We start from the raw sequence: 72089 nt of genomic DNA on the forward strand, positions 1-72089 counted from the left end.
CAGGATTTTTAAGGAAGAAGGAGTCACTGGATTCTATGTGTGAGTCATAATTTCACTGCTCATTAGAGTAAAATTCTTACAACATATTTATCATTAACCACCACATGTCTGAGCAGTGGTTTTTGTGGCTTGCTGTGTTGCAGTGGTCTCATACCTCATGTGCTGGGAGAAGTCCTCTTCCTGTGGTGTTGCAACCTCCTGGCTCACTTTATTAACACCTATTCTGTAGACGAAAGCGTAAGTCTGTCTCCATCACGGAACAGTTTAAATATAATTTTGTAGAAATAAATAAAATGCATTTCTTACGTGTGTTTTGAAGGTCTGACAACATTGAGTTGAGTTAGAGAAGTACAGAATTCACTGAAAAAATGCAGCGTTCCAGTTCATTTGAATGGAGCCAGTTGAGCAACACAGCCGTTGTACCAACACAGAGGGCTTTGGAAAAATAAAAGCAGGGTCTTCCAACAAAATAGTTTAACTTTTGCCACCTCAATCCATCCACGTCAAAACTGGACATTATCTGGCAAGGCGCCGTATTTGCTAATTGCAAACATGAAAGCAGGAATTCCTGGTGGATTACTTTGCAGTGTGAATGCTGTACTTGACCTTGTGATTGATGTGATGAAAGACTCAGAGTATTGTAAACCTCTGTGCAGCACTTGTTCATCAAGAAATAGTTTCATCACATAACTAAAAAATTGTCATCTATACATTATTTTTTCTTGGTGTGTAGATTAAACAAACAGCATGTCGATCGGTGAGCTTTAGGGGTGTTAGTAAGCATGCTTTGGCTTCCAGGTTTTATGCTAAGCTAGGCTGACCACATCCTGACTCTAGCTCTGTACTTAACACAGACATGAGATTGATACCCATCTTCTCATCTCAAAAAAGAATAAAGGTATCTCCCATTAAGTTTCTTTCATCAGAAATAATGGAACCTAATTTAAACTTTCACATTATTAAGTAGTCTGTTGTGGTTGTCCACCTTCTGCTCCCCAAAAGTCTCTGATCATCTCTTCAGTTTTACCAATGTGAAGCTGAGGGATCAATGACAGTTCATCTTTTCTAGAGCCAACATTTAAATGGTTTACAACTGGTTGAGAAAATATAATAAATATGTGGTAAAAGTGGTAAATAAATGCCACTTTTGTCTCATTTATTCATTCTGTCTGTTTGATTTCATGTTGACTTGGCATTTACAACAAAAACCAGTAGTTTTTAATTTGTCTCCGTCCAGTGTAAATGAAACTGCTTGCACTGCCATTCATCTTTAGCTTTGCATAATACATGGAATACTGGAACCCCTCAAAGTACCAGTCATACCAGTAACAGTTGTGTGTGTCAGAAGTTTCTGCATTAATCATGCTGATGACTTTCCAAAAATTAGTAAAAATGCTACTTAAACCTTCCCCTGTTTTAAGTTGGTATTTTCAGTGTAATATGACATAATGCTGTACTGGATAGTGAGGCGATGTCAGTCTAATCAAGTATTACAACTGCTATCAGAGTACTTAAGTAAATGCATTTCAGGTTATGTAGAAAGGGATTGAAGAATATTTGACTGTTGACACTTGTCTGTATTTCCTCTGCAGTTCAGCCAAGCCTCAGCTGTGAGAGGCTACACTAAGTTTGTCATGGGGGTAAGTTCAGCATTTAAAGGACCAGTGTATAAAATTTAGTAAGGTTGCAGATAGCAACCAAATGGACACCCCTCTCCTCCCCTCCCCCTCCCCTTCCAAGCGTGTAGGAGAACCTACAGTGGCCACGAAACTCGTATAAAAAGCAAAGGCCCCCTCTAGAGCCAGTGTTTGGTTTGTCTGTTCTAGGCTATTATAGAAACATGGCGGTGCAACATGGAGGCCTTTAGACAGGAACAACAGGAAGTCAGCCATTTTGAATTAACTTTGTAATTTTTGCTCCGTTTTTGCCATTTGCAGACGTTGTATTTTAACGAACTCCTCCTAGAGATTTGAACTGACCTACGGGTTGGCTTCATCTGAAGACCTTTACGATGAAAAGTTATCAAAATCATTAGTTTTCATGGAACGTCCCTGCTGGGCATGCCTGTCAATTTGCATGTCTTGCCATGAAACAGGAAATTGTTGTAACTCCACTTGACTTGTTCATTCTGCCCCAAATTTCACATGCTTGATTGGAAGTCAAATACTGAACACAGGAAACACTGTTTTACCGATTCACACAGTGTCTGATAATCCTGACAATTCAGAGCCGTGCCAACAGACCTAGGATAGCGATACCACGGTTGCTGCTCTGCGTGACACACGTGAGATACAAGGCCCCGTTCACTGCTGCTTACAGCTTAAATGAATATTATATTCCATTTCTGCGTAGTCCGTTCCGCTAGACGCCACTAAATCTTACACACTGGTCCTTTAACATAATGTTATATATGAAATGTTTCTCATGTGCAGCAGCGTTCAAGGTTAATGCAATATTTGTTTGTCTCTAGATTGCAGTGAGTGTTCTGACATATCCATTCATGCTGGTGGCTGATCTAATGGCAGTCAACAACTGTGGGTGAGTCATTCATCCAAACATTATTGGATGTCAGCTGTTTTACTGTTGCTGTTTTCTGTGAAACCACATTAATGATTTAACATACAGTCAGTTCATTCAGCTCATACTAATCTGATCCACATGAAGTGATAGTGATGCTCTGCAGGACTGATATTTATCATTGATCAAGAATCTGTTCATTTACTGATTCCTCATTGGTCCCATCACTCTTTGTTTTATAGAAATAAAACGCATCAGATCTAAATATGAGCTATGTTAATCGTTGAGAGTATTATGTCTATACATCTTGTCTCCAAAATCACCAAGCACACATTGTCCTCTACTTCCCGTCTGACTGCATCCAATTCCACTATGTGGCGCTATAGAACACCCAGTAACTATACTCCATTTTGCTGTATATCATGTGTAGACCACACCATGTAATTTTCATGTAAATCAGATGATGTTTGTCATGTAAGGCCGACTTCCTGTTGTCAGTAGGTGATGCTATGTGACCTTGACTCAATATTGACATGTAGAAGTGTTCAGTCCTGGACTCAATCAAGCATGAAAAATTTGGGGCAGATTGGACAATGTAAAGCCAAATTACAACTTCCTGTTTAATGCCCCAAACATGTTGTGGGCAAAATTCACCGGTACACCTTCCATGAAATATAAAAAGCTTTGTAATTTATGATCACAAAGGTGTTTAGATGTAACCTACCAAACTTGAAGTCACTCGGGTGAAATCTCTAGGAGGAGTTTGTTAAAATACAACGCCTGTCAATGGCCTCACTTTGCGAAAAAATTTATTTAAAATGGCTGACTTCCTGTTGGACTTAGGGTATGACTCCAAGAGGCTTTTTTTTAAAGTCTGGAGATGTTACATCTGCCTACCAAATTTTGTACATATATGTCAAATTTAAAGGTGGGGGCTTTGACTTTGAAATTTTCTAGGGGGCACACTTGAGCCATTTTTCTATGCCCAATCCAAGACCCACATCAGATATCAAGTTACGCCACTTTTGACGCATGTGCAAAGTTTTGTGAGTTTTCGAGCATTCCTAGCACCTCAAATACTAATGAAAATACTCACTACCTCAAACAAAGGTGCAAAGTTTCATGAGTTTTAATGCATCCTAAACGCCTCAAACGTGTGTTCATTAAATGAAAATTGACGCATGAAATTCAAAATGGCTGACTTCCTGTCTAGCAAAAAATTTTAAAAAATATGTTTTATGACCAGAATGATGAGAGCAACGAATGCTCAGAATTTCATGAACATTCGAGCAACTTTATCCCAACCTGGCCCTGCGTTTGGGGGCACTATGCAGCCTGCTGGCCACGCCTGAGCCCAATCACTGCAGAACATTGTAATTTTCACCAGTTCTGACGTGTGTGCCAATATTCATGAGTTTTCAAGCATCTCAAGCCCCTCAAAAATGCAACGGCGTAGGGCAATAATAACAGTTATAATCTTTACAAAAACACTTTACAAAAATCTTATTACTAGTTATTATTATTATTAGTGAGTTGTAATGAATATCATCAATCAGAGCATCCCTAAACCGATCAGCTATTGGATAGATTGCCATGAAATTTTGTGGTCATGCATGTTACCCAGTAGATGAATCCCGCTTACTTTGGTGATCCCTTAACTTTTCATCTAGTTCCACCACCAGGTTGACGTTTTTCAGACAGAAATATCTTGGCAACTTTTGGATCAATTAACATGAATTTTGGAAACAAGCATTCATGCCTGACTCAGGATCAATGATGAGAACCATGAAGTTTTGACCTGATGATGGTGCTAGATGAAAAGGTTTTTTTCCAGTACTTTGGTTTATGACTAAATACTTGCAAAACTAATTCATTCAAATTCCCATCAGCCTCAGCTGTACTTTGGGTTTAATGTTAGCATACTAACATTCAAAGCTAAGATGTTGAACATGATAAAACATCATACATGCTTAAAGGAAACAACAGTCAGGAGCTTAAATGAACACTGAAACATGTTTTTCTTGCTGTAATCATTCCTCCCTGTTCATACTGGCTACTACTGTAGAAGATCCCTTCAGAGTGCACTGACAAAATAACTGATGGGAGCCAAAATCCACAGTCCTCCTCCTGTGCAAAAATGCATTTAAAAATTTATCTGAAGCTAATATGAAGCTTCAGCGTCCAAATAAGTCAAATCAAGTATAATTCAATGTTATATACTATACTATACTATACTTCCACCTGCAGCTCAACAGGGAAACACTGTCTGAAGAAACACAAAGAGGGAATTTGATGCTAAAAAGACTGTAAATGTGACAGATATCCACTTGATATGACTAACTCAGACTGTCTCATATAAGCTTCACATTAACTTTTAAATGACTGTGTGGACAAACTGTGGATTTTGGCTCCATCACTTACATTGAAAGCACCTTTTGAAGGGGATCTTTTAATAGCCAGTATGACCAGTAAAACCAGGTCTTATTCACAATGAAGAGCAGCCGTCTCTGTCCCAGCTTTTGAGTCTTGTTGTCTGGGAATTTGTGGAACTCTGTATTTCTTAAATCTTGGCTACAGTCCTGATGTTTGAGTCTGATTGGTTGATCTTCTCAGTTTGACTGCAGGTCTTCCTCCTCACTCACCCATCTTTAAGTCCTGGATGCACTGTTGGAATCACCTGAGCCAGAAGGTACAGTCACTCTGCTCATCTGCTGAAATAGACATCTGTCAGTATGTGTCAGCATCACCACGTGTTCGGACTGAATTGATTTAAGTGCTCTATAAATAAAAGCTTACTTACTTAGTGGTTTTCAAAAACACACACAAGCCCAGTTGGTGTTAGAAAACTTCTTTGCTTTAACAAATAAAATTATCATTTAAAAACTGTATTTTCTGTTTACTCAGGTTGCCTTTGGTCTATGTTACATTTAGTTTGAAGATCTGAAACAATTTAGTATGGGATATACACAAAAACAGAATAAATCAGGAGGTTTTTCACAGCACTGTAAGTACAGCCACATAGAATCACCGGCGTAGCTGTAGACTCTTCAGGCTTGTCTACACTTCGTCTTGAAGTGTATTTGTACACTTCAGGTCTATTTTCCTCTGTTTTACATACATCACTGCAAGGACTGTGTGTGGGATGGAGGCCTGAAGCTGCTGCAGATATGCAGTCCATGTAAACATTGTGTAATGTTATATGCATTATGGCCCAGTGAAATATTACGGTGAATGTTTTGTCAAGAGCTGTTTAGTTTTTGTGTTGAGGAGATTTACTGACAGGGTCGACACACACACTGGCATTCACACTCACATTCACACCTATCAACCTAACCTGCATGTCTATGGTTGTGTGAGAGACAGCCTTTACTGTCTGCGAGGACAGACTCTTTGTTGTTATTCTGCCCCCCTCCCTCCCCCCTCTTTCTTTCTCTCTCTCAACCCAACCGGTCAAGGCAGATGTCCGCCCACCAAGAGTCCGGTTCTGCTTGAGGTTTCTACCCGTTAAAGGGGAGTTTTTCCTTCCCGCTGTCACCAAGTGCTGCTCATGGGAGAGTTCGGTCTAGACCTGCTCTATGTGAAAAGTGCCCTGAGATGAGTTTTGTTGTGCTTTGGCGCTATATGAATAAAAATTGATTGATTGATTGATTGATTGACTGTCAATTCTCATATAAAAACTGGTATTCAATGATGACATTCCTGATATTTGTTAAGCTGCTGTCAGTGAATTCATATTCTTCCTGTAGATTTTTCACATTAAAAGCCTACCATTAAGGCTGAAATACTTTCAATGTAAAAAATCAGCTGTTTGTGTTGAGTTGCAACCACGGTGGCATAACAGTGGTCCAGAAAAAACGGAAAAGTGAGCAGAATTAATACCGTGGTAATGCAATGGTTAATGAAAACAGTATTTCTGTTCAAGTTGCAGCAGCAAAGCGCCGAGTATGACATGACTCTTACTGTACTGATGGAATTAGTGCTTTGGAATTGGACATTGTATTGAATATATCAAGACAACAGGTCAACATGGTTTTCATTAACTAGGGAACAGGGGATATTAGAAATAAAGGCCTGGTTCTCTCCATCACTGAGGTCAATCCAGGCCACTGTTTGAGAATTTACAGTATTTAGAGCAGTTAGGGTTAGCGTTAGGGTTAGGGTTAGGGTCAGTGTTTGGGTTAGCGTTAGGGTTAGGGTTAGGGTCAGTGTTAGGGTCAGGGTTAGGGTTAGGGTTAGGGTTAGCGTTAGGGTTAGGGTTAGCGTTAGGGTTAGGGTTAGCATTAGGGTTAGGGTCAGTGTTAGGGTCAGGGTTAGGGTTAGGGTTAGGGTTAGGCAGCTAAACTCAAACGTATACGAGGAGCATTGTTGGAAATTGTCTGTACTGCTATGTTTTTGTGTTAAATTGTTATCTTCTGTCATTAACATACATACAGGTAGCAGCTTATTACTGCATGTATACAAACTTGTACGTTTTTTTAAGGCTGTACAGTACATTTGGATAATGTTATGATTCCATGGAATTTAAGGGTGGTGTTTGTTCCCTCTTGTCAGGGCCACCTCTTCAGAGGATCCAGCTTCTTTTCCCGCCGGGTGCCAGTGACCTCCCTGCCGTCCATTGAGAACTGACATCATCATCACCGGCTGGACTCTTCCTCTTCTTCCTATTCACAAATATTTTCCAAAGACACTTCCAACGGCCATAACACATATTCCTATGATGTCATAATTGTTTTTTGTTCAGACAGCCATTGTGTTGCATTCATTTCTGTACACTATAAAAAGTGTATCAGTGGACTTTTTAAACTAGTCTGAATTCATTTTTGTCAGTTACATCATCCTCAAGACAGTGCAACAAAGAGTTTTTAACTCAATCTGCAATTTAACTGCATTACCATGCACAAATTAGGTAACTGATAAAAAATTGCATGGCATGCATTTCAAAATGGTTTGCAAAAGTGTAAAGTACTCATGATTGGCAATAAAGACGCTAAAATTTGCGAAAACACTGTTATTGTCCTTTAACACTAGATTATGTAACTTATGCTGACCAACAGCATAATGGCCCATGAATCTTAGGTCATTTTCCCAAATTCTCCTGAGTCAGTTGTTTTTATCAGGCGTCCACACAGAAAACATCCCTGCTGGTGGGGGCGTGTTGTTTCAGGTATTGCCGAGACAATGAAACAGGCTCCAGGACGGCGGGTTTGAGTAACAAATCCATGAATTTCAAAGTTTATTAGACACCAAAACACATCAAAGCAATTTCTGATAATATGAGACAGGATTTTACAGTTACCATGGCAACAATAATTTTATCTTTCATCATGATGATCATCAGGTAAACTGTGCAAATACAGCATTCATGTTACAAAGTTGCCTTGTGCATTGTGTCGTGGCAAAAGTTGAGTCAGGTGTTTTGCTTTTAATTGTAGTTTTATGTTGCATGCTCATAGTGAACCAGTAGCACAGTGAGAGAAGATTTATCAAGTGAGTTGGCTCAGTACACAGTGGTATCGCTCTAAATTTTGCTAACATGGTCATACCAGACTGTAGCAGCAAAACCTCTGAGTGTGTAGAACTGAGCGAGGGTGTTTTGTTGCTTATGAATTCCACTAATATATTTTGTCTTCCAAAAGATACATAGTCTCACTTAAAAGTATCTTTGTCATTGACCTTTTGTGCTTTTCCTTATATTCAGTCATATATATAATGTTATAATGTCAGATATTCATATTAAAGGTGGCCAAAGTGTCAAATAATAAGGTAAACGTATGTAGAAGTCATCCCTGTGAGCTAAATGCACTGACCTCAGACTGCTCTGAACACTTAGTTTCCAACCGTTATGTCTATTTTCAGCCCGAGCTGACATCGGGTCATGTCAGATTTCTTTACATGGTCATCTGCTCCACGCACAGTGTGCGAGTTCACTTCTCTGCTCTGCAAACATTATGGTGTTTTTCCATTTTTTGGAGAATAGTCACGCCGAGCCATGACTCGAGTCGAGCTGGCTGGCACTGAGTGTTTTTCCATTGCGCAGCATGGCAAAGTAAAATAAGCTGTTTACCTGTTGTAGTCGTGCCGGTGTGAACTGAGAGGCTGCATAAAGGTCTCGTATAAGATAAATAAGGAGTTTTTTGAATTGTGAATCATACAAAGCTACTCTAGCAGAGTCCCAGAATAAAAATATAGAGCTGGAAATGAGCATAATAGGTCACTTTTTGTATAAATTTACAGGGGGGGAAATAATGTCTTGAACTAGCAGCTTTGCTCTCATAATTAAAACAAACATTTTCAAAAACAAAATAAACCCTCTCACATGTATTTGCATTGTGCAACTCCAGTTGTTCAGACAGACTTCTCAGATACAGCCAACCCTGTCATCTCATTCAAATGAAATATTTTCTACTCAACAGTGTTCAGTTTATGTTGTAAATCAGGGCACAACTTTCTTATGAGACACCCTTTATAAAGGGTTCATTCATGAGGCAGGATGATGAAAAAAAAAGGCAATATCACTGCATTTGCATTAGTAAACCAGTATACATATACTTGTCAAATTAACAGCGAGACTGTAATGACTGTTTAAAACAGTTTCAGATATGTGAAAAAAACAAAAAAGGGTTAATTTCTGCAGGTAATACTAGGGCATGTTAAATCTAGGCCAGGAGTTATCAGACTTCTAAGAATCACACTTAGAAAGCTGAAAAGACAGGAGTAAAAAAGTTCTTGGTTGAGTTTAAGCAATGAGACACATTTATCATGTGATTTACTGCTACTTACTTACTGTGAGGTGTAAACTGAACTTTCAAGGGAAGCTCTCAGGTGGGTTTATTCAGTAGTATCAACAACATGCAGTACTGTGCAAATGCAATTTTTTAGGCACTAAAAGTAAAATGAGAATCAGTGAACTTCATACAAAGTTGAGTAAACAGAAACCTAAATTAAATCAACACCGGTTCTCCTTGGTTCACCTTCACAGAGCTTTTCAAGGTATTTGGCATCTCAGTTGCTTCTGTCTCTTCATGTTAATCCCAGACTGACTCCATGATGTTGAGACCAGGGCTCTGTGGGGGACATACCATCTGTTTCTTACAACAGCACCATATACTCCACATCCAAAATCTGGAACACTTTACCAGCAGAAATGAGGCAACCTCAGTGAAAAGTAAAAGCCAAGTAAAAACTTACCTCTACAGACTGGCCTTCAATCAACTTCACCCCCAACATCCACCTATGTATGTTTATTGCACTTTTATTATTATTATTTATTGTTTTATTCTCTTATGTTTAATGTATGTTTTATTTTTTCATGTATTTTTATGTTTTTCTTATGTGTACAGAACCTTGAGTTACAACTACTGTATGAAAAGTGCTATAGAAATAAATAAACTTTAAGTTTAAAAAATAAACATCTTAAAAATGCTGGTGATGTCTATGTCTGATGGTAACCAGTGTTACGGAGACGACGTGTGTATCACATGGTTTTAAACTGAAGTTCCAAGTTCAAACATGCTTAGTATGTGTATTTTATACAGCAAATTATGATATACACCGCCGTCATGCGGCCACTGGTACATGTTCCCTCCATACACTCACTTTAACGTCGCCGCCGGTCTCTCGTCTGCAGTCCCAATCAATCTCATTCAAAACTTCACATGGTCTGGTGGTGACAGAAGGGTAGACTCCTCCTTCTCCTTCTCCTGGTATCCACCTGCCATACTCCTGAGATGAATGGTCCGTCAGCATCCCGGAGAGAACATGATCCGATGAACTGATTTGTGCAGCTCTTTGGTTATTTACCACTGGCTCTAATGTCTCAATAGCATTTTGATATATGATGTTATTCCTTTTGGAAGATAAATGTTGGTCTCACAGATGAAATCTAACAGTTGTAGCTGCCACATAGTTTGCCTGAATGTAAAGTTAAGCTTCATGTTTTTACTGGACAGAACAACATATGCTATCTCTGGGGCACTATATGTGCAGATTTCACCACATTTCAATAAATTTAAACATATTAAAAGTGAACAGATCAGTTCATATTAAATTTCATTTTGTTTTATTAACAGTTTTTTTTTTATTATAGCTACATTACTGACTGAAAAACATGATTTACTGCATCTCTGCTTGTTTTTTTTGTGAAAAAAAGGATTGGTGGAGCTTTGAGTTGAGATTATTTTGTCACAGTACAGTCTGGTAATTACCTGACAGTCTATGGTTTTGAAGCTGAGCTGGTGCTGTCAGCAAGTATGTTGCTGTTCCAATTTCAGAGTGTTTGTACTGCATCTTCCCATCCTCGGAAGTTTGCACTCCCGAGTTGAACTTGCCAAGTATGAACTAGTAAGTATGCAAGTCCAAACTTGGTAGTGAGAAAGGCCCTGTGTCAAATTGGCTTCAGTCAAAGCCCAGCGAACCTCCTGGGAGCTTCGTTGCCACATGTCACCACTTCCAGTATCCATCATTTCACATTTAATACCTTTGGCATTTCATACACGATACAGCCAAGTACTAGGTTTTGACCAAGCTGCAAGCTCTGGGTCTGAAAAGTGAAGCCAATGCTTTAAACCTGCATTCTTTCTAATGGCCAGCAGAAGTCCCATTGTACAGAAGTCTATGAAAAAATGACCCTACTTCTCACTTAACTTACTACCTCAGTAAACATTTTCCCAATGAGTTTATGGTCTCAATCGCTAGTTTCAAGTCTTGTTCAAGACAGCATGATGTCTAGTTATGGTCCCATTTAAAGTAAAATAGACAATAAAGCAGGGTATGCTTTAGGGCATGGCTACCTTGTGATTGGCAAGTCGCTACCAACGTTGTTTACATACGTTACTTTGTGTTTTCAGTTCATGAAAGTCAATTGTAACATTTTGGTTGCCTAAAAAAGTCTTGTTTGTTCAGAGTTTGGTGGTATTATAATACCCTCTTCGGAGTCAGCTGTTCAGTTTTTCTGGTAGGTACATTTTGTTTTAGGCCTGTTTTTCGCTAGCCAAAATTAGCATTAGCATGATCACAGTTAACCATAGACTGCAAATGTCCAACCCAGCTAGCAGCCAGCAACTAGTTAGGGTCAGGTCCGCCCTCTCGTCCAAATATGGTCACTTCTGGCTCCAAAAATCCAAGATGGCGATGGTGAAAATGCTGAACTCCAGGCTTCAAAACAGGACTCCACAAACCAATGGGTGATGTCACGGTGGCTACAACCATTATTTTTTTACAGTCTATGGTTTTGACATAGTCTTGTTTTATTATGTCACATGCGGCGCTCACACTCCTTACACACAACAAACAGTGCCGTCCATAGTTCTGAAACAACAGCTAAGTGATAATCACATGTATCTTGGCCAATAATTCTGTTGTTTTGCAATTTTTTCTATAGATACATAAAGCTTACACATAGGCTTACACAAAAAATACAACTGAGGGGACTAAGCCCCCTTAAGCTCCCTTGTTCGGCCCGAGCCTTGGCAAATAGAACCTTATAATTCCAGGCAGTGTGAAAAATATCCTGTGATAATCGGATGTCTTTGTGCCGAGGGTGGTACCTCCAAAACAGAACTCAGGATCAAATTGTCAGTCTGTCTGTCTATCTGTTGTACAAGAACAAGCGCAACTGCATTTTTTATGAGTCTATTTCAGAAGATGCTCGTCTATAGAGGCAGAGAAGGTTGCCCCTTCTCTATTTTTGAGAGGCAAGAGGGAGATCAAAATATTAAAAAATAGTAATTGGTTGAAATAAACCATTACTAAATCTCAGTTCATCATCATATACAAAATATTTTTTCTCTCTTTCCATTATTGAAATTTGGATTAAAATGCTTCAATAACAATACCAGCAGGGCAGGCGGGCTCCTGCTGTCCTCCTTAGGGTGGGATCCCTTCAATTCATTTAATGTACTTCTTTTTTTTTCATTCTAATCTGTCTTGGCCAAAACACATAAAATGACACTCCAACGGAGGATGTCCTTTTTAACCAATCAACAACCAGAATACAATATCGACATCAGGTTGGTCCAATGATAATTTCCTCTTCCACTGTATTGTATGCGAGTGTGATGAACTGGCAGTAAAGCGATAGATAGATTCATATTAAAGGGTCTAGACCTGCTCTATGTGAAAAGTGCCCTGAGATGACTTTTGTTGTGATTAGGTGCTATATAAATAAAACTGAATTGAATTGAATATTTCATTACAGTAGTGTATTAGAAAAGAAATTATAACGTGCAAATTGTGAACTAGCTAGCTACTTGCGGCTGTCAAGAGTTCATAAAACATTGAGAGACGAGCAACAATTTCGATGTCAACGTAAGCATCAGTAATTACAGTGTACATACACAATATTTGGCGGTATATTGGTGCCAGTAGCTGCTCTCTCTATTGTAGTTCACTGTGTCTTTATAGCACTTATTATCTTTTACTTGTTGTCAGAAAGTGATTCATTTCAAAACAGGAAAATAACTGTGTAGCACCTATTTCCACATTGTGGTAACGCAAAACATAGTAAACAAAGACATGCACCCCAGCACATTCAGCATCTCCCTGCACCCGAGCACATTCGGCATCTCCCTGCACCCCAGCACATTCGGCATCTCCCTGCACCCCAGCACATTTGGCATCTCCCAGCACCCCAGCCCAAAAGAAGAGGCACACAACAGACAATTTTCTTCTAGAAAAAAGAGTAATAACATACAAGGACCATGGACATGCCCTTTTTTAATATAGTTTTGATTTCAGTTTTGATTTAAATGTGTGTAAACAACACAGAATGTGTGTGTTTTTAAATAAAAGTTGTTGTATTTCCAGTGTTTGTGTGTATGGCTTATTTCACACAAAAAGCTCTTTTCAAGTATTTTCAAGCTAATCAGGCACCTGACAACTGTGGTAAATTATATACTATATATGATTATTTAACTTCATAATATTAAATCAAGTCTTATTGTGCCATAAACAACCAAAGTTATGTTTAGTGAGCACATTCTACAGAAAATGTTTGAAAAGTGCTTGGATTTGATTTAAGAAAAGGTAACTAAGTTTTTTTTTTCTTGTCAGTATCGAGTTCTCTAAATATTCATGACCATTTCTCAGTGGAATTATGCTAGCATCGATATGTTTGTGTTTCAAATGTTTTTACTGTGAATCACCATGTTCAGAGATAACAAGACATGGTGTTGCCAAGCTTCTTTCCCATATAAACAATCATAATGTCAAAAGGACACAAGAAAAAACATGAGTTGACAGACTGACAAAGCAAAATATTTGTATATCAAAGTTACAAGTCACATTTTGAAGCTCATAATCTATGAATTGTACTCAGATGGGACCTTGAAGATCCTGAGTCTTCTGATTATGTACAAAATGATCTCAAACACAAACAAACAAAAAACAAAACACATCACTAGCTCAAACAGCCTCTCCTAATGACTGTGTCCTGCCAGGGCACAAGACCTTGTGGTGTCTTGAAGTACAAATTCAGGTCATTTCGGACAGCAATTGCAGCCCACGATGCCCTTGTAGTTGACAGTCGTCAAACAAGCGAAGCAGAAGCTCCCCTGATGCTGCTGTCCCATCAACAAATTTAGGTAGGATGTATCTGGCTGTAGGAGAGGCAGCAGCATCAGTGTAGGTGAGCATGTTATGCAGGGCAACACAGGCTTTAACCACATCCACAGCTTTGTCAGGGAGGAAATCTATGGGTCTTCCCAAAATCCTCCAGCAGGCATCCAGGATACCAAAGTTATTTTCAATCACCCTTCTGGCCTGTATGTGGTGGTAATTGTAGATCTTCTGTCCATCATCAAGGTTGACACCTACAAGCAAAAAGACAAAAGTGGACACATTAGACCACAATGCAGTTAACTAAAAACAGAGATCAAAAGAGCATTTTTAGATGAGTTTAAATGCCTCTATAAGTTTTTTTGTGATACTGTACAAACAAAGTGTAGATTACCTGGATAGGGCCACATCAAATGTACGTTCAGTGGGAATGCTGCATCTGCCAGGAACACATGTGGTGTTGTGTTGTTGGTGCCAGACAGGATAGCAGCTGATGGAAGATCTAGGGCCCTCTGCAGGAGTCATGATCCAAATTCATTCTCCTGGAAAAACCTGACCATACGTACACCATGTCCACCATGGTGAAGCGATACTTTGCATTGCAGACAGCCAAAAGCACAATGGAGTGATTTCCTTTGTAATTAAAATAGTCACTCCCTGTGTTTGGAGGTGCTTTGATCTGCAAGTGTTTGGCAAGTTCCACATTCTCCAGAAATCACGGGCAATGTCGTCCACTCTCTGGCTGTTGGTTGATGGCTTGGCACACCTCAGACACAATCAAGGACACTGTTGCTTATCCTCAAGGATCCTCAAAGTTACAACCAGTGTCCTGTAAACTGACTGGGTTGCTGTGGGTCTTACCATGTTGTATGTATGGCTCAAGCCATGCAGCAGCTCATCAAAACAGGGAGCAGACATGCGGAAGTAGCGAAAGTGCATTTCTTCATCTATAGCACGCATCTGTCTCACAATATGGCTATATTCCCCATCGAGACGTCACTCTGCATTTAAGGGACGGACAGACCATCTCCTCTTGTGTCGCCTTTTTTGTTTTAATAGCCATAAGCATAGAAATTCTTCCTCAGCAACAACAACCTCCATGGCAATATTACTGATGTTTACAGTATTTTGAACAGGCATCGACACAGTCACCTACCACAGCCTAATGCAGGCCAATGTCACCTGTTAATTCAACCACCAGTTAAACTGACACACCGGTAACATGCTCAGTTGAAAAATCTCTACACATCCAGCAAGGTGGAGACTGTGTGGCCTAGTTACAGTTACATACGTACAGGAGTTACTTCCTTGCATTAGCTGTGCAAACAGCTAGAGTTTAGGACTGTCTCAGGTGTTCATACTCTCAGTGACATCACAGCCAGGGAGGGGGAATCCCCCTAGTTTCCACCTGGTCTCATCCAAAAGGAGCCAAAAGTTTGACTCTGCTGGATTTTACACCTGGGTGTGAGTTTAGCAAAGCATGATGGGAGCTGAAGTCCTTTTGTTTGACTTGGCTCCTTTCTTTGTCATCACTCTTTATGACTGCATGCCTGTGTTTGTCTCATGTATGAGGCCCAACATTTGGATATGTCTGTAATCTCCATCAAGTGAAGGTTTTGTCAGTGTCAAATGAAATGGGATAGGATATTTTTGGAATAACATTGTGTCAGAACGATGACACTTTTTGGCCACATTTAACATTAGGTAGCAGGTAGGTAAAATTGAGTCAACTTTTGGCAAATAAAATATGTGCTTGTAAAAATACAAAACATTTTCTTTCAACAACTGTATCAGTATATAACATGATTCCAAAAAACCCCTATTTTTAGCATAAAATATAGGATATGCCATTTATAGTCTTTTCCCCCTCATCATTATGTTAATCCCTCACCCACTTATAACCGTCTCTCTCCTCATGTCCAGACCAGCCACGTTCAAGATGAGTCTATGACCACACCATCACCAGTGGAAGAGAGAGAGAGAGAGAGAGAGAGAGGGAGAACCAGAAAGATTTTAACACGAGAGTAAATTGCTTTGCCCGTTCTGAGTCAGCTGACTTCTAGGCTGTACACTCATGTTGTCTTACTTATGACACAGCTCAGTGTTGGTATTAGGGTCTGGTAGGTACATTTATTGAGGGGGAATAGGTCTTTTCTCCTTGCTCTGACCAATCCAGCTGTATATTTTACCATCTCCACACATGGGTGTTGCAAGACATACAACCTACATCCTTACAGGGACTTTCGGACTGTCAGCTACCAGTCTTTTGTTATAAATAAGGACACAACACATTAAGTGCAGAGTAATTCATTGTCAATAGGAAGGAAAACAATATAACAGCCACACGCTACAAAGACAACAGTGGTTTAAATAATGTACATCCACCTTCCCAAATCCCCTCACTTCTGACTCCCAGATCATATGTGGTACATGATGACAGAAGCAGAATATACATACATGTCTGAGCATCACTTGTTAGAAAACAAGATACAGATCATCAAGCAGGCCATCAAACAATCCAGCATTGCATCGTTTTAACTGAGCATGATCACATCCTCACCCACATACACACACCAAGTAGCATCATCAATAAAACAAGTCATTCCATGTGCTCTATTGCTTTAAGTTGACTAATCTGCTGTTTGGTAAAAGCATGCAGAGCAGGATCATTCCATTAAAACAGTTTATTTAAAAAATGGACTTCTGCTATAGAAAACGAAGCTCCACTGCATGCTTTTCTAAATTGTGTTAAAATGTGCTAAGCTTCGTCTACACACTACCTGAATACAAATGTTTTATAGTACTGATGAGAGAAAAAAGCTTCAGACACAACTTGTCTATGGAAGTCCATTTGTGCCAGGAAAAAAAATAGATGAAATGTTGGGAATTACAAAAATAAAAATACTCATGGTGAAATAAATATTGAGATCATTAAAAATAAAAAATGGCAAAATAATAATAATTTGACTTAAGACGACATTTTAACTACCTCAAAATTAAATGTTTTACTTGATGGTCAAACATTTTAAGCTGAAATTGTGGCTTTTTTCATCATAATTATGAGTGTCATAATTTGATTTGACAAAATTTTCTCACAGTTTTGACTGATAATTTTGACCTTCTAAGGCAAAATTAGGACAATAACACAATTTAGGACACAACCATTTAACTTGATTTGTGACAGTAGAATTTTTAACTTTTTAAGTAAAAGTTACTAAAAAAAAAAAAAAAAACCCAAAACATTTTAACCTAATAAATCAAAATTATGATGCAAATGAAAATTATGAGATTTATTAAACAATAACTATGATACAATTTGACAATTTAAGTCCAAACTCATGAGACAAGTCAACATTTTGAGATAGTAAGTGAAAATTGTAACTTCTGTCATAACTTAAAGGTGCAGTGTGCAAGATTTAGTGGCATCTAGCCGAACGGACTTGGCAGAATTGGAATATAATTTTCATAAGTATGGTTTAATTAGTATATAATCACCTGAGAATAAGAAGCGTTGTGTTTTCATTACCTTAGAATGAGCCCTTTATATCTACATGTGGAGCGGATCATGTTGCACCGCCATGTTTCTAGAGTAGCCCAGAACAGCCGAACCAAACACTGGCTCTAGAGGGGGCCTTTCGTGGTTTTTGCAGCCACCATAGGTTCTTCTACATGCTTGGAAGGGGGAGGGGAAGGGGATGGGGGTTTTCAGTTGGTTGCAATCTGCAACCTCACTCCTGGATGCCACCAAATCTTACACACTGGTCCTTTAAGAACATATACGTTTTTATTGTTCATTCCTAAATTTTCATCAATTTCTTTCTTTTTTTCTGTTTGAAAGGGGCTTCCATAGTTATGACTCATGTGTAAGAATAAAAAACAAAAAAACATGTATGTCCAGGCTACATTCAAACAAACAGCATTTGGAATTATTGTGGCAAAAAGTTTTTCTCGGTTACTCCATACAAATTAATTTACATTCATTTTAAATGACAGCATTTTGGATATTGTGTTCACTGGAAAAGTTTAGCCCTGTGCTTCTAGATTTGAAGAGTAACTCCAAATTGGATCTTGTTCGGAGGACAAGCATTGCTGCATGGTGAGTTACTCTTTAAGGTGTTGAGTGTCTCTTTAAAAAATAAGCACATTCAGACTGACAAATGTGACATTAAAAGATTCCCTCCAGTTGATATCAACTTTAAACATCCTCAGACCTCAGGAATCAACTACCAACTATTACACGTTAAAATATATTACAACACAAAAGATTACTTCTCGCAAGTTCATCAACCAAACCAAATGTCTACTGAAGGCAGTACTCAAATCAGAAGTGATGATTTAAACAAGAAACTGCAACAAAAAAAGTATCTCTGTGACTCACACAGGGACTGTTTCAGGTTCCTTTGTCTCTGCTGCATTACAATACAAGCTAATCGCAGCATAAATTCAAATCAGTGTGACACTGTAAGCCAATATGTTGAATGTTTTGACCTGCATTTGAAGGGCGTTTCAACTGTAAATGTCTGTACTACAATAACGTAGCCATTCCATATACTATTAATAGGTGGAGTGGGTCACCCTGCCTTTAACAAATGGCATTATAGGAAATGCTTCAGAGTCTTCTCTCACCCTGACAAGACTGAAAGTCTGAATCTGCGACATGTCCATTAAAAAGGTTAAATGTAGACATCTCTAAGAAAACGGTGACTTCAGTTGTGAGATACCACCTTCAATCCCCAGTCAAGCCCATGTGTGGACACACAGGTGTACATTTCCAGTCCAATAAATAAAACCAATCTAAACACACAAACAAATGAGCTGTAGGCCTGACTATACTGGTGTTGGATCAAACATCATATAAGGTGCTAAAGGAAGCCGAACACAAGTGGGTTATTAAGAAAATGTAACAAGAATCTCATGTTTGTTCCACAAAATGCATCATTTTTATGTACTCACTCTTTTCAAAAAGCACATCTTGCAAATATATCTATAAAACTACAATTCTAAGTTACAAGTGACATGTCAGAGAGATCAAGCAGAAACACGACTTGATTCTTTAAGCTCACAGTCTTTGGTTAGGTGCCATCTTAAGAAGTCAGCGACACTTTAGAGAAGCCTCACATGTGAGTTCTTGCAAGAAACAAGGAAAGAACATTTGGACAGAATCCCTGAAGAGCACCCGATTCACTTCAAGTGACAGGTAAATGCAATGTTTGAGCTAAAAACTCGACATAGAAAGCGTAAATCGAGTGGATGTCCTGGTTTGGAAGGAGAGGAGCCCTTGGTAGGTCCAACAGACTGGTGCTGGTGCAGAGAGGGAATGTAAGTGATGCTGGTGTCTGGAGTGAAGGAGTCCCACTGCATCCACTGGTGTAAAAGGCAAGTGGAAAGAATTTGAATCACTTTAATCCCAGTTCAGACGTGTGTGTGAGCAGAAGAAGTAGAAAGGGACCCTCGGAAGCAACAGAAATGAAGGCAGCAGTTCCTGTGGAGGACAGCAATGAAATGGAGCCTTTGTGACGAGAATCCTCATCACTCAGGCGTGAGAGAACAGGAGCAGTCCTCAGACGACAGGGTTTGGACAAGGACTCATTCAGGTTTTCATGGTGGAGTTGGTTAAAAGCCCATCTGAAGGTGTTCATCTCTTTCCTGACTTCATGTAGGACGGTATGGCTCCTCGAGCAGTGAGGCCTTCAAAGCGTTTATAGGTATAGTTGATGAAGACCCAGTCCTTGTTCTTCAGGTCGGCCTCTGTGTGGTTGGACACTGGGGCGGCTGGAGGAGAAGAGGATAGGGTTTTAATAATTTCACATATCACAACAGAGGGCGCAAAATATGAAATGTGCTGGACGGGAACAGGCAGCATACTTGTTGGTGTGAGGATATCTGAATCAGGGAATTCATCGAAGTTTGAGGTGTCGTCGATGCTTTTGATCTCTATAGGAATGGCAGCAGGTCTCTCTCTGGAGAACAGATCGGAGAAGAAAAGTTCCAGACAAGTCACACATGTTGCATTTGAGGAATTGAGGACGAGAATAATAATAATCATCTGACTTGGCTAACATTTCAGAGTGGGTCCCTGGGTGAACTAGTACTTGGGTGGAGAGTCAAAAATGTCTACGGTCCAGTTTGATGGTCCTGTTCTTCATACATGGATAAATAAGATTGCTGATGAGCTGAACTTTTCAGTTCTTTAAGGATGTTTTAAAATGTGTCTAAATCTGCAGTGAGAACAACATGAGGCTTGTTCACAGTTAACTGGGTTATGATCTTTATGATTTTCAGGTATAAATGCCTACTTTCCATACAGACACCAACATAATAACTATGTGAGAAACCATCTGAAGAAAACTTGATTGGGACATTCCAAGTAAAATAGGAGCCAATCGAATAATAAACCCGCCTTCACCTCACCAAGTTTCTGTTATGAGACTTACAGAACTAATTGTGATGTATACATTTACACTGAAAGAACTGTCTGTCTGTAACAACAACAATCCACCAACAGTGCAGTCATCAATCTACACTCAGCCAATCATCATGGCGTCAATTCTCTACATGTTGCTTTTATTTCAAAATATGTGCACACTCGTGATAACTTTCACTTCAGATGAACAAATCAAACCTCTAACTGTGGTTAAAGAGCCCATTCAGTTGGAGAATCAACAGGATCATATTATCTAGTGTCTTGTGAAGTGGCTATAATTGATATTTTTCATAATAACACTGTGAGATGACTCATACTGATGAACCTACAGAGAATTACCAGCGACTCTGGAGCTCCCTTCGGCTATAATAATCTGAGACAAGATCTCGATGTACTAACAGTCTTTTAAAATGAACCCACCTGATATGGTCGTAGTCCACCCCCTCAAAGAAAGGATTGGACTTGATCACCTCCACACCTGCAGCACCAATCCTGTGATCCTCCTCACAGCAGAACCTGCACACAAGTGTTCACTTACTACCGTATGTAATAGTTCATACGACAACTCAATACAGAGGGTGTTAGATGCTATTATGTGTTTGACATGTTCAAAACAAAACAATGCATTCATCATCAATATAAAAAACAAATACAGTCACTGCAATCAGCTGCGTTAATGTCTAATCAGTGATGTGTTGGTACCGGAGGATGAGGTCTTTGGCCTTCTCTGATATAGGCACTTCCGGAGGAAAGGTGAGCGTCTCCCGCCAGTTCATCACTTTCCTGTATGTCTCCTGAGGCGTCTCTGAGCAGAACGGGGGATAACCTGGAAACAGCAAGGACAACATTTGGTATCGGTCTGGTTTCAAACCCGTTAATGTAAATCAAGTGATTATGTTTTTATAGTGTCTCTTACCGATCAGCATTTCATACATAATGACTCCCAGGCTCCACCAATCACAAAGCTTGTTGTATCCATTTTGCATGAAGACTTCTGGAGCGATGTAGTCTGGGGTTCCCACTGTGGAGAAGGCCTGGAGAGGATTGGGAACGCCAGGGAGAGAGTTAGTTCGCTCATACCCAACAACAAGTCCCCAGGTTGAGATGGATGCCCAGCAAAATTTTATAAGCATCTCTGGAACCTTCTTTCACCTTTATTTTTCAAAAATGATTTCCAAAATCCTGCATAATTTTAAAATTCCCCACCATATGAATACTGCCCTGATTACATTTATCCTTAAACCAGACAGACCCTACGCATTGCTCCAACTACCGCCCTATACAATAAACACTGATGTTAAAATCATAAAGAACAAGATGACACCATCTTTAGAACAAGATGGTGCCACGGATGACTGCCTCGTTGTTGCGCTCTCTAGTATTTTTTTTACGTTTTTGTTTATTTGTGTGGTCTTCAGTACTCCCTTTCATATCACATTCACAAATGAAGAACTGTTGAATATTTGACCAGTCTTTACACACCCAGTAACTTTTTCAGACATTCTAAAATATCAGGGCTTGGAGGAGATGCAGGCGAGGGAAGCATGCTGGAGCGGGGTTCTAAACACCACCCACGTCATTACATCGAGTGGATGTCCACTCTCTGTCAAACAAAACGGATCAACTCCTGCTGCTCATAAACATAACAAACAGGGAGTTTTCAGGATCTGCTGCTCTGTGTTTGAAGCCTGGCTTGTTGAGTCCATCCTTGACAGCATTCTACATCTGCTGGGCTTCCAACTCCACTGAATGGTCGCATAACGGGATAAAAACACACCGGACCACTGCTACACAATATTAAAGGACGCATATCACTCTGTTCCCTGTGCAGCTTTGGGAGTATTTTTTTGCGGCTGCAACTACAGACCTGGACGAACTTACTAACACTGTGACATCTTACATCAGGTTTTGTGAGGACATGTGTGTGCCGACCGAAACTTTCTGCACCTGCAATAACAATAAGCCCTGGTTCACAGAAAAACTCAGGCAGCTTTGTCACATCGAGGAGGAGGTCTACAGGACTGGGGACAGGATCCTGTACAGCTAGACTGTGTAGTTATATTAAGTATAACTTTTGTCTGACCTTGCTCTTTTTCATTGGAAATGTGTAAAACACTGAAGAAGCAGCTTGTTGAGATTAAACCAGCACTGACTGACATTCACCTGTTTAAATTAACCACACCTGCCATCATAGAGCCTGCAAGCCTGTTTGTGTCAGTGTGCAGTGCTTTTCCTTTGATGCTGCCTTTTGAAAAACCTTGCATGTACATAATGTGTGTGTAATTATACCTCATCAATACATAGCAAAAGTATCAACTGTACATAATCAATCTGAGTTGGTTTTTTCTGGACAAAGCTTTTAGGCCTCAGGGTTTGGGTTAAAATGTCTTTAAAATTGTTTTGTTTGCATTAATTTATTCCATACATTATCTACATAAAAACAAATGGATAGTAGCGCAGCTATTATGCCACATGTCCAAAGTAGTGTCAAAGTGTTTGTGCATGCAGATCTCTGTTCACACCCACCAGCTGCCTCCTGTTTCTCTTCCAGGTCTCAGCTTTCCTCTTGGAGTTCATGTTCTGAAAGGCTGTGAAGAGAGGACATCTCAGTATTACAAAGCCATTCCCTTACTAATGCACTACATTAAATACTGCATCTCCTACAGGCTAACATGTCATGCATCTTAACCAGCATGGAAGCATTGCTTGTCTTTGTTCAGCTTGATGTCTATATGTGTCTTCCTAAACATTGCTCTTGGAACTGTTTTTAAGTACACAGACCCACTCGAAATATAAATATGAAGCAACATAAAGCTGAATTCTGAATATAAAAATTAGATGCGAGTGGCTGAAGTTGCATGCAAGCTACAGTTGAAAAAAATGGAAAGGGTTGCCTGACTTTGCTTACTGAGGTCACTGGGCAGGCTGTGGTTCAAGTTCTTGTAGAACTCGGTACGGTGAGCTCTCTTCAGCCCGGTGCAAAGACCAAAGTCAGACAGCTTCACATGGCCCTGGAAACAAAACACACACTATTAGAACTACTGAAGCATACAGTGATGTTTAAACAATATGAGCCAAAGTTTGGAATTCAAATTTGGGGGTCACATCAACCAAGGTTGAGAAACTGCTCTACAATAAATCTACAGTAAATTCTCAAATAAAAGCCAGTATTCAAATAAGGGGCACCCCCTAAATGATGTTGATATGAGTCATCAGCCGAGGAGTCCATTCACATTTTGTCAGTTGAATCCCTGCCTCTTTTTTTAGCTGCATCATTGTATACAGAGTAACGCAAGGTGACAGCATGTCATTATTATAAGTGAATTACTTGTACCCTACAACAACACGGTTAACATGGTAAGTTTAGTATAACGTCCATCTCTAAAGCACTAATTCCACCAGTACAATAGGGTAATGTTATATCTATATGTTGTTGTTTCAACAGTTTTTAGCTCCACTATTGAAGCTCATCTAAGTCAGTGAGGACCATATTTCACTTCCTGTACCTTCTTCACAATAAAAGCCTCCCATTAGTTAGTCATTGAAAAGCTTTTAATTTGAAGCAGTAAAGCAGGAAATGTTAGGTTTGCATCAGCGGTAACTTTACACAACGCTGATCCGTAAAGCTGGCCAATCAGAACAGAATGGGCACATCAGGAGGAGGGGCTTAAAGAGACAGGAGCTCAAATGGACTGTAAAGAGACACAATGTATACTGAGGGGCTGCATTAAAGGCTAGTATAAGATTAATAAAGAGTTTTTTGAACAGTGAATTATGCAAAGCTACTCTGATGTTTTTTCACATTAAAAGAATAATGATGGTGCCACACAAAACTGTAGTGTTTCTACCTTCTCAATCAACGAAAAGTACACATATCTTTTTTTTAAACCTTTATTTATTCAAGGACGTTTCACTGACAGCCAGGCTCTCTTTTGCAGGAATGACCTGACCATAGGGCTGTACGATTAATTGAATTTTATTTTCGATTATGATTTTGGCTTCGAACAATTATGAAAACAAAACAATCACGATAAAACAGTTATTGTTTATTATTGTCATTGCGTAATGATGCTCTCGTTTTATCATGTTGCAAATCTAGCACACCCCTTTCCTTTACACCGGGGCGCTTTCACTCCTCCCTAAACGCCTCCAACAGGCGTTGAGCGTCTCTGTCCACAGAACCGGCCGTCTGTCAGCAGCAGCTGCTGACCAGCAGCCGGCTAACCTGCCTTCACCAGGCTAACTGACAGCTGAAATTTACTGAACCAAAATAGTTTGCATGTCGGCTCCACAGGAAGAAATCAACAGTGTTTACTTAGTGTTTGTACTTATTGATTCATTGGTTTTATTTCCTTGTTAGTCTGCCTGTAGTGAAACCAGAGCTAACAGGTGCTTCCTCCGCAGGCTCCACTTCACTCAGCTGCCCGACAGACCAGCTGCTTCTTCCCACTTTAACCTGAATAACAAACTGGGGCATGGTGCTCTGGTTGGATCCAAACAGAGAGCCGGGGCTAGCTGGGAGGCTAGCGGAGCGTTAGCTGCAGCATGACCGGAGGGAAGCACAGCCAATTAGCCTCTGCTAGCCTCCCAGCTAGTACAATCATTAGTGCAATCTATGATTGCATGTGTAATATGCATATATCGACACTGGCAATCGGAAAAAATGAGAGTCAAAAAGTAATCTGGTTAAATAATCATGATCTCAAAATTGACTAAAATAATTGTGGTTATGATTTTTGCCATATTGATTATTGCAAAAATCATAATCATGATTATTTTGGTCAATATTAAGAGCAGCTCTATCTGACCACACTCTCACAATAAAATCTATGAATCATTGAGATATTTTTAACTTTTGTAACAAATTTTAAAAGTGAAAGACAAATGGATTTAATAAAAGATTCAAAACTAGATTCAGATTTTGTAAACACAGAGGAAGTTTTTGTTGGCATTAACTGGGGGGTCAACCCAGAGGCTGCCCTGCCTGGATTTGATGACCTGGTGTTGCTACCAGGAATGAAAATAAATTCAATGATACTGACATGTAGAAAGAGGAGAGAGAGAGAGAAAAATAAGTGTGTGCATGGGTGACCGAGAGAGACGGAGTGTGCAGGTGGAAAAACAAGGAAGTGAAACTGAAATTAAACTTTTATCTGCTAATTATTCAATGTAATTCAGTGTAATTCTCAGGTTTATATACAGTAGGCTTGTGCCGATTGGCAATCAGACTGTATATCGACAATTGAAGGGATGATCAACAATTAGTTTTTCCTACACTGATATTAAGACGATTATTACTAACTTGCTATCAGAACTAAAATGCTATAAAAATAATCCCAAGAATCTTTGCCCAATTGTGCATTTAGAGATGTTTGTGGTGGAGTGGCATGTCTGCCTGCTGAGCCCTGTTAATCAGCACCAACACAAGTCTGCTGTCTCTTTCCCATAGATCTGACACCCTGCATCGCTGTTCTCCATGTGCCTGCTCGCCAAAACCTTGCACTGCGCTCCATAAAGGTAGTTAACGCTATGGATATGATTTGGATTGTGATATTAAAGATACGATAATAATGTTAACTGGAACATAATGCTGTGATATTGTCGCACCGAGCACAGACACATGGACGTGTGCTGTGACATAGCTCCCCCCCACCCCCTCCTACTCCTGCCACCCCTGGCGTGATCTTGAATAACCACAACTGGATGATATGAAAATAGAAACGATCGCCAAACCCTACTACACAGAGGACTGCAGTTTCTGCCAACAGTGAGAAGCAGGGTGACTGAAGTCTCATGAATAGGTCCAACACAGGTCTAACACACATCGAGTTGCATGTCTATCTGGTGAACAATGACGGTTTCTCCTTACCCTGGAGTCCAACAGCAGGTTGTCTGGCTTGATGTCTCTGTGAATGAAGCCCAGCTGGTGGATGGAGTCGATGGCCAGCACCGTCTCTGCTATGTAGAACTGAGTGGCCTCTTCTGTCAGAGTGTCTTTCTTCATCAGGAGGGTCATCATGTCTCCTGAACGGACAACAGCAACAGAGACCACACTCAGTTCTGTCTATACTGATGTAAACCTACTCATATTAAAGTTCAGATTTAGCACTTTAATGTAGTAACCATTATTTTATTTCAAATTGAACAGAGCCTGTCTACATACTTACTGTCTGGGCTCTAGGTTGTAATAGTGACAGTCTGAATCACTAACTAAACTAGTTTCGATTATATCCGGTCTAAATCTGTTCCTGAGGAGGTAAACTGTACAGCACGAGCTACCATGGTGATCTATCCTACTTAGGAGTAAGGCAACTTTGTGGAGCCAGAAAGTGTAAAGGTTAGTAGCTGGTGCGTGATACAGGTCACAGGTTCTGATCTCCCAACAGCATTATGTTGTGAGGTCACATAGGTATGCAGGTATGTCAGTCTCAATATCAATACCTGGGGCTTTGGGTATGGGCCGATACAGAGTACCGATCCGATACCAGTGTTTAATTAATAATCTGCAGGTCTCACTGTGTGGAAGAGACCTTGAATCTCTAGATGATGCGAGGCTGCTGCTGCTGCTGTTTGGCTGCTCTAACCTGTTAACATCGGCGCCGAAATGAAAAGCAAGAGGTTCCGCAATGCAGACGCGCTGCTCACACATCCAGTGTGTCCCAGGCGTAAGGCAACATCAGACTTGACTTTGCTTTCCTAACTTTGTAAAACAAAATGTAACCAAAAAAAAAAAAGTATTTTTGTGTAAAATTATATAATAAAATAATGAATTCATGAAGAGTGATTCAAGTCATTCATTCACAGGGATACACTCACTTGCAGGAGGACTGGGGTGTGTTAAAGACAGCACATATACAGCTGATTTGGGTTGCTAACTAATTTAGTTCTAATTCTTGGGGCCATCTCCCTGACCTTGGTTACCGTGACAACGCTGGTTCAGACAGCTGCCGTGCATCCAAGGAGAGGAGCCGGTGTCTCTCTCTGTAAGATTTACTGTTGCTCACTCTGTGACCTCAACGTCCATGCTTGACCCAGTGTAACCCAATCTGTAACCCCTAAAGTTAAGTAATAGTAGTAAATAGTAGTAAATTTTCCATAACACTATGTTATATTGGATTTAATTAGTGGAGGTGTTTCGCCGTTATATTTTAGGCCACACACGACTGGTTTTCTCTTAGCAAGATTAGCTACCATAGATGGTCTTATTGAGGTAACACGGGCACCACGGAACAACTGCTATTTACTAAAAACAGCATCCAAAACAACTTCACGTTATAAGTTAGCATACACGTTGCACTGTCCGTTAAGCCTTGTGCTTCACAATGCTGAAACAACAGCAGCAACCCAGCTCCGGTGGGAGGAAAGCACCTAACGGCAACCGCACGTGCGTCTTCCTTTCTAGACAATAGATCAACTGAGATTGGCCCCATTGTCATCGATATCCAATCCAGCTGTCTGAGTAAGTATCGGACCAGACGTGGACACAATGAATTGGTCTTTAGTGGTGAGACTCGTACCTCCTGGCAGGAATTCCATGATGAGGTAGAGGTTCATCTTATCCTGGAAGCTGTAGAACATCTTGACCACCCACAGGCTGTCTGCCTCCACCAGGATGTCCCGCTCAGCACGGATGTGACCGACCTAACAAAAGGTCAGAGCGCACATACACACAGGGGGGTTAAAAATGCCCAATAGCTGCAAGAACAGCAGTGTATGTATTTTGCTGCTTTTCATCTCCTCCTCACCTGTTCTTTCTCCAGCATGTCAGCCTTGCGAAGAATCTTCATGGCGTAGACATGACCAGTGTCCTTCTTCTGCACCAGACGCACCTAGAAGAAGACACAGCTTGAAAAATATTGCTTTCTTGGTCTATTCTGTGCACAACACATCGATTACATGTCTGTCCATCCTGGAACAAGGATCTCCCTTCTCAGATTTTTTCCCCAGTTTTTCTTTATCCAAATCAAGGGCGCAAGGACAGAAGATGTCATACACTGTACAGATTGTAAAGCCCCTTGAGGCAAATTTGTAATATGTGATATTGGGCTATATAAATAATATTAGATGAGTTTAAACAGTCACCTTACTCCTGAATTACACTGCCTTTATTGTGTGAATCAGTACCTCGGAATTTTTTTCCTTAAAGGAGACGTATTATGCTTTTCCTTATTTTCAGACATATATATATATATTATGTCACAATGTCTGATGTTCATGTTAAAAGTGGTCGACGTGCCAAATAACTACGTAAACATATGTAGCAATAATCCCTGTGAGCAAAAGCAACTTCAGACTGCTCTGAACGCTACGTTTCCAGCAGTTTTTTGTACTTTGAGCCCGAGCTGATGTCAGCTTGTGATTGAATTCTTTATATGGACATCAGCTACAACTTTGCTGCTCCGCTGTGGGAGTAGTTACACTAAGCCATGACTCCATTACACAGCACAGCAAAGTAAAATAAGTAGTTTATCTGTGGGAGGTGTGCTGGTTCTCACTGTGGCTGTTTCTACTTGTACTCTTCCTCCCTGCGTTATTTCTAACTGATCTGCTTAAGAAATAGCTTCATATGTTGTTTTTTGACTGGTTTTTAGCACCGCTAACAAAGCTCCGCTAATTCAGTGAGGAACACATTTCACTTCCTGTAATTTCTTCACAATAGTTAGTCATTTAAAAGCTTTTAATTTGAAACAGTAAAGCAGGAAATGTTTGGTTTGCTTTGACGATAAAGTTACACAACTCTGATACATAAAGGTCTGATACTCTGATACCTAAAATGCCCCCTGGAGCATAACAGAGCCACCAGATCCCCTAACTGTAGGGGTCAAGCATCCGGTCCTGTACCAGTTTGTCCTTTAATTTGTCACCTGTCTGTATATGTCAGATGGAATTCATGATCCAGGTATTCGTGTATTATTTTATGTGTTTTTACCTCTCCAAAAGCTCCTCGGCCAATCACCTTCAGAGACTCAAAGTCCTCCAGACCCAGGCGGGTGCGTTTCAGGCGAAGAAACTCTGTCTCTTTCCTTGCGTGCTGAGAGCGTCGCACACGTTTCTGCGGAGCAGAGACATGTCTGTTACCATTAAATACAACATTCTGTGTGATGCACACTTTCACTCACCACTGGCTCCGGTCAGTTGCTTGAAGCGAATAAAGTGCACGTGGTTTGCATCTGTCATGATCTCAAAGCCACTATAACACAGTTCCACTTAATTAATTAACATGTTGTGAATGCAGTCTGTAAGCTTGTGTGGGAAGTTATTTCCCCTCAGACTACTTCCACGCCGTGTATCATCCTCAATAAGCTTCAAAAAGTTGTACATCATTATTTGCTCTAACCATAAGGAAAAGATGAATGAGACGGAGAGATGGATATATGATGGGAATTCAGGTCTACCAAGCTCCTACTTGATTGGAGAACATAAAATAGAGAAAGTTCAGAAATTTCAAAATATTTCTTAACCCTTACGCCTCACTAGGGACCTAAAAGGGCCTTTAACGTTTTATTTTTTGGATAATTTTGGCTGTCATTATGCTGTAGCCATGATTTTTGGCAAAGGTGTGTATTTTTTAATCTAATTTTAAGTCTATAATACACTGTGTAGAAACAATACTAATTTTCAGCATGTTAAGGCCCTTTCAGGTCCCATTAAAACCTATTAAAACCACATTTTTGATCTCATGGTTGCTACAGCATAAATTCATGCATTCTGTTTTATAAGACTGTCAAACTGAGGCTCCGGCTTCAAAATGTTAGTTTCTGCTATTTTCTAGCTGATTGAGCTTTCTTTTGTGCGAAATACATGTTATTCTCCTTGTTCCACTAGAGGCATTAATCCTCTATTACAAATACTGCAGCCAAGTATATTATAGCTTGAGTGATATGTGTAGGTAGGGATGTCTAAATGTGGTGTGTGTGTGTGTGTGTGTGTGTGTGTGAGAGAGAAGCTAAAGAGACATCATTTATATAGGCTGCAGGTTACTCCTTTCTCCCTCTCTCTCTCGCAGACACACACATACACCCACCTTCACCTCCCCGATACACACATGCACTTACAAACACAGGCCTTCTGACTCAATAAAATATAAGATATTATACTGGATACAGATGCCTACATGAGTTACAGTACAGTATGTGCTATTGAGCTTTGAAGCTGTGTGTGTGTGTGTGTGTGTGTGTGTGTGTGTTTGCGCGCACGCTTGGAGTGACAGAACAAGTGTTTATCTGTCTCTCTGTCTATGTGTGTGTGTGTGTGAAACAAGAGGGCAAATGATTCCGATGGCATTTTTTTCCATTTGCTCGGATTTATGTGTCTTTTAAGTACGGATTCATATGTCTTTGAAACACAGAGATGAAAGTAAGTTCAAACCCCCCGTTTACATAGATGCCTATTCATACCCATACATGGTAAATGGACTGTACTTGTGTAGCACCTTTCTAGTCTTCCGACCACTCAAAGCACTTTTACACTATGAATCACATTCACACACATTCATATGCTGAACAGGTACGGGGGCGACCATGCAAGGTCCCAACCTGCCCATCAAAGGAAACTAACCATTCACACACTGATGACACAGCCATCAGGAGCAGGGGAGGGAGGTTTTTAAATCTGACACTGCACAAAAAACAATGATGCATAAATATCAATGTTGTTGGTAAACATTAACATATCCCAGACTGTGATAAACAAAAAAAAAAAAAAAAAAATCACATAGCCTTTAGTATATTGAAAAGATTTCAATTTTTGTGTTTTTTCTTTTATAAAAATTAGTGGTATCATCTCAAAAACTGGCATTTAAAGGGTTAAAATTCTGAAAAGTAATGAATATTTAGTAGTTTTGATCAGGACTGAAGTTGGTTAAAAAATTAACTCAGTGAAAGTGGAAAAGAAATATGAAAACATCATATTTTTATGGCAATTTTTTGACCTTTTAAGTCCCTAATATGCTAAGGGACTTTTTTTGACATTGCACAAAAAATAATAATGTATAAATATCAATGTTGTTGCAAATCACTGACATATCCCAGACTGTGATAATCAAAAAACAAACATTTTCCCACTTGCCTTTAGTATATTGAATTTTTGTGTTTCTTCTTTTATAAAAAATAGTGGTATCATTACAAAACTGGCATTTAAAGGGTTAAAATTCTGAAAATGAATGAATATTTGGTAGTTATACTACTACTTATAGGTCCCTAATACTATATATTATACTATATACTCTATTGATTGTATTTTAAGCAAGGCACAACGGTTAAAACTACATTTCCCAATTGTGTAAAGCTGGTGTAGGGCAGCCTGGGGTTCAGACCATGGAACCTTTGTTCCATGTCATCCCAGTCTCTTAAACGCCCCATGTTTCCCTCTACTGTCACAATCTAGTAAAGCTAGAGAATGTCCCCATCCAACAAAAGACAAAGCTTTCTGTTCAAGGAAAAAAGTATTAAGCAATTACAGCACTGTTGGCGGAGGATGTAAAACATCCAACCGACTTTGTAACAGGGACTTGGAAAGACCACAGTTCCTTCAAGTGAATTCTCACAGAGCATGCTGAGGAAAACACCGCAGGCACTCACCTCTTCATCAGCCAAGCCCTCCTGATCCATCACTTTCTCCAGTTTCTGCTGCCTGAAAAGAACATTTTACCATTACCAATACTTTACAGCCACCAAGTACTGTGTACACATCCTGTTTTACTGGTTCTGTTGGAAAGATGGCAAAAACAATATCAAGAAAAAGGCACCTGCACACTTAACCGATGCTTCCCAAAATTTTTTTTTAGTATAGCATCATCAGGTGAATACTCAGCATGTGCTAAGAAATAAAAGAAATAGAGACTTCACCTGAAGTCAGCCCTACCATCAATTACACAAACATGTATCCATCAAATCATTTACAATGGTTACAACAGCTAGGGCACGCAGTCGTTGCATTAGTCGAGAATCCAGTAGAATTGCTGCCTTTTCTTTAGCCACATCATTATACACAGGATAATGTAGGATGACAGTATAACAGGCTGTAAACTTTTACAGATTCTTATTTCTAAATGACCTTGTAGGAGGACAATCGCTTGTTTTTTTAATTCTGTTAACTAATCTTTGATTCTTAAGGAAAATAAGAGACAGACTCTCTGGATTCCTAAGTTGGTAAGAGCAGACCCTCGGCCTGCAGAACTCACCTTTGTAACCTTAAATGGGGGTTACCAGTGATGCTCAACAGACTCAGAAAGACCTCCTAAGAAACCATTTTGATAAGTTGAATTATGACATGAACTAAAAGCACGAAATGACCCTAAAGGCCACTTGGACCAGAGAAAAAAAACTTCCACCTTAGAGGGAAGACAGACTCTTATCACCAAAGCCATAAACTAACCCACATTCCTGAGGACTTTGTGAAGCCTCCTTGCAAACCTGAAATTCATAAATGTCTAATCATTATGCAACTTATATCATGTTATTTGTCATGTAAATACAAGAAGAATGGTATAACTTTCATAGGTGTTTGACTATCTACTAAAGAGATATAAGACTTTGATTTTATTACCCTTTTCTACTACAGGTAACAATACTGCCCTCTAGTGACAAGAGTTAAATTCCCTTATGAGAAGAGTTCATGAATGTTTGATAATCATGTATTTGTATTTTAAAACCACCCAAGTGTTTAACTTCTGACCTCATAGACAATCATATTTTAATAGTTAAATTAGACAAGTAGTTGTGTTGAAATAATGAAGTTTCTGAAGTAATAGGAATGTAAAGATATAATGTTTGAAAGATTTCAGTTTGAAGTTTTCTTTTATTGTTAAACAATAGTCACGTTGAATGCTTTTATATTATGAAGTAAGAGTTATGTTCAACTTATATTTAAATATGTTTCTGAAAGTGATCTTATCACATAAGTGTTGCCTAACTTTATTTCCTTTCACTACAGTATTAAACTTTATTTCAGTAGATGGTTTAAGATGTGTAGATCTGAGAAAGTTGAATCAATGATGGTTTTATGATTACACATCATGAAGTGTTAATATGAAGCTAAATGTTTGTTATTAGAAGAACTGACTTATCATGAATCATGTAAACTGCTCAACTGTTTCTTGAATGGTTTTACAAATATGATACAAGCTGACAGGAACGTTATTAATCAGAAATATCATGAAATGCTTGGACATTATGAAAATGTGTTTACAGCTTTAATGTGAAATAATAATAGGCAACAGTGACTTGAAGTGTGAGTTTTTGCATGTAAAAACTTCCCTAAATTCCTTTACTTCAGGAGACGCAGGCTGCAAAGCACCAGCCACACCTAAAGCCCGTAGAACAAAGAAATAAATAAAATACCAAATCTATCAAATGGACCCTACTTGGTTAGAAAGCTTGACTAATCAACTAACTACCAAAACAGGTTAGATCACCCAAATCTGTGGTTTTATTTAACTATACCACCCGGAGTATGATGCTAATCGTTTTAGCATTCTACATTCACATACATGAAACGGTTAGCATTAGCTTAAATGTTTTGCTATTAACTACCAAATCTATCAAATGGACCCTATTAGGTTGAAAGCTTGAATAATCCATTAACTAACAAAATAGGTTAGACCACCTGAAACTGTGTTTTTATTGAACTATACCTTCCAGACTACGAAGCTAAGTGTTTAGCATCTTTCATTCGCTTACATGAAACGGTTAGCATTAGCTTTTCTATTTAAAACTTTTGAGCTTATTATCAATTACCCCGGTGGTCTATTAGTTATCTTGACTAATCAGCTAACTAGCAGACTAGAGTAGACCACACATATCTGTTTTTATTGAACTATACCTTCCAGACTACGAAGCTAAGTGTTTTAGCATCTTTCGTTCACTTACATGAAATGATTAGCATTAGCATTGCTATGCTACACTTATGAGCTACTTATCCACTCCGTGATTAATACGGACTTGGATACCCAAGTCTGCTAGTTAGCTTAACACAGTAACTTTCAAACCATATCAGGCTAATTTGAATTCTCATTCTAGCTAAAAGCAAAGAAAAGTGCAGAGCATTGTTTTCTGTGATCTGTGATCTCTTACTCTCATCTCCTTCATAGAAGGAGATGAGAGTAAGTGTTGTAAAGTCAGCTTGACCAGATAGCCACATCAATCATCTTTCTCTTAAATATGATTGGGCAGGTATTTATTACATAATAAATTCCCTAGTTTAGCCCCGCCTAACTGCAACCCAGTAACAAGGGAAGGGAGAGAAACTTTCTAAAGAATTACATAGGCTATGTCAAAGGCTATGTTCTCATACTTTGTAGGTGTTTACTATATGCACATTAGATCCCAAATGACATGATTAATAGCCAATCATGGATTTGCCTTTCCAGGGGCTTTAAATGCAGTGACGTCAGCTAAGCTACTGCTGACACAGACGCGTACCAGTGTCTCCTCCTCTACTGTCAAGTGTGATCAACTCTTTGGCTGACAGTGCTGTCAACAGCTGCAGGAGAGACACTCTGTGCTGCACTTGCATTTTATAACTGAAGTAATACCAGGACGCACACTTTTTATTTCTCTAACTGTGCAGAAATCTGATGTTACACATCACAGATGATGAAAAACAACATTAAAACACCAGTCTTACCAGTAAAATATAAGACTCATGTAGGCTATTATATCAGGTTAGTGTGGGGCGGCTGCTCTGCAGGTGTGCTTGACTGTACTGTAACTGCGGTAACTGGGCTCAGACATGAATAATATTTCCCGATTTATATATATCGTGTGATGATAGAAAAACATCTATCGTTTATTTCATTGTGTTGCAAATCACACTCTCTACGGCAATATTTTTCATCATTTGGAGTCTGTCCATCTTTTGCACGGATTACAGTGATAAATGACTCTTCTTGGCTTTTTACTCGCCAAGGTTCCTTTGCACTTACAGTAACGTAACAAGTGTAGCTGTCGTCAACTCTCCACCGCTGTCTGTCTCTCCTTGACTACGCTACACACACACAGAGGGCTCAGCCCCACCCACAGTGAGAAAGAGCAGAGAAGAGGAGAGAAGCAGCGAGGAGGCAACTATAAATGACAGCAAAAGAGGCAGTAGAGACTGTCATTATTTATGTTCAGTGTTTCCCCTATAATTGTACTGGCCTGCCAGGCCACCAGGCCAACAAGAACCCCCCCACCAGGCCAAAAAATATTTTTTACATGCTAAAAATAACACCAAACACCCATTTATTCAGAAAGCAGTGTTTGAGAGCCTCTCAGCAGCGCTGTTTCAAAACATGAGTCAACGTCTGTGTCATTGCCAGATATACTCCTGGTAGGGTATTTCCTTTTAAATAACAGGGCAGTACGTAAGTGAGTGAGTCGTTGAGTGAGAGAGCAAGCTGTAGAAAAGTGACAGTGAATGCAAGTGGAGCAGAGAAAAAGGTTAGCAGTAAATTGTCAACCTGGCAGTAAATGTACAGTACAGGCTGCAGTTTGTTAATAAATGCTGCAGCTTCTCAAGGCCAAGAAAACTCTCGCCTGTTCTTTCACCGACTGCTGGAAAAGTGAGGAGGGTTAGTCCCGGAGTTAGACTAACCTGACGATGCTAAACCATTGACTGTATGGTGCTAAACAGAGAAATATGGTTCACCACGGGCAGGGCTGAGCCCTCTGTGTGTCTGCTGCACACAGAGGAGACAGTGAACCAGCTGAAGTACTTGACTTGACAACAACATCATTCATTACGTTATTGTAAGAGCAGTAAAAGCTTCATGAGTGAAAAGCCAAGATTAATTTAATTTAATCCATACGAAGAATGGACAGACAAGTATTAAAATGTGCTATATCAGGATAGGTATTGCTATTAGGATATAAAATGACCTATATGGGGATATGAGATTTTGGTCATGTTGCCCAGCCCTACTTAGATGCATAGTGCACAGTGGATGTGAAACTTGTGGGTGTTACCTCATCTCTCTCTCCTCGTGCTGGGCGATGAGGTTACTGTAGAAGTTCTCCAGGGTCACTTTGGCCATAGTGACCCGCTCCTTGGTGTGGTTGCTCATGGAGGAGCATGAGCTGTGGCCGGTCATCGCCATGCTTTACCTGCAAGGACAAGACAGACTGACTGAGTGAGCTGTCCCACAGTAGAACATCCACTTAGTCCACACTACTGGAAACACACGAGAAGACACTGTACCAGACAGGGCAGATTGAAAGATGGGATGGGATACAGGAGGGCTGAGGGAAGCAGCAGAGAAGACTATTAAAATATACCTTGCTGTTATTCAGAGGTCAGAGTAATTCAGTTGTTGCAGCATCGAGCTGAGCTCAAAAAAGCTGGAACTATGACATGAAATGACGGTTGGCTCATAAAAAGAGGAAGGAAAGCTGCTAGCTCTGCCGCCTTAGCAGAGAAACAGTGATAACATTGTGACAGTGCAGTTATGAAGAAACAATGAGGAAATCTGATTTGTGCAAGCACTGATGGTGGAGTCATGTTGTGAGTTAGATGGGAAGTTTTAGGGCATGCCAACTCCAACATGTTTCTAGACTGTCAAAATTCATATTCATTCATTCATAATCACGCCACAAAATCCTTCAGACAAATATATTATCTCTTTCATCACTATAATTTTTTCCCTATTGATTTTGCAATGGTGGACTGTTTATAAATTTGTATGACATTAAGTGTTAAAAAGCCTCCCAAAAATTGAAAAGTTACATAGTAGGAGCATCCATGAATGCAGTGTTTGCACAAATTAGCTCCCTACGATCGGCCGTTGCCATAGACGCTGATAATAACTATAGGTTATATCAAAGTAAGATACTGGAAAGGGTTGTTTTTAACCAAATTACCAATATCCTGAACAAAAATAATATTTTAGAAAAATTTCAGTCAGGGTTCAAATCACAGCACTCAGACAGCTCTCACCAAAGTTGTCAGTGATATCAGGATTAGCGTCGATGCCAACAAGATCTCCGTTCTAGTTCTGTTAGATATAAGTGCTGCCTTTGATACAATTGATAACAATATTCTTATTGAGTGACATGAGAACTGGGTTGGCCTCTCTGGGAGTGTTTTAAATGGGTTCCACTCTTATACATCGGGGAGAAAGTTTTTTTTGTCACTATGGGAGATCATTTATCAAAGAAATATGAGAAACCTTTTGGTGTTGCTCAGGGAAGCTGTCTTGGTCCTCTGCTTTTTTTTGCTGTACATGCTTCCTTTAGGTGATATTATCAGAGAACATAAACTTAATTTCCACACAGCTGTATATTTTGATGGACCCAAGTGATGACCAAAACCATTGCCATTTAACAACTGGTTTGGCTGCAGTAAATAAGTGGATGCAGACCAACTTTCTTACATTAAATGGTGAGAGAACAGAAATTTTATTAGTTGGTCCACAAACAACTTGGCAGTTTGGCCCCACAGGTTAATCAGAAGTCACGAGCCTGGGTGTTATCCTAGCCTCAGACTTAAATTTTAAATCCCATATAAAGACAGTGACCAAAGCAGCTTTCTTTCCTTTAAGAAACATTGCTGAGGTACGGCTGTTCCTATCCCAACAGGATGCCAAAAAGCTTGTCCATGTGTTTTCAAGTAGATTAGACTACTGTAATACTCTTTTTCACTGCTCTTCCAAAACAATCCATTGATAAACTACAACTAATTCAGAACTGTGCTGCCAGGTTTTTAACTAGAACAAGACAGACAAGCATATCAGCCCAGTTTTAGCTAACATGCACTGGCTCCCAGTGTCTTTAGGGATTGATTTTAAAGTTCTTTTACTTGTTTAAAAGGCTCTTAATGGTTTGGGACCAGTCTACATTACTATTTCTTTGTTGTTTTATAATCCTTCACAGCTGCTTAGATCCTCTGCTGCTGTTTTTTAAAATACAAACTATAACACATATAAGACAATGTACCAAAATGATGGAATTCCCTACCTGAGGATATAAAAGATGCAAGCTCTGTGTACATTTTTAAAACAATTTATTCAACCTTTTTTTAACTAACTGTCACTCTTCCTTTGTTCTATTCTTATCTTTTACATATTTTACTGGTTTTATGCCTTCCTTTGTTTTATTTCTATCTTTCACATATTGTATTGTCATGTTTGTTATTCATTTAATTGCTCGGCTTTAACACGCAGTATTTGCACTTCTTTTAATTTGCCTGTTTTTATTTATTCTCTTCACTTTATTGTAAAGCACTTTGAGTTACAGCCCCTGTATGAAAGGTGCTATATAGTCTAAATGTTATCAGGGCTCAACATTAACTTCTTGAGGCACTTGTCCTTCAGACAAGTAAATTTACGATAATTTACTTTTTCATTTTGTTTGCAAATGCAGAATTCAGATGAACAAACTGCTGAAAGCATCCAAACAATGTCAACATATAAATGATTCAATTTATGAATTTTATGAAAGCCGTCACTTCCCTGTTAATGATCTTTTCATTTGATCCTGATCTGTGAAGCACTTTGTAAAGTCTGTTTCAATATGAGCTCTATAGATTAATGATTGAAACTGAAACTAGTAGTTTTATCACAGGGTGGGCATGTCATGGATACGTGGTGTCGACAGTGTCCTCAAAGACACGAACAGTAAGGCGGTTGTATGAGTGCCTTTATCTACACTGAGCTGAAATGAAACAAGTGCACAACAATTAGGTAAATATATATTAAATAAATATGAACAATATTTATTTACAACACATAAATAAATGTAGGCCTTATGGATGGATAGATGAACCGATTAGTCTCTATCTTAAAAACAAATCTCGATTCTCACTCCATCTTAATGGTCCTTCATATAGATCTATGTTTGTAATATGACAAAATAACAAAACTGACTTATGAGGAATGACTTTGCTCAAACTTAAAGCCAAATCAAGACAACAGTTTGACTTATAGATGACTCAGTCAGATGAATGATGAATTAGCATTTTGTGTTTCCTAATACCTGAAAGTAGCTGTCAGTTTTAGTGCAGTGTTTACAACAGTTACTGAGGTCAACAACCTTTTATTGCTTAAGAAAACATCATGATAACAGAGTTGTTGTGTCGTGTTAGTGCCTGTATTCAAAGATCTGTAAGCCCTTTTATAGCAGGTTTTGATCTTGTGCTTTGACTTTTGTTTGTTTACATTTGGGTAATAGATTATGCTTTTAAAAATATTTACATATCAATAATTCATCTAGATACAGGTGTAAGTCAGACCTTACCAGGTTTTTCTGCCTGCTCTGAATGTGTTCATGTCTTGGGCTGCCTATGTGTTTCTCTCATCTTTCTTTAAATCTTGAATCAGTTGCACGTTCTTCCTTTCAAATCAGTGCTTTACTTTCTCCTTGTTTTTCTTTTAACACCATTAACGTTACATGCTGCGATTCTTCCTCACTTCTGTCTCCTCTCTCCCTTTCTTTCACTCACTCTGAAAATGTTTAAGCCGTCCTTTTAAAAAAATCTTACAGAGCCTGAAGCAGAACTTTAACTTGTGTGGTGTTAATTACAGTAATTGTGGACAAACGGCACACAGTGGGAATGCGTCAGTAGTCAGGCCAGTGCTAGCACAAGCGCAGAGGGTGAGCAGCAGAAACATGACGTGAACGCGAGCGGAGCAGAGGAAACGTTTAGCAGTACAATGTCAATGTGGCAGTTAATGTACAGTACAGGCTGTGTGTCAGTTACTAAATGCTGCAGCTTCTTAAGACAAAGAAAATACTCATCTATCGAAGGGGATTAGCCCTGAAGTTAGCAACAACGCGTTAACTTGACCAGGTTCACTTAAGGTGGACTGACTTTTAAGGTGGACCAGCAATTCTCATTTTAGTGTCAATCTCAGGCGTTCTTTAACAGAGAACGGAGAAATGTCTGATGAGTCTCTGTCTTGAGTTTTTCTGAGTTCATTAAAACTGTACACTGAATGTTTGACTTTTCAACAAAATGCTGCCTGATTTTTTTAAATGTGAACGATTCATTATTTTATTAGTTATATTTTAATGATTAATCACAGTCTATAAATGGGCTAAGAGTGATCAAAATTAATCTGAACAAGTTTCAATACCCATGAAACTATTAGAATTTGAGTCTGAGATCATAGGAACAGTCACAAAAATGACATAAAACACTTCTTACATGTTAAATATTAAACACACTGATGAGAAACTTCTCAGGGTAACAGCCGACAGACTGATTCATATTAACTGAGAAGTGGCTGTCAGCTTACAGAGTGTGTGTGTGTGTGTGTGTGTGTGTGTGTGTGTGTGTGTGTGTGTGTGTGTGTGTGTGTGTTAACATCACATTGCGCTGAAAAAGTAGCAACCCATCAGATCTCACAGTTAACTAACACTATGCAACACCAGCCTGGTTGAGGACGTCAACAGTTAACCACAGAGAATATTTCTGACCGGTCTCACATGTCGGTTTATAGGTTCATTAGCACTCCGCTAACAGCTAGACAATTACATGTTCACAACATCAGATGTGTAAACCCGACTCCTACACAGAGAGTTGCATTGTCATGGGTTGTTTGTAGCCTTCATGTTGCTAGGCTAGTGAGTGTCTTAAAGTCTGTTTATAATGAGTGTGTTAGAGTCAGTCAGCCCTAAAAGTGTTTGGTTAGTCCAGTTTAACCTGCTGGATTTTCAGAAGGCTTGTGTAACATGTTTTTCTGCAACGGAGGAAATGAATTCATGACAAGTGAAAACAAGTCCAAAGCATCTTCTGATGTCTCCACTGCAGAAACGGAATATGTCGAGCTGCCAAATATCACGGTGACAGATGATGAGGAACTCAACAAGACAAACAGGCTAACAGCTGGACTGTTAGCCTAGAAGGAGTGTGTGACTGGTAAACTTGAAACCACAAGATGTTTTAATACTGACACTGAACAGTGTTTAGCTGCGTACACCATCACATAACATTATTGTTAGCTAATGTTAGCTAGCTGGTTAGCTGGTAATGTTTACGTTAATGTTACACGTATATTTGCAGGAGTGGGAGAAATCTTACTGTTGATGCGCAGCGTGATGAGGAAGACACTTGGAAACATGAGTTTGTTTATTTGCTGTGTCACATGTAGTTTGAAAAGAGGAAATCCACAACTTTAGGGGCACAACGGCCAGTTCAAAACAGGGCATTTCAAACTGGCCATGTGGATAGTTAATTTTAGAAGGGGCATTACGGTTTGGCCGTGGTATAATTCCTGCCCTGTGAAATAACAATTATAACAACTGAAACAAATTTCTGAAGACCTCTCGCCATTTTTCTCTCGCCTCGCCAAAGACTGGTTTTGCTTCCGGTTTGCAACCTGAACTTATCCTCTGTTTATTACAGCCATGCATCATGTAGCCTACACCGCCAAGTTCTGACCAAACTACACTTTGTGTCGCCTTCTTTACTTGCTCCAAACCAGTTGACAGAAACGTGCCTAATTCATATTTTCCTTTTCTGCTTAAAATTCGCTTGCCATTATTTTAACTAGGGGTGCAATGGATCACAAAACTCACAGTAAGGATCGTATCACAGATTTAAGTCACGGATCAGATCATTTTTTGGATCAGCAAAAACCCAGGACTTTTAACTAACTTTCTTCAATATCCTCCCAGAACTGTCCCAAAATACAATCTAAGCTGTCCCGAAATGAATGTGGAACATCCTGAATTTAAAATCTTTGTTTTTCTACATCATCACTTATTAAAATCATTCCAAGTGACCTTTAACATAAAAAGGCCAAATGATTAGATGATCAATCATCAAGCTTTTTTATTTAAATTCTTCTGAAAAGATTAGACACTAGAGGTAAATCAGTCACATGACAAACAAAGGACTCTCGCAAAGTGAGAAAAACGCATGAAATAAAAACTGCTTTCAACGAGCAGAAAACTTAACGATGGTAAGTATACGACATCAAATAGATCCTGATAAAACATTTCAATAATTCTCTCTGTCGAAAGAGTACAAACGTCCCTCTTCTTAGTCACTTTAATAAACCCAAATCTGATGGACTGTTTCAACATACTGATGAAGCTTTAACTTTCTTAGCTGACTTAACAATACTACCACACATTAATATGCAGTTTACAAGGCATTTTTCTCACTGAGTGATGAGTTGAAGACGCTACCTCAACCTCTAAAGGCTGGAGGAACTGCTAGGAGGGTACGGCTGTGCCATATGACCAAACAGTCTCATATCCCATACAGGTCATTTCATATCCCGATGATGATTCCTATCCTGATATAGCATATTTTAAAACCTTTGCATGGATTAAATTACTATTCTTGGCTTTTATTTGCAGAGCTTTTATTGCAGTAACATAACGAGTGTAGCTGTCGTCACCTGGTTCACTGTCTCTCCTGTGTGTGCAGCAGACACACGGAGGGCTCAGCCCCGCCTGCAGTGAACCATAGAGAGCAGAGGAGAGTAGCGCCACCGTAAATGACAGCAAAATGCAGCGGAGACTCTCACACTGGGCTGAAATTAAACAAGTGCACACAAAATTTGGTAAATATCATGAATAAAGACAGTCTCTACCGCGTTTTGCTGTCATTTATGGTTGCCGTCTCACTGCTTCTCTGCTCTTTCTCAGTGTGGGCGGGGCAGCAGAGGAGGGACAGACAGTGGTGGAGAGTTGGAGAGTTAACATCTACACTCGTTACATTACTGTAAGTGCAATAAAAGCTTCACAAGTAAAAAGCCAAGAAGAGTAATTCATCAATGTAATCAGTGCAAAAGATGGACAGACTCCAAATGATGAAAAATATTGCCGTAAAGAGGGTGATTTGTGTCACAATGAAATAAACAATAGAGCATATTATGAAACAACTAGGGCTGTAGTCTCCTGGTCGACTGGTTGATTAGTTGGTCGATATGCTCTTATCTGACCAAATTCTCATTGGTCGAATAATCTCCCTGTTACTTTCATCAGGAGAAAAGTGCTACATCAACAGCCTTCCAGGATTAATCCATTATTTCCTGCGGCGGGAGAGACAGACTAACAAACTACCTGTGAAAAAAACGGGGGTGTATTCAAAACACCCCTGTTGTTTTCACAACTTTAAACTCTCCCAACCTAATGGAGACTGCTGGGTCTAACTGTACTCAACGTTTACTGAACGTTCACTGAACGTTTACTGAATCAGTGTTTCTCCTATGATTATAACAACGTGAACCCCCGCCAGGCCAAAAAAATATTTTAATGCCAAAAATAACATCAAATATTCATTCATTCGAAAATCAATGGCATTTGGGAGCCTCTGTGCAGCACTGTTCCAACACGTGAGTCAACCCCTGTGTTGTAGCCTGAGAGACTCCTGGTAGCATAGCTCAGTTAAGGAATAGGGCAGTGCGTAATATGTTAGTGTAGCGGGTGGGAAAGAGCGAGCGGCAGAAAGGTGACATGAATGCGAGCGGAGCAGAGGAAAAGGTTAGCAGTCAGTCTTGCAGTAAATGTACAGTACAGACTACTGTGTGTCAGTTAACAAACGCTGCAGCTTGTCAAGACCTCCAAGTGCTGGAAAAGTGAAGGGGGTTAGCACTAAAGTTAGCAGCAATGGGTTAGCCTAACCTGAAGATGTTAAACAGAGAAATAGAGCAGAGAAATGTGTGGCTGCCGAGTTCACTCTGTCTTGTAACATCCAACAATACATCTCAACTCACTCACTCAGATCAACTAACTCTTAGGTAACAAAAGTAGTTATAGTCACTACTTTTGCTTGACAATATATTTCATTTTAAGACCATTTTATGCCACTGAATAAAATAATAATGCAAGTACACCCTTTCAAAGAGGCTCCCACCTCTAACATCACATGTAAACATGAGAGTGGCCAGGCAGTAATGGCAGCAGTGGGTAAGGGAGGGGGTAGCGGCTCAATATTGAGCAACAATTTAAGGATGAATGCTACATTTATTAAAAACGCCGACTCGCCATTGGGACGCTTGGGACATGTGCAGTGAGGAATGGCAGTGACTACTTACTTTGACTATGTGACATGGATATCCTGTTAGCCGCTAATGTGCAGTGTGGGATATCTGCCCATGATATGGAGGCTGAGGAAGACGCACCGCTTTCCACTTTTTTAAAATTTTAACAGCAGGAGAGAAAACTAGATTTATCAAAATGTTGAAACCTTCTGGAAACAACCTGGTGACACAGGTGGACCAATCATTTGCCTCAAATAGATAGACCACACACAATAAGTCATGCGATTTATTCTGGCGTCATGTTGGCTAAAATGTCGGTGACTAAACACGATTAGCATCACAACTTTTACAAACTGCATAGAATTGGTACAGTGTTAATAATGCAAACACATGCGCATTTACTTTCTGCAGGCTGTGGGAAGATTTCAAGCTGGACACTACAGCAAACCAAAACAGTGCTCTGGCTGTTGACATGTAGCTCCATCTCAGGCCTAGCTAAAGTTACTTGGTCATGTGTGTGTGTGTGTGTGTGTTGTCAAGGAGGTTTAATTAGCTCTGTGTGTGCTACACAAATCATGCCATCAGCTTTTTTTTTGTTCATTTCTATGCTATATCTATATATAAATATTTCAACACGGATTTGCCAACTGCATGAATGAAAACGCAGTGAAAGAGGCAGCTGATCTGATTTTTTTTTACTTCTTTGGCTTCGAACCACAAGGGAACAACCAATGTTTTATACAGGCTGATCTGACATGAGAAGAACCTCCTCAACAACTTAAAATTGGCTAATTCACAGTGTTCTCTGGTCTACTGAGGGGGTTTTATCTTCTTTGTGTACTAGAGAGGATAATTAAATTACAGCTTTATTACAATACTCTTAAATCAGAGGGATAAGATGTGTGTAATCTCTCTCTGTATTTAAAAGTTAGTTCCAGGTATTTCGAGTCTACTTTAATGCAGTGCTCACATGCTTACATTGAATAAATTGTAGTTTTTATGTTAATCTGACAGCATTCAATTCATATCTGTGTGATGCTGGACGAGTTACAAAAATGTTACAGGTCTGATCTAGTTAAGACTGCTATCATGAGTTTAGCATAAAAGTGACTTATTGAGACATAAGACCAACACGGGGACATTAAGTTCAAGGGGATATAGGCTTAAGTTAATTAAAGCAATTTTACTGAACATCTGTGTTGGTGTAGTATGTTAAAATTGAATGGCACAACCACGTTATAAATCATTAAATGAATTACAATTCATTAAAGAATACATTTAGTTATTGTCAAATAAGTTTTTGGTGAGATACACAAGGGTTCAAAACAGCTCACCACCAGTCTTTTGATATTAAAAAAAAGGAAGCGTATCAAAATTCGCGACGCAGGCGAAACGTGGAATGGCATTAACAAATATTAATAATAATACAATATATTTACGTTCAATGTCATTAATTGCATCTATACATAACTGATCGTGTCATTCCCTCATGGATATTCACAAAACCGGAGTTATGAAGTGCAGCTTTGTTCAGCATTTGTCACAGACTGACCCAACCAGTGTCAACAACACGTACATACCAAAGCTGTTAGTTGTGGTAACAACGTAGCTATTTATACCATATACTACCTAAAGAGTGAGTTATTATGAATAGAGACCAGTTTAACTCAACACTGGCCGTACCGTTCTTTCAATTGTTGTTTATAATTTTTAATTAGCGTAGTTTCCGTTAACTTATAGTCCCATAAATAAATGCTTTAACCTGCTACCACTAGCTAGCTAGTTAGCTATTAAAGTTCCTGACTTTGTCAAGTTTAGCAGAGAAAATGTGAGTAACACCGGATATTTGCTATGGAATAAAGCCGTCCATTTTACGCCAACGACAATTTCACAAGCCATTCGGTTTTGTATTTTATTTTGAAATGTTTGTCCGGAAAACCCTACTTGTCATTTTAACTGCCTTGACTGTTGAAGTTACCCAAATCGAATAGCTAAGATAAAGTTAGCTAACGTTAGCCACTTATCTGCTAAAATAGCTTGAGTCGTTTGTTTTGAAGAAGGGCACCGTAAGACGGAGTAACTTTACGTTTCGTTTAGTAAGATAAATTATCAAAGCAAGTGTTCACCATATAGTACTCTAGCCTTTCATTTCTGGGCCTTTCATTCAATATTTTTAAAGTTGGGCTTTGTTCGCTTACCTTGGTCGAAGGTGCGGTGTCTGCCGTATCTTCCTCTGCTTTACCAAGCATGTTGCGTCGCCAACAGTTTGAACTCAGCGTGACACCTAGTGGCCTAAACCTGAAGTCGCCTGTACCCTTAAAGGGTCAGTTCGCCCAAATCACACACAAATAAGTTTTGATTGTATTATCCCAAGTTTTGAGATATCTGTCTGGTAGATTCATGCCTCCATTGCAACATAATGGAGGTGAATGGAAGGTCGTTTGTTGTGCCCACAGCATCAAAAATAAACAAATAAATAAAAAGAAAAAAAAAAATCATCAACACCATCTCTTTCCAGAGACAGTCCTTAACAATTATGAACACACTGTAGACAGGTTTCACATGCTGTAATAGTTCAATTGAACAGTTCAAGAAATGTGAATAAATAAGAATAGTAAGCAATAGAACCAATCACAAAGTTTGTTTACAATAACTTCCAGGTAGAAAACCCCTGCATCGCATACATACAATTTAATGAAGCAGCGCAAAATAAATGTCTTTTTAAGCAAGTAAATAAGTAAACAAAGAAGCGTATGTAAATAGTATAAGTATAAACAGTAAGTAGGACCAAGGTACATTTTAAACCCGGAAACAGGTCGGTTTTTTGTTTTTTAAATTTGGGGTAAAAAATAAAAAACACAAACTCAGCTCAATATCTTGTTTTCTGTTCTCACTGACCAAACAAATTTAACACTCAATATTTCGTTTTCATTGGTGGGTGGGCCTTCAGCACCCCCTTGTTTCTGATTGGCCAGTGTGCTATATCAGTTATGTTTGCACTGTACACTTCAAAATAAAGGTTCCACTTCTTTGCCTTTAGAAAGTGTCAATGTCAACATAAAATATATAGACAGACAGTCTCTATATAGACCCTTTAGCCTTTAATAATTGATGATTATAGTTGAATAATAATTTATTATGACCTACAATGACAATAAAATGTTTTGAGTCTAACTGATGCTACCTGGATGAGAGGACCCAAACAGATTTACTGCACAATAGTTGAGGGTTCATATGATGCTCACAGTCTCTGTAGATCATTCACTGCATAAACACCTATCTATAAATGCCTATCTGTTTGTTTGTTTCTTTCTTTTGTTTTGTTTTTTGTAGCTGTCAACATCTCCACATGTTTATTTATGTTTTTGAGACATTGAGTGTACAAACCTATTGATGAGGAGGTTCACACAGTACGACACCTGCTGGTAATTTTTTGTAACTACTTTTAGCGTGCTTGCTGTCAATTCTACGCCATTGATCTTTCTAATTATTGAGAACAGACTTTACTATCCACAGTACATCCTCAGGAAAACTTACTAAAGTGCTTTCATTGACAAAATAGACGTAGGGCCAAATCCACAAAAGGACTGAATGGCTTTTGCAGCCACTAAACTTGTGCAAATGAGACAAAAAGTGTGTAATTCACAAAGCACCTGCAAAGGGTGAAATGTACTGTAAACTGCGATGCCAAGCAAATAGCATCATGGTGCCCCTGTTCCATTTGCATGTATGTAAATCAGGTAATATTGATACATTTGGTGCAAAATTGGCCCCTTTCTATGCAAATAAGCCTCATTACAAAGACCTTCTAATTTACAAAGACCAGCACTAATTGCCACACGCAATTAGAGTGGAGTTATTAGTGTCTTCAGATAGTGTTAACTGTGCGCACACACTCACTTCTCACTCACACTCTCGCTCTGTCTCTCTCTCTTCAAATATATAAGGGTTGTGAGGTTTGAATGATATTGAATTGATATTAAATGGTATTAATGGTGATATATACAGTCAGACATGGGGGGATATCAAGTGGGATTGTGAGCTTATCTCAGATTTAATAATAAAAATAACAGCGCTGATGGAGCTCAGGATTCATCCACAAGGGCTTCTTTATTACAAATATTCCCACCATATGAACCTGGAATCAGTGTCTAACAGCTGACCTGTGAAGATGTGTGACAGACCACAGAAAATTAATTACTGTCAGATCCTGATCAATCCGGTGTTAATGAAGTTACCGCTGCTGTGCTGCTGTGCTGCATGTGCAAATGTGCACAGCCTCTTTTTCAGTTTGGAGATGCACTTATCGTTTCAGCTGCTGTGTGATGCTGCAGCCAGCTGTGACACACAGTCAGCTGTGGGCAACAAACAGAACATCAGTACTGATGTTTCTGCAACATCTCAGATACCAGTGGAGGCTGGTCCATAGAGGCAGAGGAGGTTGCTCCTCCTCTATTTTTTGAGAGGCAAGAGGAAGATCAAAATATAAAAAAGAATATTTGGTCGAAATAAATCATTACCAAATCTCAGTATTATTTATAAAAAAAATTTCCTTCTTCTTTAATCCATTATTGAAATTCTGGAAAGAGCAGTCTGTGTGAAGTGGTGGAGGGGGGCAGAGGAGGATGGGCTCCTGCTGTCCTCCTTAAGGTGGGATCTCTTACATCCATTTAATGTACTTCATTTTTTCTATGATTGGCCAAGACACGTTAAATGACGCTCCAAGGGAGGATGTGCTTCCTAAACAATCAACAACCAGAATAAAATATTGACATTGAGTTGGTCCAATGATAGTTTCATCTTCAGTTCTCTACCACTGTAACATACGTGAGTGTGACAAACTGGTAAGAGAAGAAGACCAGTAAGATATAGATAAATTGATAGAGTAGCATATTAGAAAATAATTTATAATGAAAATTGTGAACTATATTTTTAAACACATCCGTAAAACATTACATCTTATTAGGCCCTTTCAACAACCAAATTTCCTTTTTTCAGATTTAGAGGTTACACTTCACTTTTTTTTATCGAGCAGTAGATAGCTGCTTGCGTTAGCAAACGCAACAGTTGGCTTGTTGTAGAAGCCCTGACGGACTGTTACGGACTGTTGTTAAGCTAACAGGAGAATGGACATGGACTGGGTGGTGCAGCAGCAGCAGGACACCACCGGGGAGCGGCTGGAGAGAGAGGCAACCGGAGAATGTGTAAGTCATGTATTTGATACATGCGTTAATACTTTCTGTGAACCTACACTTTTAGATCTGTGAATGTTTAAGTGTTCAATCTTTCTAGTATTCAGCACTGATCTGTACCTGTATCAGATTATAAACTTTGTGGTACTTCATATATTTCTGTATACTAAGAAAACACACAGGAAACGTGTAAATCATGTGATATGTTGTCTGTTTTTTGATGAGAACATAAATCTGTTGTAACAATAGAATAATACTATAAATTTGAATTTCACTTTGTTGGTAAAATGGCCACTCATTAGCCACTCCATGGCTAAAATGAGCACTTCTCTGTTTAGAAACAATATGTATATGTATGTATGTAACGATATGGTTTGTGATTGTGGAGAGCTCTGTGTGCACGCACCTCTGCTAATTAAAGACATGCAAATTGAGGCTTTTGTGCTTTCTGCAGTTTTCATTATGGAGCAATCTGTGTGCTGAACTGTGGAAAATAGCCTGAAACACTGGAAACTGCTCCGCTCACTGAATCAGACTCAAAACAAGGGTGAACTGCACTGAGCTGCATCTTTTGTGAATAGGACCTTAAAACGGGGCAGATTGCAGTGCAAATGCTGCGCAATTCACAATGCTATTAGCATTAGCATCCATTCTTTGTGGATTTGGCCCAAAATGTATTGTGATGCATAATACAATAATTATGGTCACTCAGTTGCACATGAACTGGCAATAGCTACAATAAAACACTGTTGCATTACTTCATGCACCAACTGAATATTTGAAAAAGAAACACAGCTCATTCACTTGATATGAAAAACATATTGTCATTGTAGGTTATAAAACAAAATTATGTGCATCATCTCTCAGTAAGAGCATAATAAATTACGATCCAATTATAATCATCAATTATTAAAGACTAAAGGTCTGTCTGTCTATATATTTAGATATATAGATAGATAGATAATCAGTTGCATGCTAATAGTCAGTGGAAACATGTTTGCTTACAGCATGCCAAATATCAGAAAGAGGAAGAGACAGGGGAGTCTTCCTCTGTTGGAGAGGGCTTCAGATGGCATAAAACAGGGCAAATCAGTCAGGACAGTGGCCAAATCATATGGCATTTGCCATGTGACCCTGCACTGAATGTTGTCCTCAAACTAATCCATTTTGATTTCATGTTTAAACTTTTTTGAGGATGTGTGTTCTACCCATTAAATAATTGTCTTGCATGATAATTTGATGGTTTCCCCTATTTTTTGTCATGTAGTGTGAAAAAAGGTATTGATTATTTTAAAAAAAGAAATGAGTAGTCACAATAACATGAATGATAAATAATTTTCATTTTGAATATTTGATTGATTAATTAAGTATATTTTTGACATGTTACAACTGTCCCAGTGTACAGGGACAGTTGTAACAGTGGAGTGACTGTATTTAAATCAATTTTGCAACCTGTACATATTTCATAAAACCACTTGAATACATTGTTTCAGTAGTTGACACATTGTAGTTTATAATATAGCAAATGGACTGTTCCAGTTCCAATGGTTTTTGATTTATTGGGAAAATCCCAAAAAGTGTTACAACTGTCCCTGGTCTCCCCTACTGAAAAAACAAACGGTTAAAACGTACCTTGGTCATCACGGACTACAGAATTTATTTGAATTTGGTTTTCTCATTTTTTGATTCAGAAAACAACATAAAAATGGCCCTGGGTTTGTTTGTTTTTGGTATAAAAAAAAGAAAAAAACATGGTATTTCTGTTTTTTGGTTCAAACAAAAAAACAAACTATCAAAACAGACACAGACCCACCTATCAATGTGGAAATTAACAAAAAGATTAATTTTCAATGAAATGTCTCTTCATAGGGCATAGTTGCAAATCTTAAAATATTAACCCAATCTGAGCTGGATGCTCTTCAGCTCTGTATGTTTCCTCTGTCCATTGGGCTCTTCTGGCGTGATGAATTAAAGTTAAAAATACCTTTTTCAGTTTGTGAAATGTTTTGTTCTTTCAAATATGAAGATTCCTGAGGTGTTACTTTTTTTTATAAAATGTATTGTCTGAAAACCTGGGGGGTTATCAACCTGGCAGGAGCTTACATTCTACAATAAAATGTATTCATTCAAGTAATTTATAAGCAGGGTCCTGTTTTAGAGACTCAGTGTCTTTAAATATAACTTGTTTTAGCCCAACAAAATCATTAACTACAGCAGGGTTCAGCATTTCTCTCCCAGAATGTTATTCCTGGCAGTGTGGAGAAAGATTTGGAAGACTATTTAAACATGTTGTGGTGGGAAATAAAATTGAAGAAAGTGTAATTGTACAGTCAACTGACTAAATAAAAACCCTAATTATTTAAAACATTTAGGGAGGTCAAAACTCTCTGGTGGGGGAGGTACTGAGGAACTCATGACCTTAGAATTACAAAAATTCCTCCAGCCCTGGTTTTCTATTTTGTTTTCTTGAACGTTGCTATGTCTTCTGAAATGTGATCCCCTTCTTGGGAAATGTTGTATTTTGTATTTTGCTGCCACCGTATTTGACATTTCTGCTTTGACTCCACAGAGAAAAATGTCCAGTCTCTTTAGAAAGACTTTGTGGTATGTGAGGAATCATTTGTCAGAGCTTTTGGTGATCACTGGTGTTGTTTACAATGTCTTCATTTTGTCAGCTGATATTGTGTGCATATATTTCTAATCTGACCAACAACAGCACACTAAAAAACATTTCGTCCCTTGCATGAATACTACACCTGGTTAGAACGGACACATGCAGTGAACTCTGACACAAAAGAAAAAAACAAAGAATGGAAGAAAGAACAATTAGATATAAATATGAATAGATGAATACCGAAAAACACAAAGGGCTACCAGCCATTCTGCCCTGGGTGCCCAAAAAGCAGAGACGATAGATACATGGACTTAAAAAACGAGTCTTTATTTGAAATTATTTTCCTGCTCATCAGCGACAGACTGTGACCACAGCAGAGTACCGACACGAGGAACTGAAGTCTCATTTTGCCAGTGTTTCACAGAGTAGCAGCAATATAGCCATACAGTAAGTCACACTTTGGTACATCATTATTTAAGAGAAAACTGACACAGGAAATAAAAACACACAGTGCAAAATTCACATCTATTCCTATGTACTCCTTTATATACACCCAGTTTCCCATGCAGAGAGCTAGTGTTTCTTTTTCTTGTCCCTCTTCTTCTTCTCCTGGTATTCAAGGACCTTTTTATAAAATATTCCTGCAGGAGAAAAAGACAGAAGCTCTGATTAGTATAACATAAAACATTAAGTTGTTTCAACATAAGTTCAACTGCAGGAATGTGATCATTTGAAAGTTTACATAGAGCTAATGATGAGGATAAGACGATTTAATTAAAATGATGAGATTTTACAGCGTAAAATCTTTATGTTGACAATCATCTAAACAGAAAGACTTGAATAACAGAAGTTGCCTGTGCTGCAGATGTTGTATGTAGATTTCACTTGACTTCTGATATCTGGTTTTATTCTAGACTCAGTTTCAGGTTGATAATATACTCAGATTCTCTAAACTCCGAAGCTAACAGATCTCCTTTTAATATAAAAGATAAAAGAATTAGCCAAAGACAGATGTCATGTCCAATAGGTAAAAGATAACTGAAAAACTTGTTCTTCACCGACGCATCACAAAGCAACGTGAAACCTTCTTACACCTGATTAGGAATGGGGTTCAATAGCATTTTATTAAATTCAAATCCAGTATGGATCCGAATCCTTATCAAATCTTCAATGAACAATTCTGCGAGTAAAAAGGCTAAAATAACTGAAACTCAAAGATGTCTAATCACCTTGTGTTGGCACAAACACTACAGTTTTTAGTGGCAGCTTAATCAATGCTCACAGACTGTAGCTACAATCTCAAAATGTATGAAATATTCAGATTCAAATGTTGATTTGATATGATTTGATATGAATCAGGGTTTAACTGAGAGATTCTTAAAGTAATATGAGCTGATCAGCTGATCATTTCGATAGAGAAGAAAACACAAAAAAAACACAGTCCACTGGCGGTTGTACATTGATATTACAGTCATGTGTTTTTTTCACTCACAAACAATTTTTGCAGCTGCACAGAGCACATTAACCAGAGAACACATGCTCGATCAGGATGCTGGATCCTCACCTTGCTGTGGTCCAGGCTGCTGCTGCTCCACATCCTGGATAAACAGGTCAAACATCTGAGTCTGGATGAACTTCTTGACGAAGTGCCGAGTGGTCTTGGACTCAATGGCTTTGTAGAAAACTCTCTTCTCAAACACCGCCCGCTCTCCGCTGCGATTGTATTTCACATGTGACGTGTAATGGCCAACTGTTTTCACAAAGAACAACAGAAAGGCCTCTGACACCACCCGGTTCAGCTCCTCCACTGCTGAAAGAAACAACACAAACCCCTCGCCGTCAATCCACATCTAATTTAATATTTACAAATTTTAGAATCAATTCCTAACTAATTTTTGATTTTGGTGCAATTGACTTACTTGATGCTTCTTGTCTGTGACTCAGTGCCTCTTGTATTTCAGCTTGGAGCTTCGGGGGCAGAATAGTACTCTCGTCACCAATCTAGAAAAAAGTCATTTCACAATTTCACATACATAAATGTTTCAACTTTGACAAAATAGTTATTCTCTTTGAATTTCAAAATCATAGTTGATAACCAAAATATGCATTTATTCAAAAATTGTTTTTAACAACATTTTTGTTGATACAACATAACTTCTAGTCTCTTACTGAAACAATGAAGGTTTGCTTTTTGTCCTCAGATAAGTCCACGATCAGCAGCTGTGTTACAAAGAGAAGAAAAGGGAAGAGGTCACTCCAGCATCAATCCACCACACTGATCTAAAGTTTTCTTTTCTTTTAAATATGTCTTCTGGCATTCCCCATGATAACTCACATCAGTTTGGTCGGTAACCTGGTCTAGCAGGTGTTTCTGGACCCCCAGCAGGTAGGGGGTGGGTGCCATCACTACATCGATCAGGATCTCCGGAACAATGGAGATTAAGGTGTGTTGCCAGGTAAAGGGGTAAAGGAGGGCTGCTACTGCATGAATGACCTGGGATAATGTGCTTTAGAGAAACAAGAGAGATGATGTCAGACCCCATTATAATCAAATTGTCCAAAGATTAGCACATCATGAAAGAAATGTAAAATGTCTTTCTTAATGTTTTTTTACACCATGGCTTTTGGCTGCAAAAGTGTTACAAGCACAGGTTTACTAAAAATCCGCTGAGTGCAGAGATCCTGCCACTGGAACTTTAATCACATTTAAAAAGCTGTAAATGGCTTCACTTTGTAAAAAAAAAAAAAAAAAAAAGCAAAGTAGATTCAAAATGGCTGACTTCCTGTTGTATGAAACTTGGTAGGCAGATGTAACATCTCCAGACTAACCTCTTGGAGCCATACCCTAAGTCCAAAGATGGGGACTTTGAAATTTTTTAAATTTGTCCACACCCAAACCAAGACTCATATCAGATATAAAGCCACTTCTGATGTATATGCAAAGTTTCATGAGTTTTCAAACACTCCTAGCACCTCAAAAATGCTAAAAGTAATTAGGAGCTGCTATAGAACTGAGAAGTCACACTCAAGCCCAATTGTGATACTAACTGAAATATTTACTACTTCGAAAATAATTGCAAAGCTCCATGAGATTTCATGCATCCTAAAGGACTCAAATGTGTTCGTAAAATGAAAAGTGACGCACAAAATCCAAAATAGATGACTTCCTCTTGGACGAAAAAATTTGAAAAAATGGCCCTCCTTTTGGGGATGCTATGGAACCTGCTGTCCACATCCAAGCCCAATCACTACAGAAATTTGCAATTTTCACCAGTTCTGACGCGTGTGCCAATTTTCTTAAATTTTCAAGCATCCCAAGCCCCTCAAAACTGCAATAGTGTTAATATTATTAAAGCTTCAAGCAGCGATGAACAGGCCCTCACACCTCGCGTATGTCAGAGGGAGTGACAGCCGTGGTATTGCTAATGGAGGTTTGTTGACACAGCTCTGAATTGTCAGGATTATCGTACACTGAGTAAATGGGTAAAATAGTATTTCCTGTGTCCAGTACATTGTGCTGGAGATGACATATTGGAAATTGTGTATACATTTGATGAACTATGTGTCATTTTGAGTCATACTCATAGTTCCACCTACCGACAACAGGAAGTCAGGCTGATTTGAAAAACATCATCCGATTTACATGCTGAAATTTGTCTGCATATGAATTACAGTGTCATGACGCATAATTGTGGTTGCTCTCTAGTGCCATATAGTGGACACAGGATGTGATACTTAACTCCTTGGTGCAACGTCCAATAAGAGCCCGGTCCTGAACACATCTGTAGGCCCACAATAAAAGCACTTCGACTATGGCATGCCCTAATTTCCGCAAAGGTGCAAGGGCCCAATCATTGCTGCTTGCAGCTTTAATTTTTATTTAATTTTAATTATCAATTAAACTGTATGTTATTTTTTCTGATTAATTAATTAATTAACAGTCTACTAAACTTAAGAAGATAGACAACCAGAGGTGACACGTTCAAAGGTGTTGTTTTGTCCAACCAACTGTCCAAGATATTCAGTTTACAATAATATGAAAAAGGAAAAAAACAGCAAATCCTCATATCGGAGAAACTGAGAGAATGTTTGGCATTATTGTTTGATGCATAACAAATGATGAATTGATCATCAAAACTGTTGCCAGTAAACCTTCAGTAAATGGCATAATCAAGTAATCTGGTGGTTCCCAACCTTTTTTGCTTGTGACCCCTTGCAACCCTTCATCACTGGCATACCAATCTACCAAAGAGGGTTTTTTTTTTGTCATTTTCATCATCATTTTTTGATTTTAAAGGTGTAAGATTTTCCAGTACAAGAAAAAAAGCAAAATTTATAGGGGAGTTTGTTTAAAAATACACAATTTGGTGCAGCTTTCTTATCCAGTTAATCCTTTAGTGACCCCTTAAATTTGTCTTGTAACCCCTTGTGGGGGTCCAAACCCCCAAGTTGCGAACCAATGGACCAATAAATTAATTAACTAATATTTTCAGCTCTAAGAAGAAGAGACTGCTTGAAGATGCCCCCCTTCTGAAATGCCTCCAGTGAACCTGATCTGTGACTGAGCTGTCGTCGTGTGTGTGTGTGTGTGTCCAGGTGAGTATGTTGTACCCTAGCTCATCAGCGATGAAAATGATCCGTCTCTCCAGGACAGCAGCAGCGAACACCAGTAACACCTCGTCGTCTGTCAGGCAGCCAAAGAGCGTGGCAAAGTTGACGTGTTCCAGCCAGGAGTCCAATGGTCGAGTTAGACTGATAATCTGGTGGAGAGTCACCATTGTCATGAATATTTCAACAACTGACATGTCGCTGACATGACACGGTTACTACACCAATGTCTGACTGCAAAAACACTAAAGCCTTATTTAAAGAAAGGGATGAGATGCAGGTTAGTCTTCTACTACCATATTTTTCACATTTAGAAGAGCATCCTTACCGCCATCATGAACAAGAGGCTTTATGCAGCCAGAGAACCATGCATTTGTTTTTCTGTTTACTCCTGTTGGCTGGTTGCAGTAACTCTAGCACACTGACCAGCATCAGTGAATACTTGAGATGAGTGTGTGCTGTTGAAACATGGTATTGGGCCTGATGGTAAAAGTCTAAGGTTTCTGCTCTGAGGTAAATGTTGGGCAATGCAAAGCAAGTTGAGACACAACTCATCACAAATACGCCCATCTGGAGGATCTCACTATATGAAGTCACTGGGTTACACATTCTCATGCTATGTGTGAGTACATGTGTGAATTGTGTATTGTGTAATCTTTCAGCCAGTTTCCTCTATGTTCAGAGACATAGAGGAGGGGGTAAAGACACAGCTGCCTCTACATTCATGTTTTTCACTTCTGAAGAGTTGGTTACTTCCTTTCAATCTCCTAGGTTCTTTGAAACTTAAGAAAACAAGACTGTCTAATCTGCAGAAATATCTGCTTTATGTTTTCCTCTTGTGTTACTTAATTCAGTCATATTTCCTCAATACAGCTTGGCTGAAGCCTCAGCTAGATCCCATCTGCACTCATCTTTTATTTACTACCATTTTAGGTTGTCTGAAATCTCTAATGTGTGTATCCTGTCTAGATTTCAGACAGCCAAACATTTGAGAATTTTTAAAAGCTGGAATTTAAAGGACAGCTTTTACCATCTGGGTTGTATTTTAGCAGTACTGGCCATAAGTTTTATCAGTTATGATAACATTGTACTTCTCAAAACAATTGGTGAGATCTCAGAGCCAGTCACATTGCTAAAACAAAAAGGTACAACAGCACAAGAAACAGAAGCAGTCAGATGATCAGACAGGTTCTAAACAAACCAGCAGATTATCTACCTTTTATCTAACTCATTTTTATTCCTTGACTTTTAACTCATTGTGTTAAAACCAAGAAATGTCTCTTTGTCTGTTAAACCGGTCTTTGTGTCTTTCTTGTGTTGTTCATGGCCTTTGTTATCATGATTGTACAGCACTTTTTTAAATGTGCTTTATAAATAAATTTGATTTGATTTGATTTGAACTCCATTTTACTTGGAGACAAAACTGTAAGTGCACAAGAAAACTGTGTGCACACAACTACAGTAAGTACAGTAGGTCAAAGGTGAAGCAGGAAATGGGTCTGTAAACTGTGACTGATATTTATAATGGACAGTTTGGGTAATAATTTTACCATTCCACTTAATTTTCTTGTCCAAATAAGTTCAACTAACCTAGAAGTTTGTTTACAACTTGTCTGATCATCTGACTACTTGTGTATCTTGTGATGCTGTACCTTTTTTTTTTTTTTAGCAATGTCACTGGCTCTGAGATCTCACCAATTATTTTCTCACATTATCATCTCACAAAAATCTATTGTGTGCTCAAATGAATTTGCATTACATTACATGACATGCTCCAGTTTCTTCTCTCCGTATACAAGACAACGTCGTGCAGTGTACCCGATGATTCTGTTGCATCAGAAACTTTATAACTACATTAAACCTGAGATATTCTGAAGCTTTAAAGTTAAACTCTAATTTAACCACCCTCAAGTTTCATGATAAGCTGCCACCTACACAAGAAGAGAAGTGACTCTGTACATCTGCATGGTCTTTGGTTACTACTGTATAAATACTGAAAAAGAAGCACACAAATGTTTGAGACCTACAGTATATTATCACATTTGAAGTGGACTGCCTTGCTTTTGCTCTGACCTCAGTGCCTGACTCAGGAATGAAGCTCTTAATCTCCACAGTGTTCCCCGGAGCTGGGAATGGAGCCTCCCGCAGCTTCTGCATGAATGGGTAGATCATGGCCATGGAGATCTGCCGCCGCTTCTCCACCTCATCAAAAATCTGTACACACACACACAAGAAAACACACAGTCATGGATTGGTTAATGTGTTTTCTGACATGTTGTTGTGTTTTCTGATGTGTTCATGTGTTTTCTGAAATATTGTGTTTTCACAGTTTTATGTGTTTTCTGAAATGTGTTTTCTGATTTTTTAATGAAATGCTGCATTTTCACATTTTTTATGTTTTTTTCTGAAATGTGTTTTCTGATCTGTTTATGTGTTTCCTGAAATGTTGTTTTGTTTTGCACCTCAGGGCCACTGCAGGTAAAATGGAAGAAGCTTTGAAATTAAAAACAGGTGCATATCAGAGAACTGAGGTTTCTTACTAAAAGATGCTGAAATGTAAATGGGAAATTAGTAACAAAAGGGCTGTTTCTAATAATAATAATAATAATAATAATAGTAATAACAATGATAATAATAATAATAATAATAATATAAACCCACGGTTCTCTGGATGCTATTTGACATTTTACATTATCTCTTTTCTAGACTTTTTGGGTCTAGAAAAGTGTTAACAGAATTACAATAATCTAAACTAATAAGCATCTTTCTTATGAGTTATAAAAAGTTCAATTATATCTTATGTTTTCAAGGTAAAGACAATATATGTTAGCACATGGTTGTTTATTGTCATCGTAAGCACAACAGTTGTAAATTCTACCACTATAGAGCCAAGCTGTAACAGAATTTGAAGTACTGCATGTTCAGATCAGGGTCATAACTGGGATTTTGGAAATACTGAGGACATGAATTAGGCCTCAGTATTTCAACCAGACACCAAAAATAAGTCTCAAACTCTTTTAAATAATTTGAATCCTGTAGAAGCAGCTTGGTATTTAATAAGAAACCAAATTCCCAGAAAAAAAATACACAAGATGTGAACTCAGTGTCCTCAGTGGAGAATCATTTATTCACAGTAACATTTTGCCCCCACTGACCTTCGGTCTGCATAAAGAGCAAGTGACACACATCACTAAACAAACACACACACACACACACACATATATCAGACCATAGTCACTTTTGGGGACGTTACATAGACCCTTACCATAACCATAACCCATACATGCCTAACCCTAACCCTAACTTAAACCTTAACCATTGACCCAAAAATCAGATTTTTCCCAATTGGACAAGACGTCAGTTAACTGGTCCTAAGTCTGAAATTTGTCCCCAAAAGTAGCCTATGACAGATCCACACATACAGGTGTGGCTCCTAGCGACACCGTTGACACACTTATTGTTCTGTCAATTTTAGCCCAGCACATAGGTCCTCTTACCTATAACATACAGTGGATTCAGAAAGTATTTATACCCCTTCACTTTTTGCACACTTATTAGTGTTGTAGATTCAATTTGAAATGGATTAAATTGGCCAACCTACACTCAATAACCCATAATGAGAAACTAAACATGTTTTTAGACATTTTTGTGAATGTATTATTTTGCAAATAATAACAATGTGTAATATTTATTTCTTGTTATTTATTCATTTAATAAAATGAATTTATACCTACATACACAATACTTTCAGGTTACACTTGCCAGTTGCATGTATATTAAAATACCTTCATGTTTGGGAAGCAAACAGATTCTTAATGTTTCCAGGTGGGTAAAGTTAAGCTATACAGTCTAGATGACCTTGATCATACTCAAGAGGAAACAGAGCAATGCCTAACTTTCTATTAGGCATTATTTATCAGCAACACCATGTCCTTTCTTAATCAAGCTACTGTAACTATTGCTGATTGGGCACTTGCCTGGCACTGAGGTTTGTTCTTTACAAACATGAAATGACTCAAACTCTTGGGAGTCACTTGTACCACTCCTACATTATTGCCACAGCCATATAAATAATGCAACAACCTCAAGGTATCACACATAAACAAATGCTGTATATGTGTGTCAGATGTACTTTGACAATCTTTAGCTTTACCATGTTCAACCCAGCGAATCACTGAATGGTCAGATTGTTTACTGTAGTGAGCTGAATGCTAATGGTGCAAGAATGCATGTAAGAAGTGGCAGCAGATTTACATTCCATGCACCACATCATTTTTACAAAAAACTGTCTGTCTGTCTTTTTTATACTCTCATTACCAATTCACAATAAATATGAAAAATCTGTCTGTTTCTGAGCTGCACATAGTGTATACAATGAAGCTAACACATCCTGTATCATTTCCATCCCAGTTTGGAGTATTAACTCTGCTGCACTGCAGTCTTTGTTAATGCCAAAGGTATTTCCATAGATTGTCCAAATTTATGTGCAAGATATGATCACTAAATCATGCATATTGTAGTTAAATCTGTGTGTTTGGTTGCTTCTTGCAAACCAAAGATGTAATTTCATGCTCTGGAAAAAACTTCACTTGTGATTTTTTTCTACAATTGACATTTTGCTGTCAGAAATAAGTGTTTGACCACCGAAATCATGGCTGTTTAATGACCTTACAAGAATGGTGACAAGGGAGTAGCATGCATTTTTTCATTGTTTCTCAATCTACCAAGTCTCAATTTTATTTAGTGAACTCATCCAAGTCATCAGCACAGGCTGAGGTTACGAATTACAGTCAAAAAAAATTGGCCTCCTACTACCTAGTTTGGCAAGATGCCATTTCCTTAAGATTAACTAACCAAGTACTGAACCTGTCAAGTACTGTCAAGGGCAAGAGCAGCACTCCATATTTGGACATATTTTGAATGACTGATCAAGGAAATACTGTAAATAATAAAATGAAGAAGCTAAGTTTAGCCACATCGAGAAATAATCTGAGAGACACCAAAAAAGATTTCCTCTTTTAGAAATGTTCACTTCAAATTACCTTGGAGAAGAGGCCAAAACAAGCCACGCTGCTGATGATGCAGTAAGCCTCAGGTGGACGAGCTCCCTTCCCACCAGGCTGCAGATTGGACAGTGAAAGGAAAAGGATGTTTGATTAAAGATTAGAAAATGAAAATGCTAACACCCAGTGAGGACAGCTTCAGTCCACACACTAACCAGTAACCTCCTGCAATATCCGTTTCTTCTGCTACCGTCAATCTCAGTCAGCACAAATGAGAAGGTCTCACTGCAAATAGACAAGAAAAATGTTGAACTAAACCATGAATGACGGAAAAAGGATTTTCAAATTGAGAGCTTCAAAAAAAGCTAGCATAGAGTAGGTTCAGTTGTACCTGTGGTATTCTGTCAAAGGAGCCCAGTTGATGCCCTCTGGGAAACAGAAGAGGGTGATCGCCTTCAGTGTCTTCTCCTCCTCCTCCTTTTGAAATCTGGCCATCCCATCTCTCTGAAGTGTACACACACACACTCTTTAAAAAAATCTTTGTTTTCTTACAGTAAGTAAAATGATCCTCGATTAGTGCTTCACAGTAGTAGCAAAGCTCCCAAACACCACTATAAGTAATCCTAATTCAAGTGTCTGTATATAATTTTACAGTCATTTGAACATCTTCAACAAATTATTTAGACTGATGCTAATAGTTAACTTATTTTTGGACTGCGTTACGGCACAAGTAAGGGGAGACAGCGTATGTGTCTATCAAATGCTGTGTCCGGTAACGTTAATGTCAATTTTTTCTTCTTTTATTTGGTGAACTGCTACATTTTATGGATACATATGGTAATACAAGCAGCCAAAATCTCCACAGGGCATCTATATAGCAATATTTTATAATGCTCTAGCAATAGATTTACCTCCTTTAAACTTCAGAGATGGTTATTAAAAATTGGATTTCTTCTGTTTTAGAGAGCAATGTCTGTGGTCATCTTGACTTACGTTACATGAATCATGGTGTTTGAATCCCAACTAATCACAATAAATCTTTAATGAATCATAGGCTAGCAGTATATTAAAGAGCACCTTTAACTACTCCTTGAAAACGGTTAGTTGTAAATGTCCAAGTTATGTGTTTTTAATTGACATGGAAGGTTTTCATCAATCACCAAACACTAACTTATCAATTTATAAAACTATGCAGGTTGGTCAGAAACATCTTTCTAAGATATCTGCCAATCCATGTTGAAATGTTGACACCTATAGAAAATACACCATTTGAACTCAACTGACTACCCTTGTGCAATGTTATCTAGTTTCACAGAGATGTGGTACAGCAGTGCAAGGCCAGCGGTACAGAGATTGAAAAGACCTTTACCAGTCATCTGAGCTACTGATATTCTAACCTCAAAACACTTCAACAGAAATGTATCTGTAAAATTTCAGTAGAGGCAAAGTAAGGTTTCTGTAATCTAATCTGTCTCACTTAAAAGGCACCCCTGTTTACTTGCGTTTACTCGTGTGTACCTTTGCTCCACCAAATCAAACTGACCTTAGGGAACTGGTAGGTGATCTGAGGTTCATAACTGTCGCCACCCCTGGTCTTCTTGAGGCTGACCACTACCAGATACTCAAAGAAGTACTGACCACTGACATAGCGGTGCTGCACGGATGTGTCTGCCTCTGCTGGAGCCAGCGGATCTAAAGGCTCTGGGTCTCTCACTCCTGCATGAAAATGTAGAAATACGTTGTACTTTAGGGTACAGCATTACAATTGAGGTCCAGGTGTAAATGCATACAGGCCTCATTAGATCAGCACTTGGTCCCCTGTGATGATGTGAGTCACAGTAACGCCATGTCTTGACTCACCAAAGGCTTGTGGCCTTATACTCCCTGCAGTGGGGATGGGAAAGGTTGTTGATGACTGTCTGAAAGCCAGATAATAACTGGAGGAAAGGAAGAATGCTAAATTTGGATTCGATAGTAGGTAGAGACATGGTCAACAAGACAGAGCAAAGGGAAATTCATCTAGCCATCACAATTTGGCCCTTGTCAAAGTCACTCAGATCCTTACGCTTACCCATTTTTGTTGCTTCAACTCTGTAGTCAGCTTTGAGGCTGTAATTGCATTTTGTGCATTTACAAAATAAAAAAAGTCAATTTACAAAAGTCAGTTACCGTAAGGTGAATAATTTTTCTTTGATGAAATGTAATATACTACTCACTATCTCTTTTGCCTATGCGGAAGGAGGAGAACATGGCACTAAACCTCTTGAGGGCCCCTTGTCGTTCACCTTCATCTTCACCAGGTGGGATGGTGCCTGTTGGGGAAACAACATCAGCAGCTACTTAATACTACAACCTCCAACCGCAATATAAGCTTCCCCACCCTTCCCCTACCAGTTTAAGGGCCCTGAACATCCACACAAGTGTTAGCATTTATTGAGGCTGATTAGACCTCAGCTCAGTTTGAAGTTGGTGACGCTAGTATGTTCAGAATGATGTCACCAACATCCATACAGATCAAACATGAAGAAGTGAATTATGCTGTGACTGAGGTGTGCCAGTGGAATCTATTGCAACAGCTGCTCTCCTCTGTGAAGGAGCAAGCTTCAAACATCTCAGAGATACCTTTTAAGCCTACAGGCAGTAGGGTTAGTATTAATACTCAGAAGACAATTTTTTGTAGAGTATTCCTTTAAGATTGCTTGGATGTAAAACATGATGAATCTCAATTATTAGACCTTTATTTGACTATCCAAGGTTGTTTCAGACATGATTCAATGAACTCTTATCTTCAAAGTCAAAAGAAAAGTGTATACTGGAGATAGTATATCTTGTAGGAATCTAGCTCCTGTACTTACTTTGTTTCCCTGCAACATCAGAGAGGAGGTTACCTTTGGGCTGCTCACCTAGAAAACAAAGAGAAACATTGAAAAAAAAGGTGAATAAACCTACATCATTACCTACATTATGTATAAAATACTTGCAATTCCAATCAAAGTGGGGTGAAAAGCATCCAGAGGGGTATTTTACGAAGGCTCAGTAACCAGGATTAAATTGTTTCATAAAGCCAACTCAAAGTTAATGAGGTCAGACTCTTTCATGATTTTGAATTTGAGTTTCCTATGTATCATAAGTGCAGAGAATTAATATGGAAGATGTACAATGTCATTTAACAACTTTCAAGTATCAATAAGACCCTGGCCAGTCATTTTATTTAAAACACACAATATGTAATTTCTGCCACTAAGGGTCTCTCAGTCAAAACAATGACAAAAGACGTAGTGTGATGACGGTGTGACGTAGCAAACTGAAGTAAGTTTGGCTTACTTCAGTCATCATGCTTTCTGAAACATTCCTCAGGTATGAAAATGCCTGATACTGACATGCTTCAACTGAGCAACCAAGACCACTTGATCACTAAAAGCAGAAAGAAAAGTGTGCTACAGTTGAACAGTGACAGGCGATGACCACCCAGAAAAAGCAACGTATATGGAATCTGTGTTGATATCTCAAGTAAGTCAATTGCAGAGAACAGTGCCCAAACTAGGAGCCACTTCAACACTTGTAAATGAGGAGAAAATTATTTAACAAGGTTAGTTTCGGCACAAACCCAGACTCCACGATCCTTGTAGTACAAGGCTGAAGCAGATCATGACAGGGGGCACTGAAGGAGGTTATCTCAGCCTGTCCAAGTATACAAACAAATGTTTATTAAACCACCTGTTTACGACTAATTCAGTGATGGCATTGTCTTCCATACTGCTCAGACATGGTGAGCATCTGGTTTTGAATTGTGTCGGGTGCTTGGACCTCATCATACTTGCATGCAAGTCTAGTTGGATCGGCAATTACAATTTATTGGAAGCAACTTCTATTAATGTTTTCCTGTTGCCTAACAACAAAGGTTTTGTAACAGGTCTTCCTATCAATCCTTAGTGTGTGCTGCAGCAATAACAGTCTGCTGAATCATTTGTTTACTTCAGACTCTCAGGAAAGAATTTTCATACTAGTGCTGCATTCAAGTCATCTGGGAAAAAACAGCTTTCTACAGAAAAATTCTGTGAACCTTATCTTCAAGATGGCAAATAAACAACACTAGGAAAAAATGGTCAATACTATTTAAAATTTACAATTCACCTCAGGCTTCAGCCTTTAATTTACTCTGAGATAGTAAACCCCATTTGGGAACCCGGGGTTCGGTTATGATTTCTCTGACTATCCAAATTTTAGTATTACAAAGTTGAAGAATGGGAATGGGATGCCATCCCACAGCAGTGTGTGACCAGGCTGGTGACCAGCATGAGGAGGAGGTGCCAGGCTGTTGTAGCTGTGTATGGTTCTTCCCTTTGCTACTGAAGCTCCTGTTTGTTAAATGAATAAATTGTTAAATTGCCAGTATGTCTTGTTTCTTCAAACTTCAATCATCAAATCCACCAAACAAGAGTCAATGGCAGAATAAGCTGTTTGGCATTGGCAGAGAAGATTTGGCATATTTTTCATGGGTGCAACCCACAAACTCAGCCCTGCTGCTCATCTCACAAATGCACATTACTTACAAATGTGGCACCATTTAAAAAGGGAAATAAACAGGCTTTCCAACGGTATAAGACTTATTGCCAAGAAGCATTGTTACAACAAAGAAATAATCTACCTAACACAAATTTCCTTACTTTTTGTGCTAAGTTTATTATATTGTGGTGGAAGCAGAATTTTCACAGATGGATATATCAAGGGTGCATATAACTGAACTGAGCTGAACCTTTAACACAGAAGGTCCGAAAGACAACAAAAGCCTATTTATTGTCTTGACACACAATATTGCAGTAAAACCAGTTTAGTATAAAAGGCATCTACACAGATCACCCCAGTAATGGGAGATATGTGTTGAACATGTGTCCTTAGTGGAAAAAAGGTATTAGATCATGGTTAATTCAATTATGATGATAAAGCAAAGGTCGCCACACAAAAACAGGAGTTCTAATCCCAAGTGAATCACTTTAAAACTGGTAACACTTTACCACAAACTGCATTCTTGTTGGTTTGAGGTTGTTTCTGCAATGTTTGGTTTGCTGTCAAACCTTATCTCCTATTTATCACCCACTTAAACAAATGTGTGATGTGAAAAAGCTGAGTGAGAACATTCAGTACATTAAGGATGAGTTAAACTGAATGTATCATGAACAAGCTACAGCTGGAGCAGAAATCCCGCATATTGTTCAGGTTTCACTTTCAAACTGGTTTACATCCCCGGTTCCTGACAACAAGCTTTACTAAAGCCTAAAGTCCATCTCTTTTGGCAAGATAAGGTGTTTGCACTGTCAATAGCAATGCCAGCCAACACCTTGCAATTGCACCACTTTGCACATAACTAGCCACCAAAGAGCATATCAATATAGCGAAAGACTATCTATTACATTTTGCTCTGGTTATATACAGTCACACCACAGGAAGCATTTTCTAAGCCCACATGCTACTTCCCAATTGTATTATTGGTGTTCACCTATGAAGCGGGCGTACATAACAGTCCTGTTTAACAGCCTCACACCCTGAGGCTCCTGAACATGTTACAACATCATGCTGTCAATTCTATAAGAAAAGGAATGGCGCTAAGGTCCAATGAAAACTTCTCCCAACTAAAACTGTCTGAATCCCATAATATGTTCATATTTTCTTTTTTACTAAGAAACTCCCAGATGTATATATTTCAAATTCAATATGTCCGGTTACATCCAAAATATAGCAGTTTTAAGCTTAAAATTTCTGTTTCACCAGTGATCCTTTTGTGTCAACAACCGCATTCCAGGCTTAATGTGTAGTCAGCCATGAAGGACCTCACCTAGTTTTGCTAAGTAGAAAGGTGTTTGACTTTAAAAATGAAAGGAGGCCTGGTATCACTAATAACAACACTAGTGTTTCAACCTGACAGCAACAAACAGATATTTCTGATAGTGATTTCCCACAGCTTCAGTATGACCCAAATTCTTCAATTTAATACATTTATAACTAAGAGTTGATGAACTAAAGACCTAGGGGCAGATTTATATACATTTATACCTCACATGCTTAAGAAGCCTTTAGTCATTTGTCAGAAAATAAGCCAAAAATCTCAATGTCTGCCTACCCCGAAAAGGTTATCTTGTGAAGAGGCTGCATCAGAACAAACTGCATCTATACATTTACTGTTGCCGTCATAAACTTTTAAGCCACACACGTCGCATTGGTCTGCCTAGTACATTATTCAATTCGGCAAATGCCAGTTGTCTGCAGTGGCCTATTAAAACCACTAAACACGGTGGAGACACTGATATAAAAAATAGAGTTCTTCTTGGTGTACCACTTGATATCCAGATACACAAGTGGGCACAACCTGACCGAGGCAGGTTACCAGCACGCTTCAACAGGTAGTCGTTTGTCGATAAACATCATAACATCAAGCGTGACGCTGATTTGTATTAATGTCACATATCGTGGATAGATTGGTCTAACATACGAAGGCTCAGTCAGGCACATAAGTGATAGTGAAACGCCTCGGCAGTGTCAGCGGTCCAATACTCACTCCATCTGCTCTTTAAGTTCGTCAGTCCGGGCCCTTTTCTTCTCCTCGTTACCGCTCCACTCATTGCTGCTTAACTCCTCAAAATGTGTTCCTCTCAGCTGTTTTTGTCCGAAAACTCAACAACACAGCTGGGGCACTTTATCGTCTCCATTCCTGCGCATAACATCGCATACTGGCTCGTGTGCTCACACAGCTCTGCTGGGTGCGCGCCTCAGCGGTTATGTGCTGCGTTCAAGTGATGACGGGCCGTAATGTATTTCCCACAGTTTTATTAGTTCTACCTCTTTATTGGCCGTAATAGAAAATCCGGTTATGAGCCATTAAACTGAAGTCCGTCACACTATAAGTTAGTAGCAATTTATGTTGGCGCAACCAACATGAACACCACTCAAATAGGAAGCGTGTTAAGTAGGTGTTACCCCCACACCCAAACCACCTCCCACAATAGATTCAACATTCGTTCTCAAAGTAAATACTTCAGGCCTAATGGCTGACTTAAATTCAAATTAAGGATGACATTGTGGCCTATGCCAAGGGCCGTGGATGCCAGAAACACAAAATATCATTTCTTTTAGTCCCTCCTGCTGAAACCCTGAAGTAACCAGCAGGCAATGGCCCAATTTCCTTGAGTGAGTGCAGGCCACTCTCTACCTTCCTAGGAACCTGTTAAATGTCAGAGCTGAGTCAGACTTTCTTCCACTGTGACAGGGATGTTAAGATAGGTTAAGATTCTTGGATTCTTGCTGTTTAGTAGTACTTTCAGATCATAAATACTGAAATACTGTTTATTTCCCGGAACTTTCACATGGCTATTTGCCTCACAACTACAAAATAAAGTTCACATCTGTGAAATACACTTTCAATTTGTGTGTTCATGGAATTCCACCTTTTTCCTCAAAATTCTGAGGAAAATCTTACAACTTGAATATGTTTTTTCTTAAGTAAAAGTACCAGTATAGCAATGTAAAAATACTCCACTACAAGTAAAAGTTCTGCATGAAAAATCCATCTTAAGTAAAAGTACATAAGTATTATCAGCTTGATGTAGTTAAAGTATTGCAGTAAAAGTTGTTTTTGTTTTTTGTTTTTTTTAAGATTGATTTGATTCATTGATTGGGACGGTGTGCAGTTTTAAACATTAAAGATGCACTGCACCGGACTTGGCTCGAAGCTAATTTGCATCCGTAGTCCCCCGCAATCAAAACATACAACAGCACAACAACAAACAGTACAAAGCAAAAAAAAAACAACCCACAGAACACACCATACAAAATACAAAGCTACACACAACAGCACATCACATACACTCACAATGTCAATTAGAAATTAATAATTTAAACTTGTCAAATATGAGCAAGACTACCTGCGCTAATGAGAAGACCATAGATGGAGTTTAGACTCAATGGTCACACAGCTGATTGGTCATAGTAGATTTTTTTATTTGGCCTTGAATGTATTGATAGAACCATTTAATTTTTTTTAACTAGGCACAAATTTGAGAATAATCTAAAATTGTCAAAGCTCAGTAAATTGTATTTCTCTAGTAGCCTAAAGCGATGGAAATGCATTGGCTTTTTGTCTAGAGTTTTTAGAGTTTGTTTGTATAAGGACTCAAGAGGTCTTGTGGCTGTTTCTCCAGCCTGCCCTCAACACGTGATGCAATAAGACATATAGGACAGAATCATAGCATGCATAAATATCTTGGCTGCGTCCAAAGAGAGACAGTTTCCAATATGTCTAAAATTTGCTAAGTTGTACTTTATGGTTTTAACTGTTTTTTTAACATGTTTCTTAAAGTTCAAATTTGGATCCAGTGTCACACCAAGATATTTAAAATCAGTAACAGTTTTTCAGTATCAATTTTTTTCACCTTTGATGAGAATATCAGCGTTAGGAGGTTGTACCATAGTTTTAAAGAAAAACATACCTTTTGTCTTGTTTACATTTAGACTCAGATATGACTGATCAAGCCAATGTGTGATCCTTTCCAATGCAATTGTTAGCTTAGCAGCAGCTAACTCAGCTGTTTTTGCATGTGTGTACACAACGGTGTCATCTGCATACATTTGTAGTTCTACATCATAACAATGTTGAGGGAGATCATTAATACATAGGCTAAATAATAGGGGACCTAACACTGACCCTTGTGGAACACCCACTCTGCACTTCATGTTACTGGACAGTGTGTCACCAACTTTAACACATTATATCCTATTAGATAAATATGAAGACATCCATGCCAGTGCCCTAGAAGAGAAGTTAAATTTAGAGAGTTTCGATATTAAAACATCATGATTGACTGTGTCGAATGCTTTACGCAGATCTAAAAATACAGCACCAACTACTTCTCCTTTGTCAAGTCTTGATTTAATTTGTTCTATTAAGTGCAAGGTAGCAGTTTCGGTGGAATGATTAGCTCTAAAGCAAAATTGCATACAATGTAGACCAAAATTGCTTGTATTAAGAAATGTTGTCAGTTGTTTAATGACAACTTTCTCAGCAACCTTTGAGAGTACTGGCAGTATACTTATTGGTCTGTAGTTACTGGCTTCAAGGTGGTCTCCTGATTTAAAAATAGGCGTGACAATGGCACATTTCCAGTCATCAGGAAAGGAGCTGTGTTTAAAAGACAAATTAATTAAATGAGCAATAGGGGGAGTTAAGATATCTTTGTGTGATTTGACAAATATAGTGTCAAATTGGAAAGCATCTCTACTTTTGGAGCTTTTTAAGGAGCTGATGATTTTGTTTACTTATAACTCATTAATTAGTCTCTACCAGCTCAAAAACCTGACCTGTAGCATCGATAGGAACAATATCCAGTTTCCTTTTCATAATTTTTTTTCCTAACTCATACACAGACTCAAGAAAAAAATATTATTGCAGATTATCAATGTTTTTCCAGATCAATTTACTGTTGCCTTTTGCCTCATTCAAAACATTGAGATAAAAACAAGATTTAGCTTCTCTTAGCTCTTGGATAACTTTGTTCCTTAAACCTTTATAAATCAGCATGTCAGTGTCTCTTAGTTTTAATTGCCTTCCTTAGTGCAGCATCTCTAGATTTAATTAGTTGCCACAAATTTTCATTAAACCACGGTAAAGTGTTTTTATTTTTAGATGTTATCTGTATCATCACATTAAATCTTTCCCTCACAGAGTTGATTGTGTGATTTAAAGTATCACAGCCATAGTCCAGATCATCAGAGGACAGTACATCATCCCAGTTCAAGCTGTTAATTTCATTGATAAATTCTTCTTGCTTAGCTCTGGGTATGCATTGAAGGATCATTGTCTTAGTTGCCGTGGTCTTAAATTTATTTTCAGTCAGTTTTCTCGTACATAGGGTTAGGTTATGATCTGACAAGCCAGTAATTAAACTATAACTTTAAGTTATTCTTTCTGGTTTGTTAATAAATATCAGATCAATTTGTGTACTGGAGCATTTTGCAATCCTAGTTGGGCCTTTTACTAGTTGTTCTAGTTGGAATTTCTTTGTGATCATTTTTAGTTTTTTCCTCTTAGTTTTATCCTCCCAGTTCACATTAAAATCACCCATAAGTAATAATTCTTTGTTGAGATTGCACTCTTTCAAGACTTCTGTGAGTTGATCACAGAAAGTGTCATCTGCAGAAGGGGGTCTATAGATACCTATGATGTTAAAAGACATTTGCTGGGATAACATTATTTTTATCCCAACATATTCTAACGTGTTAC

The 72089-nt window shown here is 38.7% G+C and overlaps 3 protein-coding genes across 11 annotated transcripts in view; 1 reads left to right on the top strand and 2 right to left on the bottom strand.

Annotated features, from left to right (window-relative positions):
* Positions 1-7320, top strand: part of LOC121896134 (mitochondrial carrier homolog 1-like) — a 12995-nt gene extending 5675 nt beyond the window's left edge. For 3 of the 5 annotated variants that reach the window (XM_042409824.1, XM_042409823.1, XM_042409827.1), the window contains exons 7-12: positions 1-39; positions 117-237; positions 1593-1640; positions 2471-2538; positions 5131-5206; positions 7069-7320. The exon at positions 1-39 is cut by the window's left edge and continues 21 nt beyond it. In XM_042409824.1, coding sequence (XP_042265758.1) covers positions 1-39; positions 117-237; positions 1593-1640; positions 2471-2538; positions 5131-5206; positions 7069-7143 — 427 coding nt within the window. In that variant the 3' untranslated portion in view covers positions 7144-7320. The remainder of the gene's footprint in view (positions 40-116; positions 238-1592; positions 1641-2470; positions 2539-5130; positions 5207-7068) is intronic. The other 2 variants (XM_042409826.1, XM_042409825.1) reach the window with 1 other exon arrangement.
* Positions 7321-17773: 10453 nt separating this feature from the next.
* On the bottom strand, positions 17774-46748 carry LOC121896115 (serine/threonine-protein kinase 38). Of its 3 annotated transcripts, none has more exons than XM_042409785.1 (14): positions 46601-46701; positions 36439-36576; positions 32074-32125; positions 29424-29546; positions 28240-28323; positions 28012-28135; positions 26364-26518; positions 23403-23505; positions 23021-23082; positions 21411-21528; positions 21197-21320; positions 20915-21010; positions 19936-20030; positions 17774-19842 (listed from the first exon to the last, which is right to left on the bottom strand). In XM_042409785.1, exons 2-14 carry the CDS (start codon positions 36567-36569, stop codon positions 19706-19708), a joined length of 1404 nt encoding a protein of 467 aa, XP_042265719.1. In that variant the 5' UTR covers positions 36570-36576; positions 46601-46701; the 3' UTR covers positions 17774-19705. The 3 variants fall into 3 exon arrangements, with proteins under 3 accessions (XP_042265719.1, XP_042265718.1, XP_042265717.1); XM_042409784.1 differs by having other exon boundaries at positions 23394-23505; XM_042409783.1 differs by having other exon boundaries at positions 17774-20030; positions 46601-46748.
* A 5766-nt stretch (positions 46749-52514) lies between these two features.
* dennd2da (DENN/MADD domain containing 2Da) overlaps positions 52515-72089 on the bottom strand; it is a 26616-nt gene continuing 7041 nt past the window's right edge. The window contains exons 1-14 of one of the 3 annotated variants that reach the window (XM_042410126.1): positions 68373-68785; positions 64675-64722; positions 64036-64131; positions 63363-63535; positions 62211-62323; positions 62035-62104; positions 61859-61936; positions 58890-59030; positions 56820-56968; positions 54544-54715; positions 54378-54428; positions 54128-54209; positions 53773-54018; positions 52515-52849 (exon numbers count right to left, since the gene is read on the bottom strand). In XM_042410126.1, coding sequence (XP_042266060.1) covers positions 52782-52849; positions 53773-54018; positions 54128-54209; positions 54378-54428; positions 54544-54715; positions 56820-56968; positions 58890-59030; positions 61859-61936; positions 62035-62104; positions 62211-62323; positions 63363-63535; positions 64036-64131; positions 64675-64722; positions 68373-68436 — 1551 coding nt within the window. In that variant the 5' untranslated portion in view covers positions 68437-68785 and the 3' untranslated portion in view covers positions 52515-52781. Of the gene's footprint in view, positions 52850-53772; positions 54019-54127; positions 54210-54377; positions 54429-54543; positions 54716-56819; positions 56969-58889; positions 59031-61858; positions 61937-62034; positions 62105-62210; positions 62324-63362; positions 63536-64035; positions 64132-64674; positions 64723-68372; positions 68786-72089 lie in introns of those variants that run through there. The other 2 variants (XM_042410124.1, XM_042410123.1) reach the window with 2 other exon arrangements.

The sequence above is a fragment of the Thunnus maccoyii genome, chromosome 4, assembly GCF_910596095.1.
Source record: "Thunnus maccoyii chromosome 4, fThuMac1.1, whole genome shotgun sequence".
Taxonomy (NCBI): Eukaryota; Metazoa; Chordata; class Actinopteri; order Scombriformes; family Scombridae; genus Thunnus; species Thunnus maccoyii.

Bases quoted from the DNA above. Each gene is read 5' to 3' on its own strand.
- LOC121896115 (XM_042409783.1), bottom strand. From the start codon at position 36,569: ATGGCGATGACCGGCCACAGCTCATGCTCCTCCATGAGCAACCACACC. The intron at 32,126-36,438 runs GTAACACCCACA...TGTTCTTTTCAG, and splicing joins CACGAGGAGAGAGAGATGAG to GCAGCAGAAACTGGAGAAAG. The intron at 20,031-20,914 runs GTGGGTTCATTT...TCTGTTCTCCAG, and splicing joins GTGGACTACGACCATATCAG to AGAGAGACCTGCTGCCATTC.